The sequence below is a fragment of the Carya illinoinensis genome, chromosome 11 (genome assembly GCF_018687715.1).
Source record: "Carya illinoinensis cultivar Pawnee chromosome 11, C.illinoinensisPawnee_v1, whole genome shotgun sequence".
Taxonomy (NCBI): Eukaryota; Viridiplantae; Streptophyta; class Magnoliopsida; order Fagales; family Juglandaceae; genus Carya; species Carya illinoinensis.
Window position 1 is genome coordinate 10115949 of NC_056762.1, and position 71660 is coordinate 10187608.

At 35.7% G+C, this 71660-nt stretch overlaps 5 protein-coding genes across 8 annotated transcripts in view; 3 read left to right on the forward strand and 2 right to left on the reverse strand.

Moving 5' to 3' along the window:
* Positions 1-9829: 9829 nt before the first annotated feature.
* On the forward strand, positions 9830-14881 carry LOC122281654 (pentatricopeptide repeat-containing protein At5g61990, mitochondrial). 2 transcript variants are annotated; one of them, XM_043093358.1, is made up of 3 exons: positions 9830-10496; positions 10648-13480; positions 14296-14881. In XM_043093358.1, exon 2 carries the CDS (start codon positions 10660-10662, stop codon positions 13435-13437), a length of 2778 nt encoding a protein of 925 aa, XP_042949292.1. In that variant the 5' UTR covers positions 9830-10496; positions 10648-10659; the 3' UTR covers positions 13438-13480; positions 14296-14881. The 2 variants fall into 2 exon arrangements, with proteins under 2 accessions (XP_042949292.1, XP_042949293.1); XM_043093359.1 differs by lacking the exon at positions 9830-10496 and having other exon boundaries at positions 10786-10929; positions 11072-13480.
* Positions 14882-38654: 23773 nt separating this feature from the next.
* On the forward strand, positions 38655-45803 carry LOC122280841 (histone deacetylase 5). The gene is made up of 14 exons (XM_043091899.1): positions 38655-39028; positions 39120-39321; positions 39513-39659; positions 39813-39925; positions 40702-40913; positions 42101-42165; positions 42421-42591; positions 42745-42831; positions 43654-43774; positions 43858-43976; positions 44507-44700; positions 44902-45031; positions 45260-45324; positions 45451-45803. Exons 1-14 carry the CDS (start codon positions 38847-38849, stop codon positions 45614-45616), a joined length of 1974 nt encoding a protein of 657 aa, XP_042947833.1. The 5' UTR covers positions 38655-38846; the 3' UTR covers positions 45617-45803.
* Positions 45804-46517: 714 nt separating this feature from the next.
* LOC122280842 (DNAJ protein JJJ1 homolog) lies at positions 46518-50880 on the reverse strand. Its single transcript, XM_043091901.1, has 3 exons — positions 49071-50880; positions 47075-47133; positions 46518-46939 (listed from the first exon to the last, which is right to left on the reverse strand). Exons 1-3 carry the CDS (start codon positions 50757-50759, stop codon positions 46882-46884), a joined length of 1806 nt encoding a protein of 601 aa, XP_042947835.1. The 5' UTR covers positions 50760-50880; the 3' UTR covers positions 46518-46881.
* Positions 50881-52789: 1909 nt separating this feature from the next.
* Positions 52790-59261, reverse strand: LOC122280736 (mitochondrial substrate carrier family protein E). Of its 2 annotated transcripts, none has more exons than XM_043091744.1 (9): positions 59105-59261; positions 57848-57963; positions 57555-57612; positions 57137-57286; positions 56374-56584; positions 55957-56002; positions 53574-53694; positions 53388-53460; positions 52790-53193 (listed from the first exon to the last, which is right to left on the reverse strand). In XM_043091744.1, exons 1-9 carry the CDS (start codon positions 59172-59174, stop codon positions 52959-52961), a joined length of 1080 nt encoding a protein of 359 aa, XP_042947678.1. In that variant the 5' UTR covers positions 59175-59261; the 3' UTR covers positions 52790-52958. The 2 variants fall into 2 exon arrangements, with proteins under 2 accessions (XP_042947678.1, XP_042947677.1); XM_043091743.1 differs by having other exon boundaries at positions 57555-57618.
* An 8154-nt stretch (positions 59262-67415) lies between these two features.
* Positions 67416-71660, forward strand: part of LOC122281281 (ATP synthase subunit gamma, mitochondrial) — a 6347-nt gene continuing 2102 nt past the window's right edge. The window contains exons 1-6 of one of the 2 annotated variants that reach the window (XM_043092644.1): positions 67416-67575; positions 67716-67816; positions 68973-69016; positions 70358-70510; positions 71422-71535; positions 71619-71660. The exon at positions 71619-71660 is cut by the window's right edge and continues 86 nt beyond it. In XM_043092644.1, the coding sequence (XP_042948578.1) occupies positions 67722-67816; positions 68973-69016; positions 70358-70510; positions 71422-71535; positions 71619-71660 (448 nt within the window). In that variant the 5' untranslated portion in view covers positions 67416-67575; positions 67716-67721. The remainder of the gene's footprint in view (positions 67576-67715; positions 67817-68972; positions 69017-70357; positions 70511-71421; positions 71536-71618) is intronic. The other variant, XM_043092645.1, reaches the window with a different exon arrangement.

Below are 71660 nucleotides of genomic sequence, written 5' to 3' on the forward strand. Positions count from 1 at the left end.
GTGGTGGTTTGTTTCTGTTTTTCTTTTAAGCTTATGGCTAGTTTCTTTTAAGCTTCTAATCCCGTTCTCCATTTTTTTGGTTGTTAATTTTTCATTCCACAATGGTTTAGAATGGCTTTGATTTTAATTGTTATGGTATTGCATCTAAATATGATTTTACTGCATAATGCCCTAAGAAAATCTACATCCACTTTTAATTAAGTTCAACGAAATTTAAAATAATTAGGAGTGTTACAATCTCCAAGATAAATTGGATGTAAGAAACTCCTAAATTATTGACTTGCAAATAAAGAATAGATAAGTAGGGCTACTTGCAAATAAATTGGATGTAGATTTTTTTGCATCATGTTCTTTAAGTTGGATGGGAAACATGAAATCTAGAAAGAAAACAACAAATTAATTTTCTATTTTTTATTTTGATTAATCAATTATTAAACGAGTTAGTAAAAAAAATTATGTAAAAATGAATGTCATTGATCAATAAAAAATGGTTTATACATTTTTAAAGTGCGTAACTTTACATATTTCATTTGAAAAAAAAGTAAATAGATGATTTATGATTTATATAAAAAAAAATATATCTTTTAATTGTAAATTTTATTTTTGCTCAAATGAAAACTAAATTTATAATTTAACATTAGTCTTAATTAATGTTGGAGATATGACGAAGATATGTTGCATGTAGATGCATGCATCAAACATGCAATTTTTCTCCAAGCGTGTTAAACACGTGTAATTTGAAATTTTTTTTGTTGTTTTTCTCATGCATATTAATTTGTTATTTTTTTGCAAATAAATTGAAAGAGGTACATCTTGAGTTCTCTCTTTCTTGATTTTTTCGTATAGCATGGTATTCTGATTTGATCTATCATGAAGTTTCCTAACTTACATTTTGGCAATTAATTTCTATCCTTTGATTAAAGCACATATATTGTTACTAGTTATCACTTGAATGCTGCTATTCTGTCTCTTGAACATTAGCAATGCTGCTTGCCTGTCAGCTCTGAGTAGTGAATATAATTATACATTTGGTAATGCTTTTGCATGCACAGAATATAATTATGTGCTGTTGTTTATATATTTAACCATTTAATTCTAATAGCATTGTAGCAAGTGTTGTTATTGATCTGTTTTGGTTGTTAAATCGGGTTTTGAATCAGATCCATGATTTCAGGCTATGCAGCACATGGTTGTGTTGAGGATGCTTTGCAACTCTTTGTGTGGAGCTTGAGGAAGAATTTCAGGCCAACTGAGTTCACACTCAGTATTGTTCTAAGTTCTTTTTGTACACTCTCCCCAGCAGAGCAGGGTGGTTAAATTCATGCTTTTGGTTAAATCGGGTTTTGAGTCAGATCCAGTTGTTGCTAATTCACTCATGAAAATGTATGCTAAATTTGGGTCAGTTAATTATGCCATGAAGATGTTTGCTGATTTGGGTGTACGGGATTTGATATCCTGGAACACCATGATTTTGGGTTTGACTAACAATGGTAGAGTACACGAGACCCTTGACATTTTTTGATATCCTGCTAGCACACGCACTGATTATGTGCAAGATCTGAAAAAAAAAAAAAAAGAAACGTATGTGCCACAATATTTTGAAGGAATGTTATGTGCAAGATCTGAAAAAGAAAAAAGAGTGCCACAATATATTTTTGCTGAAAAAAATTTAATAATCAGGCTATGTAAAAAAAAAAAAAAACCGGGTATAGGCCGGAACCTGGATTTCCGGGTTGTAAAAACCCGGATCAATCTGGGTTCCAGCCCGGGTCATAACCCGGGTGTATCTGGGCCGGACTCCGGCCCGGATTTGGAATCCGGGTTCCGGGCCGGGTATACCCGGATACCTGGTCCGGTACCCAGTTGCCCAGCCCTATTGTTGGCTGCTTAAACTTAGCACTTGTTTGGTAACGAAGAAAGATGAGAAATTATCAAAATCTTTTGTAATATATTTTTTTAAATATCACTTAAATATAAAATACTTTTCAATTTCAAATTTTTAACATTTTTTATCTAATTATTTTTTAATCATTACAATTTACAACTCTTACAAACTTTAAAACAAAATAAAAAACTTAATATAACTTTTTCAAATTTCAAAACAAAAATAATATTAAAAAAATTATATCCAAACAGTTTTTTAACTTCAAAATATTTTTATTTAATTTTTTTTTCTAATTTTCCAAAAACTTATAAAATATATTAACTCAAACCACTTAATTAATATTTATAAAATATTTCAATTTTATGCATAAAATTTTGAGATATTCTATATTGTCCACACCACACCCCAACCCCACACATCAATGTCTCACCTTTTCCACAACTAATTTAGTAGCTGTTTGGATAGTAAGTTAAGATATGATAAGTTGATATGAAAGTTGAATAAAATATTATTAGAATATTATTTTTTAATATTATTATTATTTTGAAATTTGAAAAATTTTAATTGTTTATTATATTTTGTATAGAAATTTAATAAAGTTGTAATGATGAAATGAGATAAGATGAGATAAAATACTTTTACTATCAAAACGGGAGTTAATTACTAACTCAATTATTTCTTTCTTTTTAACTTGGCTCAGTGCCATGTGCAATATGGTAATTGAGTTGAGGACTTTCACCTATACATTCAAACTAGACTTACAACCCAACCGACTTATACAAGAGAAAAAAATAATGATATTTGAAGATTTTTACGTCATACATTATTAGTGACATAATTTAATTTATAAGATTTAAAATTTAAAATTTATCTTACAAATTAGATTATGTCACACGAATAGTATATGATCTAAAAATTTTCAAATAAAATTCTTTTAAAAATATAGAATTTGGTTTAAGAATTAAAAAAAGAAAAATTTCTACTCATCATCTTCACACTATACACCATATATATATATATATTCTTTTATTACCAAATAAGTGGTGTATGGATGATGAGTAGAAAAAATCAATTAATTTAGGAAGAATAAAATAAAAAATAAATATGTTGTATGGAGATGATGACTAAGAAAGATATTAAAAAAATAGGATTTAGTTTATGTTTCAAGAAAAAATAATGTTCCAAAACAAGAAAACGGTGTTTAGAAGCCAGAGTAGCCAAACTCAAGGGTCTAAAGCCAAAATACTCACTCCCTCTCTCCCTCTTTATCAAAACGGCGATGTCACTCCCTCACAGGCTCATAGGGCCTCCTCAATCTCACTCTGATTCACCCAGACCCATGTGACTGAAACAACTACTAAACAGAGCTTTCTTGCATTCTGCGCAGAAAGAGAAAACTCTGTGCAGTAAGGGGCTTGTCAAATGGGAGAAGTGAGTTGTTTTCGTGTACTTGGAAGGACTTCAACTGAAGTATTGTGAAGAGTTTTTGGATGGGCCACGTCGAAGTGGGCTTGAGAGAGGGCCTTGGAGCTGGATCTTCAAAGTTTGAAGTTAGTTTTATTAAATTTCATGAGTTGGGCTTAGAGGGCGTTCTTGTGTGGGCCTATTAATTTATCAACTTAATTACTTGTCTTTTCTACTTATTTCTAGTATAATCCTGCTGTGTTTGGCCCATGGCCATAGGACACTTTGTCTGTAGTAATTTTCGTTCTATGTTTGACAGCTTATATTCTGGTCACGTCCCTGTAGGAATCCTCATTTTGAATGTTAAGCAATTTCTTGTCCTATTCTCTCTATCAATTTTTTAGAGGTGCTCTCCCTCAAAGAGAGTAAAAACCCTATTTTGCTAAGCGTCCCTTGGGGATTGTTACAAGTGATATCTAGAGACACGTCCTATGGTTTTTTCTGGAGGGGTATTATGTTTTTACAGACCGTGGCATAAGGCACTTGACTCAATGAGCTACAAGATAGGCTCAATGTCCTAAAGAAAAATATAGATTTCTAGCATAAAACCCTGGAAACCTAAATGTTGCCTTTAAAAAGGCAAGCTATAGAAGAGAAGTCACCATCAAATTCCTATGGGTCTTCTTCTTGAGTGCATCTCAACGTTGATGAAGGGAATCCAAGGCCCTTTGGTGAGGTTCAAACAAGGACTATTCATGTGGATCTTCCAGTTTTTCATGGTAAGGATACAAATGGGTGGATATACAACATTTTTTTGTTTTCCATAACACCCTTCCATAACACAAAGTAAAGTTAGCTTCATTGGTAAGGCTTTAACTTGGTTTCAAGATTGGGAAGAAAGAGGGCAAATATATGACTGGAATGCTTTCACTATAGAATTGTTCGCCAAATTTGGCCCTAGTGAGTATGATGACCCTATGGAGTCTCTCACTCGTTTATGACAAAGTGGCAATGTAGAAGAATACAAAGATAAGTTTGAGTCATCGTCAAATAGATTGAGTGGTTTATCAGTTTAGTTTAAACTAAGTTGTTTCCTCAATGGCCTAAGGGAAGAGATTAGATTGACTAAGAATGTTTAAACCCACATATTTGACTAGTGCTTATAGTTTAGCAAAAATACAAAAAAATAAAAAATAAAAAATTACAACATCACCAAGAAGCATGGTAGATCTGGCCTAAGTTATTCATCTGACCCTAGAATACTCAGAAAACCCAACCTACCCATGAATGAGCCCATATAAACCTACCCCAAACCAAATATCCATATCCACAGGATAAACCAAAATCAGATTAAGGAAAGGAGGGATAAGGGATTGTATTATTACTGTGAGTCTAAATGAAGTCTAGGGCATAAATGTCATAATCCTAAACTCTATTTATTAGAGGAAGTCATGTTTGAAGCTAGAATCGAGAGTGACATGGAGGACACAGCATGAGAAGTAGTAGAAGCTGTAGAAAGTAAAAATAAATTTGAAAACAACACCAACTCAAAAATATCCCTACATGCCTTAACAGGGTTGCAAAATCCCAAAACTATGAGAGTTATGGGTAAGATTGGGGAGCAATAGGTAACCATTCTAATAAATACTAGATCCACTCATAATCTCTTGGACCCAGCCATCTTTAGTAAGGTAAAGCTACCCATTAATTAAGTGGCTAATGGGGAGGTGATCCCAAGTGAAGGGGAATGCAAGGGGGTTTGGGTCAAAATTCAAGGGACCAGTTTATTGTTGAAGTACACGTGTTGGTGCTTGCAGGCTATGATATAATCCTTGGAATGCAATGGTTGCATCAATTGGATACTGTTTTATGGGATTTTAAGAAACTAACTATGAGTTTTTCTGTGGATGGAAGGGTAGTGCAGTTGCAAGGATTGGCATCCTCAAAAGTAATCGAAGAAGGCTCATTAAACCAAGGAAACAAGTTGGAAACCAAGGGAATAAATTTGCAAGTATGAGAGAGCCAAGTGGAATGAAGCAAGGAATTAAATCAGGAAATACCAGTAACTATACAAACCCTCTTAAAACAATTCAGTGAAGTTTTTGAAGAACCAAAAGGCCTACCTCCCAACTGATTCTATGACCATGCCATTAATCTCATACCTAACACCAAGCCCATATCCATGAGACCTTACCACTACCCTTACTACCAAAAGGACAAAATAGAAAAATAATTCATGAACTGCTAGCTTCTGGTATAATAAGGCCTAATCAAAGTCCATATTTGTCTCTCGTACTACTAGTAAGGAAGGCAGATGGCATGTGGAGATTGTGTGTTGGTTATTGAGGCTTCAATAGAGTCACCATTAAGAACAAGTTTCTTATACCAGTAGTAGAAGAGCTTCTAGACAAATTGCATGTGGCTGAGATTTTCTCTAACCTGGATTTACGGTCCAGTTACCACCAAATTAGAGTAAAATCCTCTGATATTCACAAAACAACTTTTAGGACTCATTAAGGTTACTACGAGTTCCTAGTTATGCCCTTGGGGCTAATTAACGCCCCATCTACCTTCCAAAACTTGATGAATGAGGTGTTTAAACCCCATTTGAGGAAGTTCATCTTGGTCTTTTTTAATGATATTTTGATTTACAATAGATCTGAAACTGACCAATTAAGGCACATACAGGTGGGTCTTGAGACCCTAAGAAGAGGTCACAAACTCTTTTCTAAACTCTCTAAGTGCAAGTTCGGGTGCAAGGAGATCTCCTATTTGGCCCACTTAATTTCAGCCCAAGGTGTAAGGGCAGATCAGGAAAAGCTACAGGTCATGAATGACTAGCCCATTCCCAAGTCCATTAAAGCATTTAGAGGTTTCCTAGGGCTAATGGGATACTATAGAAGGTTTATCAAGGGATATGGGCAGCTTGCTGGCCCTTTGACAAGAATGCTGAAAAGGGAAGGGTTCAAGTGGAGTGAAGAAGCAAAGGTGGCTTTCCACTAGCTAAAGGAAGCTATCACAAACCCCTTGGTGCTTGCATTACCAAATTTTCCATCACCCTTCACTATTGAGTGTGATGCCTCAGCCATAGCGATTAGGGATGTTTTGATGTAACAAGGAAGACCTATAGCCTATTTTAGCCAAGCTCTCAAGGGGAGGACTATACTCTTATCAACTTATGAGAATAAGCATTTTGCTCTAGTGTCCATAGTGGTTATTGGATGGGACCTTTAAAGTCAAAACTGACTAGTAGAGCCTCAAATACCTACTTGACCAAAGGGTGGAAACCTCTATGCAATAGAAATGAGTTTCTAAACTTGTAGGTTATGACTTCGTGGTGGAGTACAAAAAATGGGCTAAAAATAGAGTCGCCGATGCGTTGTCAAGAATAAATCAAGAGGAGACAGAAAACTTGATGATGATTTCCTTTCCCACCATCGATTGGATCTCTATGTTTAATGAGAAAAAGCTAGGCCCTGACTATATCATGAGATCAAACCTATTACTATACAAACATAGGCTGTATATTCCTCATAACCCTAAGTTTAAGAAAAAACTTCTAAAGTTGAGTCATAGTAGCCCATGAGGGGATCACTCGGAGTTCGACAAAACCATACAAAGGGTGAGAAGAGATTTTATTTTATTTTTTTGCTCGGGTTTAAGAGTGAAGTTAAACAATTTATTAGGGGGTGCGACTTGTGTCAAAGTGAAATTCTCTAATGAATTGCCTAGTGGGCTACTACAGCTACTATCAATCCTCTCTTAGCCTTGGACCCATATAATTATGAATTTCATAGAAATCCTTACAAATTCCAAGGGGTTTAACAGCCTGTGGGTGGTGGTTGATTGCCTTACTAAATACTGCCATGTAACACCATTGAAGCACTCCTATACTGCTAAAGATCTAGCAAATTTGTTTCTCAAGCACATATTTAAACTACATGGTTTACCTCAATCCGTAGTCTAGGACATGGATAGCTCACTCACCAATAAGTTTTGACAAGAACTTTTCAACTTGTAGTGTAAGGGTTCAAATGGCACTAAATACAACCTACCACCATCAAACCGACGGGTAGTTTGAGGTTGTAAACAAGGCCTTATAAAATTTTCTGATATGCTTCTCAGGGAAGAGACTTAGGGATTGGGTATTATGGATACCTCTCGCAGAGATGTGGTACAATTCCACTCCTCACATGTCTACAAAGCTATAACCGTTTGAAGTCCTATAAGGCTACCCCCTTCCAAATGGCTAAAATATATACCTGGTACTGCTCGAGTTGCTGCTGTGAAAGATCACCTCAGAACTAGAGATCATAGAGCTTGTTTACTATATCACAACCTGCAAAAAGGACAAGACAGAATGAAGAGATATGCAAACTTAAGAAGGAAGGGCCGAGAGTTTTCTGAAGGAGACTGGGTCTACTTGAGACTCCAGCCCTACAAGCAGACCACAGTGGCCCTCCACTGTAGCAATAAGCTGGCCCCAAAATTCTTTAGTCATTTTCAGATTTTACAAAGAATAGGTAGCTTACCGTTTGGATCTACCAGAATCATCCAAAATCCACCCAACGTTTCATGTTTCACAGCTCAAGAAGAAGTTGGGATCCTCCTCAACCGTCTTCCCAAAGCTGCCTCCCGTAGATGATGATGGCGTTATTAAACCCAAGCCTTAAGAAGTGTTGTCTCACCACATGGTGAAATCAGGAAACAGGGCCAAGATCGAACTCCTTGTATACTGGCATGTGCAAGAACTAGATGAAGCCACATTGAAAAATTATGTTACCCTTAGAGAATGATTTCCTCACCTTGTGGGTAAGGTATTTTGAAGAGGGAAAGAGTTGTAACAACCATTGCACAGAGCTAGGGTTTCTTAGATTCTGTGCATAAGGGGGCTTGTCAAATGGGAGAAGTGAGTTGTTGATGTGTACTTGGAAAGACTTCAACTGAAGTGTTGTGAAGAGTTCTTAGATGGGCTGCGTCGAAGTGGGCTTGAGAGAGGGCCTTGGAGTTGGGTCTTCAGAGTTTGATGTTAGTTTTATTAAGTTTTGTGAGTTGGGCCAAGAGGGTGTTTCCGCATGGGCCTGTTATGTTATCAGTTTAATTACTTGTCTTTCCTGCTTATTTCTAGTATAATCCTATTGCGTTTGGCCCATGGCCATTGGACACTTTGTCTGTAGTAATTTTTGTTACTATGTTTGACAAATTATAAGCTGGTCTTGTCCTTGTATGAATCCTCATTCTAATTGTTAAGCAATTTCTTGTCATATTCTCTCTCTCTCTCTCTCTCTCTCTCTCTCTCTCTCTCTCTCTATATATATATATATATATCAATTTTCTGGAGGTGCTCTCCCTCGAAGAGAGTAAAAATCCTATTTTGCTAAGCATCCCTTGGGGATTATTATAGCGACTCATAGCCCTTTACCTTCAGTTTCTTATCAATTCTTCTCCAGGCATTTGGCATCTCCTCTTTTGATTTGGTTTCAAAAATCTTAGCTCTTTGATTATTTGATAGATGAAAATATAATTTTTTTCATATATAGGGATGGATGAAAATTTTGAGTATTTCTTTTACTTTTTCAATTTTGGGAGCATTCGGTTTATGTCTTCTGAAACTAAAAATGATGTAATTTTGCTTACTTTTATCTGGGTTTGCTTTTATTTCTGTTATTTGGTTTGGGAGATGTTATTGTAGCTTGTGATCTGGTTTATTATTAGATCTATAATGTTGCTAACTATGGCTGATTTGACTCTTTGAGGAGCAAGTCGTTGAATTTTGTTAATTACCACTACTAAAGAAACTGAGCTAAAGATATTCTATGGAAATTCCTGGGTTGATTTTCGTGTATATATATATATATATGGAAAAAGAATTGCAATGTTGTAGTTCATAATTTTCTAAATTGGAAAAATCATATTAGAACCGTCAAAATCAAAAGTTCTAGTTTCGGTGATGAATTGGTCTGGTATTGGTTCTTAAATTTTTAAAATCGATGTATATCGGTTTGGTTATAAAATATGTTGGAAACCAGACCAAACTGAACTAGCTACATCCCTAATCATCATTTCCATATGGTTGTTGTGATAAATGAAATACAACATTTCTTATGGAGATCTCTCTCTTTACAACTGAAAAGTATCCATGAGATGTTCAAAAGTGCAAACGCCTGGTGTGCAAAGTGAGAGTGCCTCCCAAAATTGAGCTTACCTCAAAAGCATTAGAATTCACTGAAAAAGAGAGGGGATGGAAGAGAATTATAAAAAGAAAAAAAGAAAAGAAAAGAAAGAAACTTAACTGATCCAAACGTGATACATTGAGTTTGTGGATTAATTTGTGGGATCTTTTGTGTCACTACTCTCTAGTGATTTTCTTTTAAAAGAAAAGCTTTAGACCGGATGGGTGTGAATTAATTTTTCACACCAGCAAATAAACACATGCCACATAGGCATTTCCAACAGGTCAAGAATGAACTTGTATACATTGAAGCTTTCTTTCTTTCTCCCTCTCCCTCTCCCTCTCCCTCCCATTTCCCCATTTGCACTCAACGAAAGCCTAAAAAAAAATCGAAAGCCCTCTCCTCCTTTCTCTCTCTCTCTCTCTCCCTTGATGCCAACGGCATAAGTACCAAAAATAAACAGACGTCGACAGACTGAAACAAGAAAGCCAACCCTTAAACATTCTTGGCCCCCACATCTCTCCCAGTATCATCAACTGAGCAACTAAAGCACGAATAAACATAATTGTTATCACCCAAATCACGAAAATCTTCATTTTAGGCCTCAATACCCTCAAATTCCTTTGACTTTTCAACCTTCACCCCACTCAAAAACTTGAATCCCATCTTGCAATCCATGACTACACTTCCCATACTTTCTTGTCATTATTTCACTTTTAATATGACTGAGTTCAAATTATTTGTTCTAAGAATGTTTGTAATTTTTTATCATCTATCTGATTTATAATGAAATCATTACAGATACAACTAAATATCTGATTTTTCTCTCCTCAATTTAACTTTGAGTACCTATGTTGTCAGCGTGAAGGAGAGAGGGAGAGAAAAAGGAGAGGGCTAACTTCTTTGAGTTTTTTCTTTGAATGCAAATGGAGAAAGGGAAGGAAGAGTGAGAGGATGAAAGAGGAAATATTCAGCATATGCAAATTCATTCTTGAGCTGTTAGAAATGCTTACGTGACATGTGTTTATTCGCTGGTGTGAAAAATTAATTCGCTATAAGCTTTTCTCTATTACTGGTTATCAAGCATTATAATATCTTTTGGGCTTGCCTAATCCAACTGGCCCAACTTCCTTACAGAGTATAAGTACATAATACATATTGTCCCTCTGCGTTTTTTTTTATCAGGTCAGGAAGAAAATGGGTCTACTTTCTCGGAGAAACCTCCTTGCATTTGCACTCCGAAATCGAAATGTTGTCGCAGAAGGTCGACCATCAAGAGTTAGTTTTGTTTATCCCAAATCCCTTAGCCTTTGCACCCCGCAGACCTCAAAACAGAATGAAGAGCTCACGATCAAAGAAATCTCCGGCTTTCTCAAACAAAGCAACTGGCAGTCCCTCATGGAATCGTCAAATATACCCAAGAAGCTGAACCCAGAAGTGGTTCGGTCCGTTCTTCAACATAACCGGGTGAGTGACCCCAAACGCCTCCTTCATTTTTTTGATTGGTCCGCTTCTTTGATGGGCGTTCCTCAAAATCAGTATTCTTTCTCGATTCTTGCAATTGCTCTATGTAATTCGAGGCTTTTCTCCCATGCTAATGGCATCTTAGAGCGAATGGTGGGAACCCGGAAGCCGCCGTTGGAAATTCTTGATTCCATTGTTACTTTCTATGTAGAATGTGGTGGGTCTAATGTGGTGGTTTTTGAGATTTTGGTGAATGCTTATAGGAAAGTGGGGATGTTGAATGAGGCTGCTAGCGTGTTTTTGGGAATTAAAAATGATGAGTTTTTGCCTACTCTGGTGTTTTGTAATTCTTTGTTGAAGGACTTGGCAAAGTGTAATAGGATGGAGTTGTTTTGGAAGGTTTATGATCGGATGTTAGAGGCTAAGATGAGTCCTGATGTTTATACGTATTCTACTGTGATAAATGCGCATTGTAAGGTGGGGAATGTTGAAGAGGGTAGGAAGGTGCTATTTGGTATGGAGGAGAAGGGCTGTAGTCCTAATATGGTTACCTACAATGTGGTGATTGGAGGATTGTGCAAACGTGGGGCTGTTGATGAGGCTCTTGAGCTGAAGAATCTCATGGCTGGGAAGGGGTTGGTCCCAGATGCCTATACTTACTCTATACTTGTCGATGGGTTTTGCAAACAGAAAAGGTCAGAAGAAGCAAAGTCGATATTGGAAGAGATGTTTGGTATGGGTTTACATCCTGACCACTTTACCTACACTGCTTTGGTTGATGGGTTCATGAAACAAGGTAAGGTAGAAGATGCCTTGAGAATCAAAGATGAGATGGTTGCCCATGGAGTAAGCTTAACTTTGGTAACATATAATGTGCTTGTCGGTGGGTTCTGTAAGGTTGGTGAGATGACGAAGGCCAGAGCTCTCATGAATGAGATGAGTGTGATGGGAATAAAACCAGATACTTATACTTATAACTCTTTAATTAGTGGGTATTACAAAAAGAAAAATATGGTTGAGGCTTGTCAACTTCTTCTTGAGATGAAGAAGTGGAACTTGGCACCCACAGTTTTCACTTATGGTGTGATAATAAACGGCCTATGCCATTGTGGAGATCTGCAAGCGGCTAATGGTGTTTTGGAGCAGATGATTGCTGGGGGTTTGAAACCAAACGCTGTTCTATTCTCAACTCTAATCAAAGGTCATGTGCAGCAAAGTAGATTTGACGAGGCAATAACAATATTAAAAGGAATGAAGGAAAAGGGTGTTCTGCCTGACATTTTTTGTTATAATTCTCTTATAATTGGCCTCTGCAAGGCCAAAAAAATGAAAGATGCTAACAATTTCTTGAATGAAATGATCGAGAGGGGTCTTAAACCTAATGAATATACATATGGGGCTTTCATCGATGGATATGCTAAGGTAGGGAATATGCAATTAGCATACGGTTATTTCATAGAAATGCTAGGTTGGGGTATGGCGCCCAATGATATCATCTGCTCGGCCCTGATTGATGGGCACTTTAAAGATGGTAACGTAACTGGAGCTCTTTCTGCATTTCGATTATTACTTGGTCAAGGGATCATCCCAGATATCCAGACTTATAGTGTGCTCATCCATGGTCTTTCTACAAATGGGAAAATTGAGGAAGCAATGGAGGTTTTATCTGAAGTCCTTGACAAGGGTCTGGTGCCAGATGTTTTTACCTACACCTCTCTCATTTCTGGATTCTGTAAGCAAGGTGATTTAGACAGAGCTTTTCAACTCTATGATGAGATGTGCCAGAAAGGCATCACTCCAAACATTGTTACTTATAACTCCTTGATCAATGGACTTTGCAAGTCAGGTGACATGGAGAGAGCTAGGGAACTGTTTGATGGAATCTCAAGAAAGGGTTTGTCTATGAATGCTGTGACCTATGCTACAATTATAGATGGGTACTGCAAATCTGGAAATTTAGCTGAGGCATTTCAATTAATGGATGAGATGCCATCAAGGGGGGTTCCACCTGATCGTTTCATCTATTGTGCCCTTGTTGATGGGTGCTGCAAAGCAGGAAACACGGAGAAGGCCCTTTCCTTATTTCATGAGATGGTGCAGAAGGGCTTTGCTTCCACATCTTCTTTCAATGCTTTGATCGATGGCTTCTCCAAGTCCGGGAAATTGGTGGAAGCAAACCAATTGTTTGAAGACATGGTTGATAAGCATGTGACCCCAGATGATGTGACCTACACAATTCTGATCAATTCGCACTGCAAAGCAGGATTAATGAAGGAAGCTGAGAAGCTCTTTCTGGAGATCAAAAAAAGAAATCTGAAGCCAAATATTTTAACTTACACTTTACTCCTGCGTGGTTACAACAACATAGGGAGCAGAGATAAGATGTTTGCTCTTTTCGATGAAATGGTGACAGCGGGGATTGACCCTGATGAAGTAATAAATGGCATGCTTGAGAGAATTCCATTGATATCTGAGGCTGCAAATACAGAGGCCATCTTCAACCGCAACTAGCCTGTTCATTGGTGGGGCGCTGGGCTGCTGGCTGCAAGATCTGGTATTCACACTGCAGCACTTGGGAATTATTCACATATTATTTTTGTGCTCAATTGAAATTGTGCAGTCAGATTCTCAGTTTTCTGAACTATTTGAGTACAAAAAATTTTCTGTAAATGCCTTTCCATTTCTTTTCTACTTAGATTTTGACCGATTCTGTCGAAAATGGTTCCAACTCATTTTGCATGTCCAGTTAGATGCAGTTCATGATGTTTTAGTTACCTCATCTTACACTCGAGCGCGCGCGCACACACACACACACACACACTCTCTCTCTCTCTCTCTCTCATCAGCATGAACATAATAACATACATATATAATCTTTAAAATCTTTATTTGTTTTTAGATCTTATTTTTATGTATTAGTAAGATCAAAGGTTTTGTTAATTATGTAACTCAATATCCAATATTTTTACTAATTGTACTACCTAGCACTTGAATAGATATCTGATAATGAAGATACAAATATTAGCAGTATCTTTGAAGAAGCTTTTGATTTTATCGATTATGTTGAACAAATAGGCGGGGGGTTCTAGTTCATTGCTTTGAAGGGAAAAGTAGAAGTGCCACCTTGGTGATGGCTTACTTAATGCTCAGAAGTAAGTGAAGAATATAGTCATGCATCTTAGAATATAATTTTGAGAATACCATTAACACATCTATCTTATGGTAGCCTTCAGACGCCACCTGGCAGCTGCCTTGTGCATCCATACGTGATATTGAAATATGATTGTGCGGATATCTGAAGGACTTGTCAAAAGTGTAGATATCTGAAGGGAGCTCTGTTTTTTAAAACTTTTATTTTCTGTGATGCAGGAACTCTACTAAAAGCATGGAATACCCTCAAACAAGTTCACCGCCAAGCCCAGCCCAATGATGGCTTTGCTAGGATCCTTTTGGATCTGGATAGGAAACTACATGGGACACAGCATCCATGGAATGGTGACAACGATAGCCAATGATGAAGGTTTGCCCCATTTGTGGGAAGCAGGTCGGTCTGAGCAGCAGTTCACTTGAGCTTCAATTGCAGAAATCACACGAAGCTTTCATCAGGAAGTGTGGACAGTGGCATGACCATGGAAATACAAAAGGATTTGACGGCACTCAAAATTTGCGGAGGTAAAAGGGGCAGTCTCACTTAGTAACCGATGAATCAGATTAGAAAATCCCTTAATAATCAGAGCTGAGCACATACAACTTCCAGGTGTAGGTGTAAACTGATGCTTTATATCCTATCCAGATATGTTGGAAGTGTCCCAAACGGGGTCGGCAGGTTTAGTTTTTTGTTCTGCATTGGTGCTTTGCAAATAATAAAGTATAGCCTCTTGTCTATATAGCTTGAAATTGATAATATTCTTGCATAAGGGCATTTTTTAATCTAATCATTTTCAAAAGTGCCCCATATTTTGCCCTAAATAGATACTCTTTATTTCAAGTTGAATGTAAAACATCCACGTCCAAGAGTGGTGGCTTAATGGTCCTTGTCCCTCGGTTACTCCCAAGAGGTTTGGCATGTACTAGGCCTTGTTTTTAAATTCGAATATAGATTCACCTCAAATGATTAGTATTAGCCTTTAAAGATATATTAAATTCCCTAGTTGAGATGGAGTCTAAGCTATGGCTCAAAATTGAATTGAGAGAGTGCTTGTGACTTCTTACCATCTAAGGTCCTGTTGCTCGATTTCACACAAGATTATCTTCTACCATGGCACGCTCAATTAATGCTGGTTTTAAAATTTCTTTTGGAAACTCATCAGCAATTGTCCAAAATAAATAAAATATAAAAACATCTTGTATTATATATTATATCGGAACAGCCACTTTCAACAAAAATTTCCATCTCGCAGTAACATTGTATTTAAGAATTATAATTGTTTTAGAAACAAACCTGATGTACTGGTATGAAAGCTGTGCAGCAGAAACAAGAGCTTCATCTGTGTAGTGAAGCTTGTGATGAATCTCATATCGCTCCCGAAGCCCCTTTAAAATCTGTGCATGGTTTCATGCACTGTTGGTTCAGGCACTTCGACTGAAATCGTCTTTCCAATTCTGGGTCCTCAAATGTGCTTTCTATGTTCATTTTTAGTGTTGTGGCTCCAATACACTGCCAGAAGAGATGAAACCGACCGAGACTTTCAGCTATACATCCAAGTTATACTTCTGTAAGCTAATCTGACAATACAAAGAGGCATTGAAGAATGTACATTGTAACAAATCCTTTTTTATTGTATTTATTAGGAGTGTAACTGATCCAGTTTAGACAAAATCTAGAACTGAATCAGAAATACTAATTTTGCATTTTTTAAAACCGATTGCGCATCGGTTACCTTCCTAAATCGGTACTTCCGGTTTTATCACTTCTAGTCCGGTTCGGTCTGATTTTTCAGTTTTACTATATTAAGTATATTAGTATTATTAATGTATTTATCAAAAGAAATATGTTGAGAATTTATTAAGCAATAAAATATATTTAATATATATATTTTATATTTAAAACATATGATCAAATAAATATTTATGTTTAAGATTAAAATGTTATGTTATAAATGATAATATATTATTTCATACATAATTATATATAATAAATAATATATTATAATATAATATTAAAAATTAATAAAATATATATAATATGTGAACCAGTTCAATCTGGTATTAAAAAATATAAAACCGATTTTGGAATAGATTTGACTGGTTTTTCAAATGAATGAACTGATTTCAGACCAAACAGGTTGAAAGCCAGACTGAACCAATCGGTCCGAGCTGGTTTTTCAATTTTTTGGTTTATTCTTTGGCATCAATGTACAGTGTAAAAAATTTCAAAGGATATATAAAACAGATATGAAAACGAGATAAAAATTTATTACAGAATGAAAATTAACTATAGTGCACCATAGTGCACGACTCAATTACATACGATAAACGATGAAATATATAAAGCATATATAAACAAGATGAAACTTTATTAAAGTGATAAATTTCAAAAAATAGAAATTAACCCAGGAAATGATAATAGTTGTAGAGGACTCTACTAACATGGTTATTGTTAACGCCTAAAATCGGCATAACAACCAAAAAGGGAGAAAAAGTCATTCTCAACTCATTGTGGTGATCTGGGCCTCGATTAGTGTGGTGTGGAGCCCCCGGCGATAGTCCGGTATGGTTATACGGTGTCCATGCGTACGTCCTTGGTAGTAAATAATAAATAAATGCACAAAAAATAAAGAGAGATAGACACATAGATTTACGTGGTTTGGTACTGGGCCTACGACCACAAGGGTTTGAAGAGACGAAAGTCTACTATAATATGCTTGTTTTACAGTCCCGCACCCTCACTATACAATAGATATCAGAGGATTATCTTATTGGTGGAGATCTCATTGTTGGAGCTCCTATCGTGGGGTTGAAGAAGTCTTCCAAGAGAAGTCTGGCCCAAAAAAAATCCCTGAAGTCATTTGGTTCCCCCTTCTTATCTTTTGCCTCCTCCTCCTCCTTTATGTCTCATCCTCTTTCTTTTATGTCACACCCCTTATTCTCCAAACACCCTATCTTCCCTCAGTCTTTTCTCCCCTCCTTCTTTCTCCATTTCTTCACTCCTAATGAGTCCCTCCACCTTAGGCTAGGCCTATAAAATGCTATGGGCCTAATATATTTTGTTCCTTATAATTGCTCGCGATTCTTAAGAGCAATTTGCTCTAAAAAGAAGATCTTGAGAATCTTTAAAGATAAAATATGCAATCCAAATAATCCGCCAAAGTCCATGGAGAAATAAATTCCCGGAGTTGGTCCTTAGTTATCCATTTCACTTTGTTAAGCAATGAGGATCTCCGAGCGCGAGATTAGGCGAAAGATAGGTGAAAGATAGGCTCAATCGTGTGAAGTACGAACATAGAGTTCGACTTTGGAGGGAGATGTGCTCGACTGCGTTAAGTGCGAGCACAAGGCTCAACTTTGAGAGATAAGCGGGAGATAGGCTCGACTGTGTAGCCGAGCACAGAACTCGGCTTAGCAAGATAAGAGGGAGATAGGCCCAATCGCATTAAGTGCTAGTGCGAGGCTCAGCTTGGCGATATAAGTGGGAGGTTAACTCGATCGCATAAGGTGCGAACATGGAATTCGTCTTGGAGAGAGGAGTGAGAGGTTAGCTCAATCGTGTAGTGTGCAAGCTCGAAGCTCAGTTTTGGCGGGAAATTGGTTCAACCGCGTAAGGTTCAAATACAAATCTCGACTTTTGCCAGAGATGGGCTCGACAACGTAAGGTGCGACTGCGGAGCTCAGCTTCTGCAAGAGATATAATCGACTGCATAAGGTGCAAGCACCTAGCTAGTCTCAAAGTACGAAGTTCAGGCAATCGAGTGACTTGTCCGCCTGTTGGGCACCATGGTGCTGAGCGGTCCCTAGCTTTCTTGTTTGTTGACTTGTTGCTGAAAAAAACCCAAGAGAGGTGTAAATACTCTACGTTTGTTGGAGGAGATGCAATCCCTGGAGAAATGTCAGGCATTCGAAAGACTGAACCCGCACTTCACCATGAGGCAAGCTGAGGCTGGACCACCTATTAAACCTCAATGGGAAGGTAAGTAGGAGATGTTTGATCATGCTACAAAAGTCAAACCGGTTAGTGTAAATAATCTACAATCACAAGTGTGAAATTTGCAAATATGAGCTATCTTACTGGGCTGCAGTGAAGGTTTGAGGTGTTACTTATTTGGCATATCATTTGATGGAGATGGAGTGTGGCGAGGGTCTAAAGCGTTATCCGTTTGGTGTTCTATTGCAAGAGATGGCGTCCTGTAACACACCACTCTCCAAGTTTAAGAATAAAATCACTTTTAAAAATTCTCTAGAGCTAGAATGTTACTACTGAATTTGACTTAAAAATATTTTCTTTTATCCTAACAAAAGCATCATGTACAAAGATTCTGTAAATTAATTAATTATTTATTAAAATCATAAAAGAGAGTGTACGGAAGTATTTATTAAAATTTCTCAAAGTCCATGCCATAAAAATCATAACTTTAAATCTATGTACATGATTTAAGCCATTGTCATGCCTACTTAGACTAAGTCCTGTCATACAACTCTACAGTTATAAATATTCTGACCTGAGGTGGTTTAAAAACATAAAAATAAAATAAAATGAGTCAATGAATCAGTAAGAAATCTACCATAATGTAAACATACTTAACATAAGATTTTTCATAAAATATTTAATACTAAGCTTAAAATAATGTCTGACCATACAGATACTTATGGTATACATGACTGACTTATTTGAATTAACTAACTTATCTAAATTATCTTACTAGCCAACACAGTTAACTCTGTGTGCAAGGTTGTGTACTAACTTCCCCTACTATAGCAAAGGAAGCCAACTATGCAGTATCCTAGTGTACTACAGTAGACCACACTTGAGTCCGTAGCTTGCACACCCACCCTAAAAGTGCATTGGTATCATGCATCTAAATAGTCATCTGATTAACTATTATGAGCTTATCTTACACTTAATATTTTGAAATTTTACGTGTTTTATGCAACGTTATATGCATGAGATGCATAATATATACATAACTATAATATGCGAAATGAAACGTGATGAATGACATACTTGTAAATATAACGACATACGTGGTACGTAAACACTAGTTTAGAATGAATTGGATTTAATAATAATAATAATAATAATAATAATTGTTGCCCAGATGACTAACACAAGATGGGGGTGAATTGAGTTGTATTAAAAAAAATAACAATTCTAAATCAAATATATAATATAAAATATAAACAAAATATGAAATAACAATAAATATAAAGAGTAAGGGTAAGAGAGAAGCAAACTCAGTATGTTAACGAGGTTTGGCCCCACTGCCTACGTCCTCACCTCAAGCTACCCCTTGAGGATTCTCAAATTCACTATTCAACCTCCTTCAGGTGGAGATAGAAACCTATTACACCTTTGAACAACACCGCTACAAAGGATCCATGTAGAATACCCTCTACACTTGCAATCACCTTACACGTGGTGATTCAACTATTCCCCGTGTAGAATACCTTCTACACGTACAAGGGTTGTACACACTCTTTTTCTGATACAAAAGCTGATAGTGGGTAGGTTATCAGAAAACACTCCTCAATGAGTGAAATAAGAACAATACAGCGCAAACTATATTTCTCAAAATGAACAATGATTAAGGCTCAATGCTTAGAGAAGAGAGAATGAAAGCTTTGAATGAAAGTTGTATGCTCTTGGTGTTGTGAATGTGAAGCTCTCAAATGATCTATTTATAGGTTCACATGTCAAAGACAACATCATTCACTTTTTCAAAAAATTCAAATAAAAGGTTTTTCTTTTTCAATTGTCAAAAACAACATCATTCACTTTTTTTAAAAAAATCAAATCTAATCTTTTACTTTTGGCATATGACAAAATAAGCACATTTTCCTTTTCAAAAAATTCAAACCTAATATTTTACTTTTTGAATATGACAAAATGAGCAAACTTTACTTTTCAAAATTTTCAAACAAAATCATCTACTTTTTGTATAAGTCTAAAAAAACATCAATCACTTTTAAAAATATTCAAATAAAACATGCACATGTGAAAGATGACAATCAATCATCTTTAATATTTTCAAAGTTCAACCCTTTAATCAAGGCATGCACATATAAAAGATGACAATCAATCATCTTTCAAAATTTTCAAATTTAATTTTCAAAAATATTCATGCACATGTGGAAAATGTATTTTAATGCTTTATGATAAAATATTAATTTTGAGCATTAATCCTAATTTCGAATTTTAAGAGATTTACAACATTACTCTATGACTTTAATGTGAACTTATTTCCTTCTTACTCATACTTGGTTCTTTGATGTGCTTGATTTCATTGTGTGAACAACTTGAGCTTGAAACTCCTTTATTCTTTGAATTCATTTATTATCATCAAAATCCATGTGTAGATTTATAATCACATGAAATTTGAAATCTTAGGTTCAACAATCTCCCCCCTTTTTGATGATGACAAATACTTGATAGAACTTGAAACCTGTATTAATACTTAAGCTCCCCCTGAAAATATGCGTTAGTTTTTCAAGCAAAAGTATAAATATAATTTCAAGCATATATAACAAGTTTAGCAATTTAAACAATGTTAATGTTCTAGTCTAAAACTTCTCCCCCTTTTGGCATCATTAAAAAAGATCGGAAGCAAGTAAATGGACTGAAGAAAACGATGCGTTTCATAGTCACTGTAGATAGTTGAAAAAGGAGCCGTCCGTGACCCGACAAATGCTGCAAAGTCTCGAGGCCTAACTCTATGAATTTAGTGCGACTAGAGATTTAAACAATCGCCTGATGTTATTGTCAAACGTGATTGAAGGCTTTGAGTTGCTATAAAAAAATGATCATTTTCATCTATCGGATGCCAAAAAAATAATCGCTTCTTGACCTGAGTTCTGTTTTTCCACAACGATAGAATGGCTGAGCAATTCTCTTCCACTAATGTTCTAGACTTGAATCAGGAACCCTTGATGCATCAATCATCAATCTTCTTTCCTGAGGCCGTCAATACCATGATAGGAGCAGAGAACCGTTTTTCTAGTAAGGCTGATTCTGAGATTATTGTAGAATCAAGAATGCTCAATAGTCAATATGTTGCCTCTGTTACGATCATGTCTCGAAGGTTAATGGCGAGGGTGAGTGAGATTGATCATCTTAACATGCAAATATTTGAGTTACGACAGAAGCTTGCTAATAAGGATAGTGAGAATAAAAGGCTAAAGCAAGAAAACCAAGAGTTGAAAAAATTTGCAGATTGGTATGCTCATGATCTGCAACCACGAATAGAAGAGTTGGAACGAGAAAGGGTTCAGATACAAGGTCAACATCGGCAGATAACAGCAGAGGTTCATCGTTTACTAGAAAAATAGGGACAATCTACTGTTAATCTCGCTGGCTTAGTAAGAAAACTTTTGAAAATATGTGTCCAGCATATCTTGTATTTCTTTTGACTAAATAAGATTTGAAGAGACAATAGTTTGTCTTATTCTTTATGCTATCTCTATAAAATCAATCCTGAAGTTCATCCAATCCGTATCAAGTTTTCATCTCACCTTTATAACTCATCTGCATTCCTTCAACATTCTCGTTTTAAGCCTTCTATTCTTTTCTCAATGGCTCATTCTTCTAACATTTCTCTAGATCCATCCATGAGGCATTCTGCATCTCAACCTCCTGTCCTTTCTGCTGCTGCCATTGGTGCCATGTTGCAGCAAGAAAATAATAATCTGACTAATAAGTCAGATTCTGATACTATTTATGACTTGGTGAGTTTTGGGACTTGCTACTCTTCCTCTATTGTTGCTTTTTCTCAGCGGCTACAAGCTAAAAATCACGAAGTTGAAAAGCTCAAAGAACAAATTGTTGTATTTCAACGAATTGTTCAAGAGTCTCACACAAGGGAATGAATCATTCGGCAGAAGAATAAACAGTTGAAATCTTTATTAGATTCTTCATTCCGCTTAACGGTTCCCATAGATAAGAATGATAATGAGCGTATCAAACATGAGGCTAAGAATCTCAAGTTTATGTAAAAGTATTTAAAAAACCTATCTCTATTTTTATTGACTCTGGTCTATCTTTTAAGAGATATTCATAGCATGCATCATACCTATTTCTCTTCTGATCATACATAATCTATCTTCTGGAAAAGGTTTTGTGAAAATATCTACTAACTGATCGTGTGTGTTTGTGAACTCTAATATTATATCGCCTCTCTGCACATGATCTCGAAGAAAATAATACCTTATTTCAATATGCTTAGTTCTAGAATGTTGTATTGGGTTTTTTTGAAAGATTTATAGCACATGTATTATCACATTTGATTGGAATGTAATTATACATGAGTTTAAAATCTTCAAGTTGTTGCTTCATGTAGAGAACTTGAGCACAACAACTACCCGCAGCAACATATTCTGCCTCAGCAGTAGATAGTGCAATAGAATTTTGTTTTTTACTGAACCAGGAAACTAGTGCATGACCTAAGAAATGACATGCTCCACTAGTGCTTTTTCGATCTATTTTACAGCCAGCATAATCTGCATCTGTATAACTGATTAGATCGAAAGATGTGTGCTTAGGGTACCATAACTCTAGGTTAATTGTACCACTAAGATATCTAAGAATGCGCTTAACTGCAATTAAATGTGATTCTTTTGAAGATGATTGAAAGCGTGCACATAAGTACACACTAAACATAATATCTGGTCTACTGGCTGTTAAATATAATAAGCTACCAACCATACCTCGATATATTTTCGAGTCAACTGGCTTACCAGATTCATCTTTATCAAGTTTAGTTAATGGGCTCATTGGTGTTCCAATTTCCTTAGCATTTTCCATCCCAAACTTCTTCAGTAATTCCTTAATATATTTTGATTGATTGATGAATGTCCCACTTTTTGCTTGCTTAATTTGCAATCCGAGAAAGAATGTAAGTTCTCTCATCATGCTCATATCAAATTCTTCCTGCATAGTCTTAGCAAAAACTTGACACATATTTTCATTAGTAGCACCGAATATTATATCATCAACATAAATCTGAATCAAAAAAATATCATCATTTTCATATTTAATGAAAATAGTTGTGTCGATTTTTCCTCTTGAAAAACCTTTTTCAATCAAGAAACCACTGAGTCTCTCGTACCAAACTCTAGGAGCTTGTTTAAGTCCATATAGTGCTTTTGTGAGTTTGAAAACATGATTTGGAAAAATATGATTTTCAAAACCTGGAGGTTACTCAACATATACCTCTTCATTTATAAAACCATTTAAGAAAGTACTTTTAACGTCTATTTGAAAAAGTTTGAAATCTTTATAACAAACATATGCAAGTAGCATTCGAATAGCTTATAATCTTGCGACAGGTGCATATGTCTCATCATAATCGATTCCTTCTTCTTGATTAAAACATTGGGCTACAAGTCGAGCCTTATTTGTAGTAATGACTCTGGACTCATCTTTCTTGTTTCTAAAAACCCATTTTGTTCCAATAACAATATGATTTTTGGGTCTAGGAACAAGTGTCCAAACATCATTTCTTTCAAATTGATTCAACTCTTCTTGCATAGGTAGAATCCAAGATTCATCAAGAAGTACGTCATCAATATTTTTGGGTTCAATTTGAGATAGAAAAGTAGTATGATTGCAAATATTTCTAAGAGATGATCGAGTACTTACACCTTGTGAAGGTTCTCCCAAAATTTGTTCCATTGGATGATCTTTCACAAATTTTCACTGTTTGGTTGCATCTTGTATTAAATTTTGATGATCTTTCCTGATGGCTCCATGTTGAACTTCCTCTATTGTTTTCTCTTTGTTGAGATTGAGACTTTCTGTGTTATTTATACCTCCTGTTTCTTCATCAATAGATTTCTTGGAGAGTGGAGAATTAGATTTATCAAATACTATATGCATAGATTCTTGTACAGTCAAAGTCTTTTTATTGAATACTCTTTAAGCTTTACTATTAGTAGAATACCCGAGAAAGATACCTTCATCAGATTTTGCATCAAACTTGCCTAAATTATCCCTGTCATTCAAAATAAAATATTTGCATCCAAATACACGAAAGTAATCAATGTTGGGCTTTTTCTCATTCCAAAGCTCATAGGGGGTTTTATCTAACTTAGACCTTAGCATAACTCTATTTATAACATAACATGCAGTACTTACCGCTTCGGCCCAAAAATAACTAGGCAAGTTGTTCTCATTGAGCATTGTTCTCGCCATCTCTTGAAGAGATCTATTTTTCCTCTCTACTACCCCATTTTGTTGAGGAGTTCGAGGAGCACAAAAATTATGCACAAAACCGTTTTTATCACAAAATGTTTCAATATTTTTATTAACAAACTCTTTTCCCCTATCACTTCGGATACTTTAAATAGTATAACACTTTTCATTTTGAATTCTCTTGCATAACTTGGTAAAGGCATTATGTGCTCATCTTTATGAGCAAGAAAGATGACCCAAGTATATCTAAAGAAATCATCAACAATAAGAAAATTTGTTTTTGGTAAACCTCTCACAAAATCATTTTTTGAAAGTTTGGAAATAAGTTCCATATTGGCATGACTTAATCTTCTATGCCATAACCAACTAGTTTCATTTTGAGCTGAAAAGTAAATAGCATCTTGTGAGGTAATTTTTTCAAAATCGATTGTATAAACATTATTGTTTCTAAAAGCAATAAAACAAATATTACAATCATGATCATTCAAAATAATGCATTTATCCATTTTGAAAGTAACTGTAAATCCTTTATCACATAATTGACTTATGCTCAAAAGATTATGTTTTAAACCTTCAACAAGTAGAACATCTTCAATTATGAGAGAAGATTCATTATCAATTTTACCTATTCCCACGATCTTCCCTTTCGAGTTGTCTCCAAATGTCACGTGTCCTTCTTCTTTAGATCTAAAATCAAAGAACTTAGTCTTGTCTCCCGTCATGTGTCTTGAACATCCACTATCTAAAAACCACTTGTTTTTACTTGTGAATGACTTCATGCATACTTATAAAAACAATTAAAATGATTTTTCTTGGTACCCAAGTTCTTTGGGTCATTTATTTATTAGTATTAGAAGAAACAAGATTTTTAGGTACCCATATGACCCTAACAGTCATTGTATGATTTCTTCTAATAGGACAAGTATGATAATTATGACTATTTTTATTACATAAATTGCGAATAGCATGTGACATATATGAAGAACTTGAATGATTATAATAATATTTTTTTTTTACAAAATTATTTTTATGAAAAGAATTTTGATTATTGGACTTTGATATAGAAGGATTATCAAAGAAATTTTTATAAGGTTTGTATTTTTGTTTTGGCATATATCTCAATCCTGCCTTGTCAAAAACACATATTTGACTACCAAGAAGTTTTTTAAAATTTCTTTTTCCATTCGTAAAGTTTTCAACAATATTTTCTAAATCGGTTTTCTTCTTATTCAATTCAAGATTTTCATCTTTCAAAATGATATTTTCTTTTCTTAAAATATCAATTTCATTTGTTAAAGAAAAATTTTTCTTTTTCAAAGCAGTATATTTGATACCCAATTTTTCAAATTCCTCATAAACCTCTTCTAAAACATTTTGCAATTGTTCATATGAAGGATTTTCAATATTATCAAGATTTGTTACCTCAATGTCATCTTTAGCCATAAGACAAAGATTTGCTGATTCTTCATTGCTTGCTTCACTATTTGAGCTACTTGAATCATCATCTAATGTAACTTTCATTGCTTTCATTACTTTCTTGCCCTTGTTTTGATCTTTCTTTAGCAGAGGACAATCTGGCTTGATATGACCAGGTTTATTGCATTTATAACAAATTAAAGTGTCATTTTTACCTGAATCTTTCTTGAAAAACTTTTTGAAGGATTTCCTCGGAGGAGTTCTATTTTTCTTCAAGAACCTCTGAATTCTTCTTGTTATCATTGCAACTTCTTCATCTTTATCATCATTTTCCTCATCTTCATCACTTTCACTTTCATGAGGAACAGCTTTAAGTGTTAAGCTCTTCTTTGGCTTTCTTTCTTCTTCTCTTCTTTTCAATGTGTACTCATGGGTGATAAGTGACCCGATGAGTTCATTAACTTCGAGCTTCTTGAGGTCTCTAGCTTCAAGAATCGCTGTAACTTTTAATTCCCAACGTTTTGGTAAAGAGTTAAGAATTTTTCTTACTATCTCCACCTTGGAATAAACTTTGCCAAGGGCTGTCAAACTGTTTATGATGCTAGTAAAATGAGTGTGCATACTAGAAATAGATTCACCATCATTCATCTTAAACATTTCATATTCATGAGTAAGAATATAAATTTTTGATTCCTTGACTTGCGAAGTTCCTTCATAAGTTACTTCCAAGTTATCCCAAATTTCCTTTGCCGTAACGCAATTCATTATTCTATTAAACTCATTTCCATTAAGAGCATTATATAATAAATTCATAACAGTTAAATTTAAAGTATAAAGTCTATTATCTTCACGATCAAACTCTTCTTCTTCCTTTTTGACCTTTACTCCATCAACCACTTTTGTTGGAATATAAGGTCCATTTACAATACATTTCTAGATTTCTCTACTTTGAGTCTGAAGAAATATTATCATTCTAACTTTCCAGAATGAGTAATTATCTCCATAAAAGAGTGGAGGCCGACTACTAGATTGACCTTCACCAAATGAAACTGCAATGTTAGCCATAAGATCTTAACTCAAAAGATAGTTAATTTTATAATAGAACTCTTAGCTCTGATACCAATTGTTACTGATCATAGGCCGCACCTATGTCACCTAACAATTGTACCTACTAGACTAGCTGGCCACCGTCTCTACCGGTGCACCGTCACTCATAGTCGGAGAGTCTTGATTCGGTGACACAGTCACAAGCGAGAGTTCCCATGAGTGATCTGCCTGTATGAACAGTACAGGTCAACTAGCTCTGATACCAATTGTTGCCCAGATGACTAATACAAGAGGGGGTGAATTGAGTTGTATTAAAAAAAAATAACAATTATAAATCAAATATATAATATAAAATATAAACAAAATATGAAATAACAATAAATATAAAGAGTAAGGGTAAGAGAGAAGCAAACTCAATATGTTAACGAGGTTCGGCCCCACTGTCTACGTCCTCGCCTCAAGCTACCCCTTGAGGATTCCCAAATTCACTATTCAACCTCCTTCAGGTGGAGATAGAAACCTATTACACCTTTGAACAACACCGCTACAAAAGATCCGTGTAGAACACCCTCTACACTTGCAATCATCTTACACGTGGTGATTCAACTATTCCCCGTGTAGAATACTTTCTACATGCACAAGGGTTATACACACCCTTTTTTTGATACAAAAGCTGATAGTGGGTAGGTTATCAGAAAACACTCCTCAATGAGTGAAATAAGAACAATACAGCGCAAACTATATCTCTCAAAATGAACAAGGATTAAGGCTCAATGCTTAGAGAAGAGAGAATGAAAGTTTTGAATGAAAGTTGTATGCTCTTGGTGTTGTGAATGTGAAGCTCTCAAATGATCTATTTATAGGTTCACATGTCAAAAATAACATCATTCACTTTTTCAAAAAATTCAAATAAAAGGTTCTTCTTTTTCAATTATCAAAGATAACATCATTCACTTTTTTTAAAAAAATCAAACCTAATCTTTTACTTTTGGCATATAACAAAATGAGCATACTTTCCTTTTCAAAAAATTCAAACCTAATATTTTACTTTTTGCATATGACAAAATGAGCACACTTTACTTTTCAAAATTTTCAAACAAAATCATCTACTTTTTGTATAAGTCTAAAAAAGTATCAATCACTTTTGAAAATATTCAAATAAAACATGCACATGTGAAAGATGACAATCAATCATCTTTAATATTTTCAAAGTTCAACCCTTTAATCAAGGCATGCACATGCAAAAGATGACAATCAATCATCTTTCAAAATTTTCAAATTTAATTTTCAAAAATATTCATGCATATGTGGAAAATGTATTTTAATGCTTTATGATAAAATATTAATTTTGAGCATTAATCCTAATTTCGAATTTTAAGAGATTTACAACATTACTTTATGACTTTAATGTGAACTTATTTCCTTCTTGCTCATGCTTGGTTCTTTGATGTGCTTGATTCCATTGTGTGAACAATTTGAGCTTGAAACTCCTTTATTCTTTGAATTCATTTGTTATCATCAAAATCCATGTGTAGATTTATAATCAAATGAAACTTGAAACCTTGGGTTCAACAATAATAATAATAACAATAATAATAATAATAATAATAATAATAATAATAATATATAACTAGTTAACGTATGCTAATCCTAATTTATGATCAAACTACTTACCTTATAGTGTTGTTTCCTAAAATTTTCAACATAGAATCGATCATGATGTAGGACTGGGAGGTTTATGATTTTTTTTCCCAAATAACACGCGGAATGGAGATATTTATAAAGAGATTTGGAAGAGGGTGACGACTAGTTTGAGTTGGACTCGGTTAAAGAGTTTTAACATGAAGATGACTTGTAGAGTTATATCCTTGATAGAATAAGAGGTCGACGAGTTCGAGTTTGAATTAGACTCGGTCACTATCATTCAAGGAGAGAATTTGAATTTAAAAATATGATCTAATAGTTCATTCAATGTAGGATTGACAATGACCGAGACTGTGTAGGGACTTTAATCATTGATGATTTTAAATAGAAATAAATTTCTAATGTCCGATCTTTAAATTCTAAAAGGAGTCTAAATCATTCAATAAATAATAAATAAGATTTAACATAGTTATTGAGTCTAATTAAAACTCATAATCAACCTTAATAATTTATGGGGCTTATCTAATAAAAATTATTAATATCTCTTCCTTAGAATTATTAGGTCGGGTTGTTACAAAGGCGTTCCATGAGTAATATCGAACAGTTGAAAGACTGAACCCACACTCCATCAAAGGAGAGATCAGGATGCCTCAAGCTAAGCCCGCCTCTAGTCCTCTCAGGGAGGTAAGTTGCCGGACAACTAACGAACTAGTCTGCTCTTCACCGTGATGGGAGTTAGGGTAAGTTGTCGAGTAGCCGAGAGGCTAGACCCTTCCTCCTATGGGAAAGAGATCGGGCTACTAGGGGGCCAGACCCTTGACTCCTACGGGGAGGTAAGTGTTGGACAGTTTGGAACTAGACCCACTCTTGCCCGATGACATCACAAGAAAGGTAAGTGTTGGGCAGGCTAGGATTGATCCCGCACTTTGTCGTGGTAGAGGTCAGGGTAAGTTGTCAGGGAGTTGAGAGGCTGGACCCACTCTTCTCTATAAGGGAGGTCAAGTCGTCGAGAAGGCTGGACTTGCCTATTGACCCTCACGGGGAGGTAAGTTACTGAACAGTTTAGGATTGGACTTGCTCCCACCTATTGATGCCTATGGGAAAGTAGCCTTAAGGCGTAACCCACCCCTTTGGATCTTGCAGGGAGGTAAGTTGTGGGGCAGCTAAGGAGCTAGGTCCACTTTTCGTTGTGATGGGGTTGAGGTAAGTTATCGAGTAATCGAGAGGCTGGACTCGCTCTCTTCCGTGAGGGAAGTCAGACTGGCGGAGGGCCTAAACCAGCCTGTTGACTCTCATGGGGAGATAAGTTGCTTGGCAGTTGGAGACTAAACCCACTCCTACTCGTTGATATCACAGGGAAGGTAAGTGTCGGGGCAAGTCAGAAGGGTCCCATGTTTTGCCATGATGAAGGTCGGCGTAAGTTGTTGAGCAGCCGAGAGGCTAGACCCACTCTCCACTGTGGGAGGGATAAAATAGTCTTAAGGCATAATCCATCCCTTTGGGTTCCACGGGGAGGTAAATTTCTGGGCAGTTTGGGACTAAACTCACTCTTATCTATTTACGACGGGGAAGGTAAGGGCAAGTTTGGGACCTCAGGTGAGACACAAAATTCTCATTTGATCTCATCCTATCTTATTCCTAAATATAATTCAAATACAAAATTTTCAAACTAATCATTACAACTTTTTCAAATCTGCAAATAAAAATAATAATATAAAACTATATTCTTATAATATTTTAACTTTATAATATTTTATATTTAAATTTTTCTCTTTCCATTTCCAAAACTTAAAAAATACTCAATTCAAACTATTTCACTACTGTTTACAAACTACCTTACCACTATTTACAAATATCTCATCTCATTTCACTCCCCAAACCTGCCCAAGTGTCGGGCAGCCAAATGTTGGACTTACTCTCTACCATCGGAGGGATAAAGCAGCCTTAAGGTGTCACCACCCCCTTTGGATCCCGCATGGAGGTAAGTAGGAGAGGCGCTTGTCCATGTGCATGTAAGGACCAAAGAGTTTATTTTGGTGGAGACATATTGAGACATCTGAACGATGTCTGAATGGGGTTGTATAGCTAGTGTTCTATTCTGCACGACTCAATTATATTAGTAAAAATAAAATGCACACAAGTTTTGAGGGAGACAAACTAGGGTGTTTTAGTCATTGTTGGCAATTTTTGCTTTATTGAAATTGCATGCGGGTAGTTGTTGTTCCGTCTCTTTCTTACTATTTTTCTTCTCTCTCTGTCTCTTTTGTTTGCAACTATGTTAGTTTACTGCTATGGAATTCATCCGTCTTTAAGTATCTTTATAAGCATTGTGGACTTAACCATCTTTTAGAAAACTTCCTATTTATATTCTTCTCAAGTCGTGTATTGTAGGTGAGTGGAACATTGGGTGGTTTCTTGTTCTCCATCACAAGAACCGTGCGTGGCTCATGCATGGTTCACATTACACATGTTCAACACACGTATAAGTAATTAATTTGTCGAAATGTTGCCTGCTAAGTGACGTGGTAGGCAAAGTGCCCACCATGCATGTGGCCAAGCAGTAGAGTTTGGGCTAGTCGGGATGGTGCAAGGGCGAGTTCATGGTGGCTGGGTTAGGACTTTCTGGGTGAGTCCAGGATGTTGGTGGGTGAGTCAGGACCTGTTGATGGATGAGGAAAGACCTGCTGATATGCATGGCCAAGTCGAGTCTCCTCTAGCTGTGCATGGCTGGGCTAAGCCTCCTATGTCCAAGATGAGATGCATGCAAGGTGTTGTCGAGTTAGGACCTGTTGTGCTTGCATGGTCCAGTCGAGTCTCCTCTGGCCATAATGAGATGTATGCAAGGCTAAGATGGCAGTGGCCGTGGAGAGCGGGCCTTTCACGGAGGATCAAAAAACACCCCAAGGGCATGGGGGCGTGCCCGTCACTAGGCAGTCTAACAACTCACCACGTGGTCGTGGGTTAGCTTGGATGGGTACCTTGTGTCAACAGTAGAAATTGCTGATGCTGGCCACGTTGTGCCCATCGCTGGTTTTCATAAGTGCTTCTTGTCAGACTAAGCGCAATGGCCACGTTGCGGCGTAGGTAGCTCCGATGTGGAGGAGCTTTTTACGCCTAAGGAGCTTCTGCTGGAGAGGGCCACTCTCCCTTAAACAGAAAACTCGGACGACTTGGTTGGTGGACACTGTTGGTCTTCTTCGCTAAAGGTTGGCTGTTGCGAGGTAATAGCTCAGCAGTTCTACCGTGCATGGCATACATGTCCCTTGGCAGTGGATCGCCTCAGGGGGATGACAAAAACCACCGATGAACCATGTGGTGGCTGCTAGTAGTGCTCATTGGGCTCATAGCAGTGAATCCGTGAGCATCCCAGGTGCACTTTACGTGCAAAGGACGCGTGGTTGTGGGTCACTGCCTACTTGCCTTAGTGGTCGAAGACCACTTTCGAGCCGGTAGAAGGCACGTGCACAACGTTTGCCTGCCTGTGTGAGTGCCTATGCATAGTACATTTTTTGCATTTTAAATGCATGCTGATAGTGTACATAAAACGCACAAACGACTTGCATTTCAAGTGGCTAGGGAGTTTGGGATCTCGACTTACATGTTGGTTGCATAGAAAAGCACTTAGGTGCAGTGCACTTAATCGCCTAGGAGAGAAAATGTCCACTCGCCCTTTTTCTGCAGTAATGCTTTTCATAAAAATAAAATTGGAAAGGCTGAGAATACTTATCTAGAAAAGTTTCATATGCTCCCTTGGAGATTATTTAGCTCACTGAAATATCATCATTCTTCTGCTTTCAGCATTAGAATAATTTGGATTCCACAATGATACCATCTGTTAACGCCTAAAATTAACACAACTGGAAAGGAGGAAAGAGTTATTCTTGGCCTGATATGGACATCTGGGCCTCGATTGGTGTGGTTTGGAGTTCCCAGCGGTGGTCCGATGCAATTATATGATGTTCGTGCGTACATCAATGACAGTGAACAGTAAATAAATTCAGAGAAAATAAAAAGCGATTAACACATAAATTTACGTGACTCAACACTGAGTCTAGGTCCATGGAGGTTTAGGGAAGGGAGAGTCTACTATAATATATTTATTTTACAGTCTCTTATGGGCTCTCACCATCACTATACAATAGATATTCAAGGACTATCCTATGGTGGAGATCCCATTATTGGAGCTCCTGTTATGAGGTTGAATGAGCATTCCAGGAAAAATCTTACCTAAAAAAAAATCCTAAAGTCGTCTAGTTCTCCCCTCTTTTCTTTGGCCCCCTCCTCCTTAATGTCTCATCTCTTCTCATTTATTCACATTATCTCTCCTTTATGTCACATCCCTCTTTTCCTCTTGACACCCTATCTTCCCTCAGCCTTTTGTCCCCTCCTTCTTTCTCTCTTTCTTCTCTCCTGATGAATCCTCCCACCTTGGGCTAGGCATATGAAATACTATGGGCCTAGTATATTTTGTCCCTTATAATTACCTGGAAGGACCACATGCTCGAAGCCATGGTGGCAGAGAAAGGAAAACAACGTTTATGTGTCGAGTTAGGGGCGAAGGTGCGACGATTGCATATAATAGTAGTGGTAGGTGACCTTAGTTTCGTCATTTTAAATTTATATATGATTTTGGACTACACCAGACAAACTGAGTGCAATTTTTTTTTGTTTATAATGAAAATCTTGAAAAGCAAGAGTTCCCTAAGAAAAATTGTAGATGTTAGAGGAATCTCTTGCCTGCTGCACTACTGAATATTTCCATAGGGAAAAGACAAAGATTCGCACAGGGCAATAAAATAAAAAATAAAAAAATTGGTTAGCATCCTCTAGAATAAGAGTTGCAGGGTTACCTTTATGAATAAAGAAACTCTCCCACCTTGGTGCTTGGCCACGACCACTAAGGCATCTCGGTGTTTCAATTGCAGGCTGCAAGGTTGATGGGAGAAAATAGAGGCAGTTATATTGGATCAAGGGGGGAAATGGACTTCAGGTGGGTTTTGGGTGGGGACAACGTTTGCATACAGAGATAAGTGGGAAGAGAATAGGGTTCAAGGGAAGGGAAGGGTGTGAAGTAGAGAGAAGAGGAAAAGAACACGGGTAGGATGGGGAAGGGAAAGGAGGCATGCGTTGGTCATAATCAGAGTGCTTTTACTGTAGCTAGTCTAGTTACATCAAAGTACAGTGTAAAAAATTCAGAGAAGAGTTGAGTGGTCTTAAATGGGCATTTGAATACACAAATCACTTCAGTCCTACAAATCAAGTGAGATGGTTTGTGCTTCATCTGCTAAACCAATTAGGCTTAAATAAAAATGGGGAGTTTTGATTTAATGAAACTAGTCGTTTTGAGTTTTGTATAGGGCATGTAGTGTAAGTAAAATGGGACATTTTGTAATTATTTTCTTGTGAGTGAAATGGTGCATTGAGAGCTTTCTTCTTTAGGTAGCTTTTGTAATTCTTTTGGTATAAATATAGAGAGGGAAATGAGAGGGGCATCAGTGAACTTGGTGGAAGTCTGTGGAAGTTGGAATCACCTCGAACAATTCCATTCTTGATTCAATAAAGTCCAAAAATGTTTCTTTTTATATTCTTCTCTTATTTTCTTGATATTGATCCTTACAATTAGTATCAAATATGGAAGATCCTCTCATGCCTGAAGGTACTCAAGCCACTTCAATGAAGGCACAGTAGGAAAGTAGTCAGAGGCAATAGGAGATGATGCAGGGTCAACTAGATATCAAAATTGATTCATGTGATTATATAAAGGTTAGATCATATGACATACATGATTAGAACTTTAGTTGAAAACAGTAGCATAGTTTCACCTAAGAGGGATGTGCAAAAACCTAGGGTGATTATGCAAGAAGATATGCGTATCTTACCCAGGAGTAAAAGATTGGGTTTTCCCCCATTTTGATGGGAGTAATCCCTCTGGTTGGATTTTTAAAGCCAACCAGTATTTTGAGTTTCATCAAACTGCTCCCATCCTAAGGTTTTTTATGGCCTCTAACAACATGGAGGGAGAAGCTTTGATTTGGTATCAAGATGCTACTGATGGAGAATAGTTTACCAATTGGGAATCATTTGTTAAGGGCCTATTCACTATATTTGGGCCAATGACATATGATGATCTCATGGAAGCCTTGACTAGGTTCAAACAAACATGTACAATGTAGCATATAAGTCCAATTTAGGAGTTTGTTTAATAGACTCAAGGGTTTAAAAAAACACAAATTGAGTTGCTTCTTGAATGGCTTGAGGGATAAGATCAGGCTCCCATTAAAATATTCATTCCTACGAGTTTGAGTGCTATCTTTGGGCTAGCAAAGATTCAAGAAGAGTATGTATAGAGTCAGAGGAAGGTTTTCAAACTAGTTGTAGGTATGAGTGAACCAAACTCAAATGACAATTGGCAATATGAGAAAGGGTAATCAGAGAGGCTTTTAGCCTAGAAAGCTATCTTCAATGCAAATGGATAAGAAAATAAGGAAGGGATTATGCTATCATTGTGAGGAGCAGTGAAATCCTACATATGTGTGTAAGAATCCTAGAGTATTTGTTGCAGGTTGACAATGATGAAGGTTGAGAAGAAAAGCTGGAGGGAGTAAATGAGTTAGGGGTGGTTTCAGAAACAATGGGAGTAGAAGTGCATCAAGAAGGGTTAGAAGTTTCAATTCATTCTCTTCCAGGCTTCCCTAGCTCTAACACTATGAGGCTAATGGGAGTAGTTGAAAAAAAAAACTAGTCGTTATCTTAGTGGATTCAGGGAATACCCACAACTTCTTGGATCCCTTGGTAGCAAAGTTAGCAAGGTTGAAGGTCGAGGAAGGCCTAGGCTGCAAGCGAAAGTAGTAAATGGAGCGAAGCTTCTGAGTTTGGGGAAATGTGAGGAAACTAGTATCAAGGTTCAGGGAAACAATTTTCCTATGTCTTTTCACATATTGAGATTATGAGGATGTGATATAGTATTGAGGGCTCAATGGCTTAGAACCTTAGGACCCATCATATGAGATTTTTTTAAGATGACAATGAAATTCCATTAAATTGGAAAGGAGATCATTTACAAGGGTTATGTTTTGGTGAAAGTACAGTAGAAAATGAAAGTTAGTTTTTAAGTCTTTGACCATGAGGAAATCTGGCTAGTTGTTGCAATTGATACATGAGGTGGAGGGAAGCAGTGAGAATGGTACTCAACATGAAGGCATGAAAAAGATTCTGGATGAGTTCCAGGATGTGTTTGAGGAACCTGTTGGGTTGCCTCCAACCAGAAATTGTGACCACCAGATTAATTTGAAGGATGTATCTCAGTGAGGTCATACATGTATGCTCACTACTAGAAGATTGAGATAGAGAATATTGTACAAGAATTATTGAAGTCATGGGTAGCCTAGTCAGAGTCCCATTTCATCTCCTGCGTTGTTAGTGAGAAAAGCTTATAGGAGTTTGAGAATGTGTTTGGACTATAGGGTCTTAAACCAGCAAAAAATCAAGGATAAATTCTCTATACCTGTTATAGATGAGCTCGTAGATGAGTTGTTTGGGGCAAGAGTTTGTCTAATAGCCTCAAGGGCCTTTCAGAAAAACAAACATCTACAGTGGTAGTGTGTAAGGCCCAATTTGAGAGTTTTTCTAATAAACTTAAGGGTATTTCAGAAAAACACAACTTGAGTTGCTTCTTGAGTGGCTTGAGGGATGAGATTGGGGTATCCATTAGAATGTTCAATCTTGTGAGTTTGAGTGTTGCCTTGGGCTAGCAAATATTCAAGAAGAGTATATATGACGTTCAGGGAAGGCTTTCAATCCAGTTGTAGGGATGAGTGATAGCCAAACTCAAAAGACAGTTGATAGTAAGGGATAAGGGAAGAAAATAAGAGATGAGCCCTAATACCAATTGTAAGGATCAAGATCAAGAAAATAAGAGAAGAAGATAGGAAGAAACGTTCGTAGACTTTATTGAATCAAGAATGGAACCAAGAAATGGAATTATTTGAGGTAATTCGAACCTCCACATATTGTTAACAAGTTGTTCGATGCCTCTTTTCTTTTTCTTTATGTATTTATACTAACAAGATTACAAAAGAGCTCTCTAAAGAAGAAAACTCTCAATGCACCGTTTCACTTATAAGAAAACAATTACAAAACACCTCATTTTTTTTTTTATATGTCATGGAACCTCTCCAAGACAGGACCCTTCAAACCCATCATTGTAGAATAAACTCCAGTCCCATGCACCGCACCCTCAAAAGCTTTCCTATATAGAACTGGTTAAATCGCTAGCTTTTCACCAATAGATGTGGCCCCAAAGAATTATTTGTATATATGAGATGTTGAACCTTGAATCTTGAAAGGAGTGATATTCCAAGACTAAGATCTTCACCACTTGAGTCAACCTCTTAGGGTTCACCTTGTTTTATTTAGACTACATGCCCTTTACAAAACTCGAAATGACCCGTTTCATTAAATCATAACTCTCCATTTTTCTTTGGCATGATTTGGATTTAGAAGTGAGATAATTTCATCACACCTCTGATCATACGTAGAATTGGTTTTGTATCCGAACAAAAAGTTGGGGTCGTTTCAAGTGCATTCCACATAAGGACAAAATAGTGTCAACACACTTGTAACTTGGAGAAAAATGTGTCTGCTTTTTCAAACAAGGTAGAAAACAATCGCTTTCATTTTTGGCTTTTCCAGTTTTAAGCATACCTTTTTAATTAATTAAATTTTAAATAAAAAATATTTTTATAAGATATTTCTTTAAAATAATTTAAATTTATAAAATTATTATCATCTTATAATATTAATAAGAAATATATTATAAAAATAAAATTTTAGCTAGGTAATATATTAATTACTATTATATATTTATAAATAAAACAAATATTTCAAATACTATGCAATGATTGGTGGGGTCTACATCTATTAAATGTCCAAAAAGTAAAACCTCTCATCTCACTTCCTAATCCAAACATTCAAAATTTTTAAAAATCATCTTATCTCATCTCATTTCATCTCAACTCAATAATTTCATTATTATTCACAAACTATCTCAACTCACTCAGAATCCAAACAAAGCCTAGTGTTCAAACGATCAATTCCCTTCCCTCAACTATTAGTTCTTTCGGTGCCCATGACCTATTTTGTTAGAGTAATATTAAATACAAGTCTTAAGAGGCGCAAGTTTCAGGTACTCCTTTCAAAAAAAGTGAGGTCTATTATCGAAAAAGAATTTTTTTTATATCGGTTCTAACTTTAATCATTTTTAAAATAAAGAGTACACGAAACTTAAATATTGTATGACTACAAATATAATTTCTTTTGTTACATATTATGAACAATAATACGCTCACAATTTTTTTAAACAAATTTATTTTAAATAAAGTAAAATTATATATAATTAAAATTAAAAAAACTAAATATTTTGATGAAATAACATTAAAATTAGAATAATGTTACTTGATCATCTGAAATTTATTGTTCTAATGACCATCTTAAAATGACACCAAATACAAACACAAAAAGGATAGAGAAAATTTCTAATTTTAATTTCTCTTTTTTTATATTTTCCAACAGTTTTTTTATTTTAAATATATATTTTTTTACTTTTTATTTTTTTTATAAATTACATCCAACTATATAGTGCCACGTCAAGAAGTAGAAGTAATATGAGTCTAAGTTCTCTTTTATATATACAGTTTAAATAGTTCAAATGAGATAAGTTGAGATATTTTAAATAATAATGAAAATTTTGAATTAAGATGAGATGAAATAATTTTTAAAAAAAATATTTGTTTGGATAGTGAGATGTGATAAGATAGTTTTTAATTTTTTAGATTTGAAAATAGTGTGGGTTCCACATAGCCGAATTGTGCACTATTTACGAACTGTTCATGGCAATTTTACACTATTTATATAATGTTGTGTCAGTTTTTACTATTTATTATTGTTTATTTAAGTGTATATTTTTAAAATTTAAAGATAAAATATAATGTATTTGAATAGAAAAATTATTATACACTATAAATAAGATGAAAATTGTATCCAATAACCAAATGAGGCTAAAATATTGTAAATATATACCATTCATCGTTAATAATTAGTGTAATAGAAATGTTAAAGGTCTCGAATCTCGATATTGTATGTCTTTTTTTTTAATTGATTAAAAAAATATTTTTTAATAATAACATTTATAAAACAAACATTTTTTAATAATATCATAAATATTTTTAATATTTAAAAATATATATGAAAAAAAGTAAATAAATAATTTGGATTCCGACTCGGTGGCACTAGAGTCAGAAGTTCAAACGTTTGGGGAAGAGAGTGGCTGGCAGCCAGAGCAGGCCATAGAGCTACTTTTTCCTCACTCCTGGGAAGGGAAACCAGTAGCTTTACGGCACTACTCCACGGTATTTTGATTTGTCTGCTCCCTCTCTCTCTCTCTCTTTCTCCCCCATAGGCACACCACACGACCGCCATGGAGATCCTTGCTGGCAGCCAGACCACTAGTAGTAGTGACATCCAGAAGAAACGGGTAGGACTACTCTACGACGATCGAATGTGTGCGCATCATACACCCGACGATGATTTCCACCCCGAAAACCCTAATCGGATTCGTTCTATTTGGAACAAACTCCAGTCCTCTCGTATTCCCCAGAGGTGAATCTGAATTATTCTTCCTCGTCTTTTTTTCTTCTTTAATTTCATTTATTTGTTTAATTAGTTTAGCTGCTGTTTCTTCCTCTTTCAGATGCGTGGTTTTGGATGCCAAAGAGGCAGAAGACAAATATGTTTTGTCTGTTCACTCCAAGAAACACGTAGACTTGATCAGAGATATTAGCTCCAAACGGTTCAATTCCCGAAGAAATATGATTGCTTCCAAATTTAATTCCATTTATTTCAACGAGGGCTCCTCCGAATCTGCTTTTCTTGCTGCCGGCTCTGTCATTGAGGTACTTGTATTATTCAAATTTTTACCCTGATGCAATTTGTAACACTTGCTTTTGAATTGTCTTTTCTTTTTCTTCGTCTTATCTTTCTTTTTAGCACTTCAAATTTATTAATACTGGAGAAGTTGGCCATGATACGATTATGTTCAGCGTTAAAGGTGTTAATCAGGCTGTTTAGTGTCTCGGTTAAATAGGTTGCGGAGAAAGTTGCCAAAGGAGAATTGAGTTCTGCTTTTGCAATTGTTAGGCCCCCGGGACATCACGCCGAACACGATGAAGCCATGGGATTTTGTCTCTTCAACAATGTGGCTGTCGCTGCAAGTTTTCTTTTGAACGAAAGAGTGAGGACCAATTTCTCCTAATTCAGAAGTTAAAAATGTTGATTTTTAAAATGATCGAAGGAGAGAAATGGGCATTTTGAATTCATATTTCTTTTGCTCCTCCGACCGCTAGGTTGTCACCTCACTGTTTGTCTATTGCTTTAAATATGACAGCCAGAGCTGGGTATTAAAAAAATTCTGATTGTTGACTGGGATGTACATCATGGTAATGGCACTCAAAAGATGTTCTGGAAGGATTCTCGTGTTTTATTCTTCTCTGTACACAGGTATGTTGTACATTTGACTATTTAAGTTGATAGATTTGTTCTTTCTTCATCATCTCAGCTGATCAATATATTAGTATGTACAAGTTTTTGTGTGGTTCCTCTTGAGTTCAAACAATTTCTAGGGGCCATCGGACTGGGGGAATTTTCTCTTTGAATTATCCAACGTACACTTGCTGGAAACTCCTTGCCAATGGCTTGTGCACTCCCGGGATTAGTCAGGACTTTGTTCTCAGGCACCCAGTGCCCAAAAAAAAAAGTTTATTGGTTACTTATAAAAATGATCACTTATCAAAACAAGCTTTGGTATGGTATTCATTAAATTGTTTTCTTAAAGAATTTTTTATTTGACATAAAGTAGGTTCTCATGCTTGTCAAGGACTCATGATACATTAACAAGTTTTAGCTTAGTTATTTTTTCCGCTTTAAACCTTTTTCATTGGAGATTTAATATTGAAACGGGAAACACAAGGGGTTGGGGTTGAGTATTAGTTCTATGGGAAACAAGTGGTTGGGTCGGGGAGGTGAGTTCCTTTCCAATTCGAGCTTAATGTATTTTGGGTTGTTTTTCACGGGCTTTTTTGGGTCATTAGGGGCTCTCTAATATGGGCTAGGTGTTTTCTTGTATATGTTTAGTGTACTTGGTTACTCCTTTTGATATATGATATTTTTACTTATCAAAAAAAAAAAATTAATATTGAAACTGAATTTCTTGACATTGTGTTACTATCGGCAGTCCCTATTCATGGAGACTTATATATAGCTATCCTTCCATACAGGCATGAATTTGGGAGTTTTTATCCAGCTAATGATGATGGTTTCTATACAATGATTGGAGAAGGTCCAGGTGCAGGATATAATATTAATGTCCCTTGGGAAAATGGTCAATGTGGAGATGCCGACTATCTTGCAGTTTGGGACCACATATTAATTCCTGTTTCCAAAGAATTTAATCCCGACATAATTATAATCTCTGCAGGATTTGATGCAGGTTTGGTCAGTTTTAACTTTCATTCCTCCCAATTTTCCTTCTTTAACATTTGTAGACATTCAGTCTTACTTTACATTTCATGCAATTCTGACAAATGTCATGGTAATGACGTAAATAGCCTTGGTGGTACCCCAAGAATTAGTATCATGCATCTAATAAAATGTGTATAATCATCATTAATTACTGACTCAACCGGAATGTAGAATCAACTTACCATATTGAGGATATTCAACTTTGTAAAGAAATTAACTTCATTCCATGAAGCCTTAGGATGTTTATTGAATAAAAGATTTAGTTTCACTCATTAAATACAGTGAAGATGAAAGGATGAAACTAACAATAATTTGTGGATCAGGTTATTAAATGCCTGCCCTGTTATCATGCTGTGAAACAATTGCAAATGTAGTGAAAGTTAGATATTACTCTAGGTGATCAGAAAGTATACTGACCTCAGTTCATGCCAAAAGGAAAATTATCAAGGTAAAAATTACATCACAAGGATCTCTTTGATTATCATTGTTTGAGAAAGGGAGATAAAACTGATTACTATATCCAAGGCACAATCATTGTTATAATTACTTAAGTGTACAAGTAGCCACTGAACTTCATGGAATGCATGATCCTATGTTCCTTGGCATGAATATATTTGCAGTACCTTACACTACAGAATAACATTTGAATTTTCAATTTTTAATTGTGCTGTATTTCATTTATCCTGATTCTCTTGATTGAGTTGTTACATTCAATTATGTCATTTGAGGATGGCCTGTTCAATTAAACCAAATTTAGTAGGAAGGGCGTAATGGTGAGACCATGCAATTGAGCGTGAGTCTTGGCCCAAGTTTAGGCTCCAGCTCCACTTACTTTCTCATGGACAAGAGGAAAAGAGGTCTTTATGAGTGATCTCTTCAGAATATTTGAGAACAATAGGATTCTATTCTATCGGACTTATAAAAAATAAAAATAAGGTTCTATCTTGCCGGTATGCTGACATTCTTTTTATAAATTACATGTAATTGTTAATTATTGTTTTCTGTGCACTTACTGTGGTTAAATTTCTTTTTTGTTTTCACTTTTGCAATAGAGAATTGGTTTTCTGTGTATGATGACTCGCCGAGTGCTTGTAGCATTTGTTTTTAATAAGATGTTTTGGGAATAAGTCTCTTCCAATTCATTGCTTGGAACAGCTCTTGGTGATCCTCTAGGGGGTTGTCGTGTTTCACCTTATGGTTACTCGGTTATGTTGAAAAAGGTTAGTGAATATTCAATTTGATCTCATCTCTACAATTGTGTCATGATAATTTTACTTTTAGTGAATAAAGATACATACTGCTGTTAGCATAAATTGCATGATTAACTGTTCAACCAAGTTATGCCGTTAATTCTGTTCAGTTTATATTTTTTAGCACATACTATAGCAGAATCCTCGACAATTAGTAGAAGATTTTTTGTGTTTTGTCTCTACGTTTTCAGTTGGTCTATATTCTTATTTTTATTTATTTTTCAGCTGATGAGTTTCGCCCAAGGTAAGATTGTATTGGCATTAGAAGGAGGATACAATCTTGACTCTATAGCAAATTCAGCACTTGCATGTGTGGAAGTTTTGCTAGAAGACAAACCTATTGCTGGATCAACAGAGGCCTACCCGTTTGAGTCCACATGGCGTGTAATACAAGCGGTAAAATGATGCCAGGCACTTCTTTTCTTACTTCATTTTTAGGGGAGTTAGGGATGAGGACTTATTTGTTTCTAAGTTCTATGCTAGGATATCCAAACCCCTCCTGTATCAATTTCCCTTTTTTTTTTAACTAAGATGTAATCTATTTTACAGGTGCGCCATGAGTTAAGTGACTTCTGGCCAACACTTGCGGATAAATTACCAGCCAATCTAATTAGTCAAACCGCAGCTTCTTTTCCTGTAATGCTTCTCTTTTTAGTTGTGGACATAGTTTAACTTCTGTTTCATCAAACTTGCAACAGTGAATGTTTCTTGAGTGGTTTAAACAATAAAGCTTGTATACTATTATGTTGGATATATTGTTAGTACATTCAAAAGGAATTATCATATTAAAAAAGAAGTGCAATTTCACAAAATAAGAATTATTCAGTATCGTACAAAACTTCGTTCCCTCAACCCATAAGTCTTTAACCATAAGCACAAAAAATTATATTATGTTACGAATATGCATAAATGTATGCATGCATTTTTTCCCTTAGATTATGAAAATTATTAATATACTATTTATACCAAGCTCCCTGATATTAATTTCAGAAAACACCCTCACAGGTCAGAAATAGGGCCCTAAAAGTGTTTTGAGAGATCAGTTTGTGAAAGAGATACAAATCAACAGTAATAATGCTACTCAGTTAATTGTTCTCTTCCTTGTGTATGCATGCCTAGCCTTAGTAATGGATGTTATATTTTAGCTTCTGGAGTGAAGATCTATGCTTGATTTTCCTTCATGGGGTGAACTCTTTTTCCTTCTTCGTGAATGTCCCCTAGGAAGAGGGGAGTAAACAAGTGACCTCAGCGGGGCATATCTTTTGCCTTTTCTTTCCTTTTTTTAATTTTTCATGAGTTCCCAAGTGTGGGAATGGTAGAGTGGATTAGTGACCTCTGCTTTATGAAATGTGGTGCCCGGTAGCTTGTGCCACCGGGCTTTAACTTTTTACAGGTTTTGCATGGAATATAATTTCATTCTCTAGCTTAGTATATTAAGACGATTGTTTTCTCATTTAGAACATTCTGATCTCGAGCTCTGATTCGGAAGCGGAGGAAGACAATGGCACTCAAAGATTGAAAGATCTTGAGGAGGTTCTTCAGCCACTGTCGAAGCTGAAAGTTGATGAAGATGGTCAGGGTAAAGAGAGTCAAAAGTTCCGGTCAGGTATTGATTTTCTTGGTCCCTTTCATTTGATATGATGAGTTCCAAACTGAGTGCAGATAAAGTTGCCACTCCTAACCCCTGGCGATCAGAGCTTTCAAAGATTGACGTCTGGTACGCTGCTTTTGGATCAAATATGTGGAAACCAAGATTCTTGTGCTATATTGAAGGTGGACAGGTATGATAAAATATTCCAAAAAAACTCCTGTGATATTGACTTTAAAGATATCTGGAAACATATCAAAGTGTTCTCTGAGGTTCATTAATTGTAATCAGGTTTTGTATGTGTTATCACAAGTTTATTCTAGGAAATGAGTCCGCTAATGTGGTACATTTCCCTCTCCCTTCGTTTTCCCCTGCTTGATAGGGTCTCAGGAAAAGGAAAAGGCAACTGGTCTGTGCTAATATTTACCTCACTCCCATGTCTTTTAGGTTTTGCTTTTGTTGTTTTTGCCATCTGTCGTTAGAAGTATACATGCTTTGTGTTAGTTGTGGAAACCTGGCTTCCTTGAGGGGAAATTAATTTGTTTATCTACACGATTCCATGTTAAATTTGATTGAACGGAGTGCTCCAACAACATAATTAAACAGTGCTTCGGCATGCTGTTGGATTACAATTGCAATTTATAAAGTTTTTTTAAGCTGATTTTATATCTCATCTTTTACTGCACCACTCTTTTATTTTTAACGTTGTGAAATGACTTTAAGGTGGGAGGCATGCAAAAGCCATGTTCTGGTTCGATGGATAGAACTCCACCAAAGGAGATTGTATGGAAGTCTTACCCTTATCGTTTGTTCTTTGGCCGTGAATCTTCAAGCTCATGGGGTCCTGGAGGGGTTGCTTTCCTAGATCCTGAAAGCAAAAGCCAGGATAAAGCTTACTTGTGCCTCTATAGAATCACGTACAATATATTATTTCTTATGGCTCTCTTTTTATTTTTAAGATAAGAAATTATGGCTCTCTTTTATATCAGCAAGAAATTCCAGTCGTTTTAGGAAACATCTACTATTTGATTATGGCACTTTGAAATTGGACTGTCGGTTTTAGACATCCACTGAGAGATTTTTTATTTTTTTGTCTTATTATATATCTTCTCTCACAGGCTGGAGCAGTTCAATGATGTTTTGGCTCAGGAGAACGTTTTAAGTCGTGACATGACTTCTCCTTTGTTTGATTTGGCTGCTTTAACATCTATCACAAGCAAAGAGCCCAAATTTCTAGACGTTCTCCGGGTATGCCCTTTATGGTCAAGTGGATCTGTTTATTGACGAGATTAGACCCGTTGGATGTAAAACATGTGTCTCACAACAGGATACAAAGGGCACAATTCCTTTTACAAGCATATTTGTCTAACCAGTGGTTTTAGATCAAATGACATTACTACTAGTTGTAACTAGTTATCATCATAAATTTATTCTTGCTTTGGCTTACTCTCTGGAAACTGCTTAATATTTGTGCAGAGGGGTTGGTATCGAAATGTCGTTTACTTAGGAAATGAGGACAACTTTCCAATACTGACTATGACGTGAGTACCAAAGAATACTTCCCTCATTAAACCCTTGTTTGCAACTATTCAACATCCCATTTTTTTACCTCTGTATAATTTGTATATTAATTGTTTGTTGTAATCCTAAATGGATCCTTAATGCAGATGCTCGCATTTGGATTTGAAGAGCTTCAAATCGGGGGAGCTTCCCTTGAAGGGACCGTGCAAAGCATATGCAGCCACCTTGATAAAGGGCCTTGTGGGAGGAGGGCTGCTTTCAGAAGAGGAAGCCATGGCGTACATACAAGAAGCTTCTACTAAACCATTGTGATTGCAGCCTCTCTCTCTCTCTCTCTCTCTCTTTCTCTCTCTCTCTCTCTCGTAGACAGACAAAGTGAACCGAATGGGAGCATTAAGGGCATGCATATATTTGAATGCAATCTTGTTAAGAAATATTCGTTTGCAGGCTTCTACAGTATTTGTTCACATGGTTCATATTCAATTGGGTTCTCCTACTATTGGCAATCCCTTTGTGTGTGTGTGTGTGTGTGTGTGAGAGAGAGAGAGAGAGAGAGAGAGAGAGAGAGAGAGAAATCAAGTGACAAAATTCATCAGCCACTACTCTATTTCTCTCTCCTAAAGCCATACCTCCACTTTATATTAAGAGATCAAGATTCGTTAGCTTCTCTCTTTCACACATTTTTAGTACTCAATGCCAATTTGTGTCGTTCGGCAGAGATTTGCATTAGATCTCATATAACTCTGTTTCTAAACTGATGAAGTACGAACGAATTGGTGCCCCTGTTGGTCGATCAAACTTGTGTATCACAATCGCAAACCGAGCTAAATGCGTATACTAAAACAATTCTGTAGCATCGGGCATGACCCAAATCCAGGTTAGCCAGTCATATTGGTAGAGATCTGCTGCAGTATCCAGGGCAATATATAAGTTCATATGAGAGGGCGAGCTTCCTCCACTACTACTTGGGTCTTTTAAACATATATGCGTTTGACGTAGAAAACTTCGTAATGTTTTTTACCCCCACTACCTGTGTCAGAAGTAATGTTCGACAATCCGAGCTAATCTTTTAATTGGATTGATTTAATTACTAATTTCATATTGGGATTGTATCAAATTGGGATAACATTATTGTCAGTCAGTCCTACTCCGAGGCTTTTTTCTACTACCTCAGCACAAAATACACAAAACTATTAACTACTACATTCAAGGATGTTCAAATCATACATTACACTTTGCAATGCATATCTGCAACATGTAACAGTCATATGAGCGACGAGAAAGTGTCATAAATGGTGCAAGACATCCTTGAATTTCAAAGACGCCATCTATCAAAATGCTTTACTACAGAAACCATTCCTTGATACATATGGCATACCCTTTTCTAATCCACATCTTCCTCCAACAAACTATGATATGCAACATTAAGATACCCGTGACAATTAATTCCTCGTAATTTAGCTTTGTAAATGACAAAAATAAAGAATTAAAACAAAAACCTCAATTGAGGCTGATCAATGTTCCTCAGCTGGATGATAATTTACTCCCATTCGGTAAAATTTCTGCAATCTTTTTGCTCATCGATGTTTTAGTGAAGCATGGCCTGAGTCACCCAAATGCTGGTGTAATTTATTCCTGGAAGAATAAAATAACATCCTCAAAATAATGAAAATCTAGATAGGCAAATGACAGGAAACACTACAGATGCAGGTTGCAGTTCTACTAGGAAAGATAAAGGTAGAGCATAAACATAAAAGAGACATAAATTACCTCGATCCAAACTCCTCTCCGCATGTGTCACATACATTGCTAGAATTCTTTGATGTTGCCTGATTAGGGAGAGAGATCATCACATATTAGAAAGAACGCAGAGAGTGACCAACATTAATAATGACAAGGAAGACCCATTAAATATAAAGATGACGGAAACAAGAGCTAAATATGGCAATCGACAAATTGTGGTTGGGTGGAAGATGGCTCCAATATGTCGTTTGGGGTGCATTTGGAAGGAAAGAAATGGTCCGTATTTTGAAGATTGGGAAAGGAAAGTGAATGAACTTAAAAGCCTCTTTTTCAACACTTTGTTCCTTTGGACGCTAGCTATAGGTTTCAATGGACTAAGCTTTCACAATTTCCTTGTTTCTATTTTTATTTCTTTGTTTAATAAGTAATAAGATAATTTATTGATACAAAAATAGGCATAGCTCAGGTACACTGAAAGTTTACATGTGAATACATCTATTTAGGAATTAGAAACAATTATAAGGAAGTCATGGAAGCTGAGACCATTCAAATCTAAACCAATGGCCCACATAAATAAAGTCTTCCAAAAAAAAACTCCTAAACTCTTCCAATGAGCGTTTATGATCTTTAAAATGTCTATCGTTTCTTTCATTCCAAATACACCAAAAAATATATAAAGGGGCCATCTTCCACACAACTGCAATATTTGATGTCCCAGTAATTCTGCTCCAACTTGCTAGTAGTTCCACCACCCTTCCTGGCATTACCCATGCTATACCCATTCTACTGAAGAAGTAGTTCCAGATTTCTCATGCAAACACACAATGTAAGAGTAGATGGTCAGCCGATTCACCACTATTTCTGCACATACAGCACCAGTCCGTGATGATAAGACCATGTCTTCTAAGGTTGTCAATAGTCAGAATCTCCCCTAAGGCTACTGTCTAGACAAAGAATGCAGCCTTGATAGGTGCTTTACTCCTCCAAATGTTCTTCCAAGGAAAATTCTGCCGATGTTGCATGGTAGTTGATTCATAGAAAAAGTGTACAGAAAAAATCCATTTCCTAGAAGGTCTCCATTCCATCTTATCTTCATTTGTGGCAGCAATAGCAATGTTATACAGCAGGTTGAGAAACTCCACCAGAAGTGTCACTTCCCAATCATATGCATCTCGAGTAAGGCTAATGTTCCGTACTTGGGAGCCATGAGTGATTACCCGTAGGTTAGCCACCATAGCTTCTTTTTCCCATGCCATTCTGAGTATAGTGGGATAAGCATTCTTCAAAGTCGTGTCTCCCACCCACACATCATACCAAAAGCTGATCCTATTGCCATCCCCCTACCAAAAGCTGATCTTATTGCCATCCCCTAAACACAGTCAAGTATTACTAACAAAGGAGTACTAGCATTTCCGTATATACTTCCATAACCCCACACCATATGCCCCCCACCCCCACCCCCCCCCCCACCAACAACAACACCATTGAACACTAGAACACCATATGCCCCCACCCATTGTCCACTACACACAAACACAATCTCACCGTTACCAGCACCAGAACATCACCAGCAAGAAAAACTATCACTTTTCCTCATCGGAATGTTAGATGTATGGAGAGAAAATATTTAGGTGTACTATTTTTATTTCTTAACTTGGTGCTGTCTTTGAATAAGTCATGTGTACTTTGCATTTTCCCTCCTCTTTTTCCACTCTTTGCATTTGATTTTCATAATGCAGAGTTGTGCATTGAGGATCGAAGACCATGTAAACATCCTAAAACAATATACAATCCATTATCTCAACTACTTGAATTATGGATACAGACTTATGCCCTTACTTGATAGAAAGCAACAGACTTGAGCATAATTTAAATTTTTGAAAAACTACATACAACTAGTGAGACAGGAAAATTAAGCACAGCAAGTAAGTTTCAGGTTTCCAATTCAACGAGAAAGTCGAATTTAATCACAACATTGAAAATAAATAATGTGGCAAAGAAGAAACTTCATGAAGCATAATACCTTAGCTTTCTTTTGCTTGGATGAGTTCTTTGGTTTGGCAATTGTATCTTTCTTCCCTGGCCCTTTTTTATCAACAGGTTGGTATGAAGTCTTTTTAGTTCTAGCCGATTGATCATCCCCTTCCCGATTACCATTACTCTCATTTTCAGCAAAAGAATGAGCAGAGGATTCTTTCAAGTTTGAACCATCATGTCCATGGCTTTCTTCCTTCTCTCTACTGATCTGTTGGGTCGGATCCATCTCCGCTTCTTCACCATTCATTTTACTTCTCTCTTTCCTACCACCACGATTCCTTCTTGTGCTCTTCCTGATATCGTATTCCATAAACCCAACACCATCAATATCATCATTCTCAACTCGAATCTCACTCCTCGACTCCTTCACCTCTTGCTGAGAACCCACATTTTTCCTACTCTTATGCCCAGCCACCATTGCTTCAAGCACACCCATTTCATCATCATCACCATCAGCAAACCCACCTGCTCCAACCTCATCCACTTCCTCCACTTCATGGGATTCAGCTCCATTCTCCTCGTCTGTCCCAATCTCCAAACCATCTTTAATTCGCTCTCCTATCTCCTCTACAACTCTTTCTTTGTCTTCCTCCGCCTCGAGTCTTTCTTCTTCTACCTTTCCCAATTCTTCTTCCAAGTTATCCTCTTCTAATCCTTCTTCATCATCAGCAAGCGAATCCCGAAACTCAGCAATCTTCTCCTTATGTTTCTTGGACTGCTCGTGGTTCTTCCATTGCTTCTCACTCTTGAACTTCTTCCCACATACCACACAATAAAACTCCTTTCCTTCCCTCCTTGTCCTCTCCTCATCCTCTTCGTGAAATTCCTCTACTCCCTCCCCTCCGTTACCCTCCTCTTCTGCCCTCGCCCACTCTGGCTCCACGTAATCCCTAAGCTTCTCCAATCTCTCCCTCTCCAACGCTCTCTTCCTCTCCCTCTCTTCCTCCTTCTTCCTCACCATCTCCAGATTCTTCTTCATCGCCATATCGATCACCCTCTTGTCCCTCTTCTTCACGAACTCCGCCAGCCCACGCACGGTATCGTTGTACTCCCTCCTCGCCTTCTTCCTCAGCTTACTGTTCTCCTCCTCCATCACCCTCCTTGACTTCCGGTTCGGGCCGGCCATCACATCGTACTGGTCCACCCAGCAAAAATCCATCACCGTGGAAAACCCTAGCCAATAGTTGTAGAACGCGGTCACCTGCGCGTACGGACTCTCCAGATCCCCCATGACAGGAGCTTCACGGACCGAGTCCAGCCCCAAACCCAATTTTCTGGCGAAATCGATCTCGTTGGCATAGACCTTACCAAAAAGATCCGAGTAGACCTTGTAGAACCCACGACCGGAGTTGGAGTAGCCGGAAAAGGCAGTGCTGGAGAAGAAGGAGAAGAGGTCGGGGACGGCGGAGTTGGTGGTCGAACTGGGATCGGAGAAGAGAATCTGGGAGCGGTGGGAATCGTACCAGGCACGCTCTTTGGGGTCGGAGAGGACCTCGTAGGCGTGGGCCAGCTCTTGGAACCGAGCGGTGGCTTCGGCCTGGGAGAAGCCGGACTGGACGAGCTTGTCCGGGTGGAGCTGGAGAGCCAGCTTCCTGTATGCGGAGCGAATTTCTTCGGCAGTGCAGTCGCGGGTCAGGCCAAGAACCTCATAGTGGCACCGCTTCTCCGATGCCATGCCCGATTTTCTCGATGGTCTTTTCCAATCTTTAGCTGAATGTCCGAGCCGAAAAGCATAAGCAGCGTTCTTATTGTTTATATGCTTTAAATAGGTTTGGAAGAAGGCAGCGGTATTTGTCTTCTATAAGGATTGGCTGATGATGCAATTCCAATTTCTTCTTTGAATATGCATTTTCTCTATATTATACATCGCAAGTAATTTTTTATTTTTTTAATTAAATATATAATATATAAATGATAAGTAGAAAATTTAATTAGTTTTAAAAAAATAAAATCAATTAAATTTAAAATATAAATAATAAATATAAATGTGGTGTGTGGTATATAAAATGATGAGTAGTAAAACTCATTTTCTTTTTTGTATAAATACTTTTAACCAAAAATCTATGTAATATAAAACTTAGATGATCAATGATATTCCAAAAACCAAATACGAAGAGTTATGGATAATAATTTAAAATAAGATGAGTTGAAATGAAAATTAAAAATTAAATAAAATATAACCCTAAGGGGTAGCTCAGTTGGTCAGGCTCGAATCCCCTCAAGGCCACTGGAGGTTTACCTGATCGTTAATTTCAGGGTCCCGTGGGATTAGTTGAAGTGCGCGTAAACTAGTTCGAACATTCAAAGATATCAAAAATATTATTAAAATATTATCTTTTAATATTATTATTTTATAAATTAAAAAAATAAATAAATTATTTATTATATTTTATATTAAAATTTAAAAAAAAAATTATAATAATTACAAGAGATAAAGGGAAAAGATTTTCTATAATGGCCAGACAGAGAGGACTTGTAGGGCACGGCGGTGGCGTGCGGTAACTTGGTGTTTAAGTGGCTGCGGCAGCCGAGAGGTCATTCTTTTTTCCTCTCCTTTTTCTCCTACCGGACGGGCTGGGCTAGGCTTGGCTTTTTAGTCTTGCGCTTCCAGCAAATCCGGTTTGATGATGTACCTTTTTGTACTTTGGTTAAATTAAAAAAAAAAAAAAAATATGATTTTTATTTTTATTTTTATTTTTGTTTGGAGTGTAAAGTTGTCAATAGATATGAGAGATGTACAAGTTGAATTTAAACCTAAGAATCTAATTAAAAAACAATAAAAGGATTATGTCATAATCTATTGGCAGTAACATCTCATTTTTAAACAAATTATGCAATTTGCACAATCATTCACTTTGTTAATGGACATTGTTCATTCATCTTTATATTGCTTTTTTTTTTTTTTTTTCAGAGAAATAGATTTCATTCATTTATAAAAACGAAATTACAGTTATGACTTGATATAATTACAAACTAACTACTTACTATTAGAGCTCCTCCAATACATAAATTCTTTTGTAACCGACATCAATTGCTTTGTTAATATACCCTATCCATCAAGGTTGCGCAAGTTAAAAAGTTTTGAGTTAGGGTTATATTTTAAGATAATCTCTTTATCAATCTACTCACCCCAAAAAAAAAAAAGATAAATAAATAAAGACTTTGGGCATAACTATCGTGTTATGACTAATCATAAGAGAACACCTAAGACTTGTATAAATAGTCAGTTTATTAAAGAAATTAAAAATGTACAGCCAATATGCCGCAAGTAAATTTTTAAAACGTCAACTAAATAAAAAATAAATAAATAAAGTAAAAAATAAAATAAAATTCTCAAAAAAAAAAAAGTTAAAAGTTTAGAAATAAAAATAAAAAAATACATAAAATAAACATTTGACAACGAAGTTTTGACGGAGGGGTCATTTCAAAATATAACCCTAATCTGAGGGAGCTATGTCTTGAGAATTAGAATTTGCCTTTTAGGTTCTAGGGTTGTTAGTAAAGACAGCGATCCAAATCATCTTCATTGGGGATGGTGAAGGGGAATAGATTGGGTCAAGGAGTTCAATGGAATGTTTTTGGTGAATTGTCAGATTGAATGGGTGAGATACCCCTCTTGGGAATGATCCTGTGTTGCACCAATTCGAACTCATACACAACATATTGTAGAAACAAGATGTAAGCATGCTCAAAGAGACAAGAACATCTCAAAATTCAGTTACTTCAAATTGACTAATGAACTCGATATTTTGATACCATGTTGCAATTGCCTTAACCAATGCAATTCAATTACAAAGAGCCTGTAAATTGTTATGATAGAAGAGTTCTTTTAAGAAACAGATATGGTAGGAAAAATGTAATTCAATGTAATTTGCTAGACCACTTTTTGTAAATAAGACCCCTTTTTGTCTATTGATAAGTTTGCAGCTTTTTGCGAGTTATCGTTGTTTTGTCCATCATTAAAGTGGTCTCTGAGAAATTCAACAGCCATGAAGGTTAGGGCAGAAGCTGGAATATACCATGCAATCCTGGGAACACTACCCCTGAACATTCCCTTTATGCCTTCAGTCATCCACACGGTCTGAATCGCATCAAACCAGCCATTGTACCTAAGAGTTGAAAACAATATTAGGGAAAAAAAAAAAATCAAGTCATTATTCTTTCTAACTTCCATTTTATCAGAAAGAAGAAACATTGACTGCTTTCAGGCATCAATGTAAAATCCAAGGCAAATAAACATGCTAATATATTGATTTTATTTTTTGTATCCCAAGAGGCAATCAATCCACCAAAACTCAGGTACCTAGCAGTCGATCCTTGAACTTGCAACCTTGTTTTGATGACATCCAGGGGAGTGGTGAGATAAGCACTAAAACCTGTAAAATTTTAAAAAACTGTAAATTGCTGTTCAGGCAAGATAGGTTGCTGACTTCAATTTAAAAGATTTATCACCGCACCAATTAGGTTGCAGTTCATGGAAGGCACATACCACCAGCTAACCCTCCTAATAAAAGTCCCTCCAGTGAACTACTAACATGGTATTTTGGATTGGATATCCACCGTTGCTTTCCATACTCTGTGACATCTTTCAAGGCTTCATAAGACATAACCTGCCAAGTGCAAGCATCAAACCAAAAACCCAATCCAAGAGAGGGCAAAAAAATACAAGCAAAAAGGACCAGCTTTGCCATTATATATGCCCTTGGACTGGCTTAATTGGAATTATGGGTGGGATAATGACAAACTAGAAATAATTACTATCTAAATAAAATCATTTGCCCGATGAAACATCAATGATCAGAAATGATTTCTTTCTTTGTTAGCAAAATAAATAGAAGATAAATTGATACAGAGAAATGTGCCATTGAGAAGATTAAATAATTTTAACTGCTAGCTCCAACTATTAAATCTTGTTTGGTAATGTTTCAGCTGTAACCATCACTGCCTTAGGTTTCTAAATAGGGTTAACCAGGAAAGCCTGAGATGAGTTTAAGATAGACCAGGGTTACTATTATGCCTCCGCATAAACTAAAAAACAGAGAAACAAGATTAGAGAAAAAAACAATTAGACAAATAACTATTTTCAAGGGAGTGCTCTGAGCTTTATTAAGCTTTCATTATTATAATTTCTTTCTCATTAACAACACTTTGCAATTCTCAAAGAATTATCAAGTCAAGAATCTTAAAAGAACTCCACAGTAGTGATTAATTGACAAGGACACGAATGAACATTTCAGAGCCATCAATTGCTAGAAGACTTGAACTACAATGTTCCTGTTAGAATATTATTATAAAATATTACCCTACTTAGAATATATTCATAATATTCTAGTGTGTAAGGTAATATGACTTATTTTCTACCATATTTGGTTTATTTTGTAAATGAATTGATATCAATTAGTATCATTTATTGATTGCATTTCCATTTTTTCTCTAGTCCCATACTCTTATAAATAGGGACATGTTATGTATTCAAACACTGAAAAATAGTAAAGATGTAGCTCGAAAAGTGTCTCCCTCTCCCCATCTCCCTTATCTTTTGATTCTTTTCTATATTTTATTTTATTTTATTTTATTTTCTACATGGTATCAGAGCCCTTGGCTAACGCTAGGCTCGATTTTGTGGACCACCCCCTTCTTTCCAACGTGTTCTTCTTGACTACACATTCACTACAGTGTTTCCCTTCTTATCATTGGCATTTTGGTATCTTGGGTACTTTTCTGACGTCCTTTTTCCAGCAAACTTGTCGTTGGCCAGTGATTTCCAACCATTCATAGCTACTTGTTCTAAAACCAAATTTCAGAATTAAGTTTGCATGGTACAGATCATCCGATCTGTGAGAGTCCGATCCCATACGCCATCACATCCATGCACTTGGAGCATCATTATTAGTTGCGAGTCTTCTTCTTTAATTGGTTTTGGTCTTCTAATTTTGGTCCTTGACGATGGCCACATACAGCCCGATGTTGGCCACAGTTTCAGATTTGATGCTCCAGTTGCCATGTCCCCCAACACCATTGTCATCATCTCATCGGTGATCAATCAATAGATATGAAGGCTACACTCAAATTCCAAAGTCAAAATTTTAAAGTTCTTCATCCTAAGTTTGAGTGGGGATGTTAGAATATTATTATAAAATATTACCATACTTAGAAATTTAGAATATATTCAGAAATTTAGAATATATTCATAATATTCTATGTGTATGGTAATCTAATTTATTCTCTACTATATTTAGTTTATTTTGTAAATAAATCTATATCAATTAGTATCATTGATTGATTGTATTTCTATTCTTTCTCTAGTCTCGTTTCCCTATAAATAGAGACATATGTTCTGTATTCAGACACTTCAGAATAGTAAAGAAGTAGCCCTTAAAGTGTCTCCCTCTCTCCATCTCTGTTATCTTGTCTATATTATTTTATTTTTATTTTCCACATTTCCCACATGAACGGGTTTCCAAATCAATTGCTACTGTCTTTCTTTCTTATCCTCCCAAGGAGTGAACCAGCATTCAATCCTCCATAGAAATCCTAGCTTCTGCTTTCCCTACCTGCATCCCTAAGTACATTATTTTTTTTTTAAACTTAAAAATAAAAAGAGTACATTATTTTGAGAATTTTCAAAACTAGAATTCCTAATTGGCAATCAATGTGGATCTAACCTATTCAATGATAGTGTTTTAAAGAACTTATGAACCTGGGCAGAACCTGCAGATACCCTGATCCCTGTTCTAGAATTAGAAGTTTTATTTATATATCAACAAGATTGAAAGAGAATATTTACTAACCACTGATTAGTACATGAAATGTAAGAGGAAACCAACACAAAAGCAAAAAACTGTAAAAGCAAATAAAATAGATATGCATACCATCAGACCGGCAAAAGGCACATCCCTTGCAAGCGTAGACCAGTACCTGTCAGAGCACCATCACAACAGAAAATTATACAATGGACAGATTTTTTTTTTTTTCCTGTTTGGTGTTTTTTTTTTTTTTTCTTTGGGGGGGGGGGGGGGGGGGGGGGGGGGGAGAAATTTACACCATGTAGGCAGTTTTGCAATCTTTCTTGAAATTTATTGCTTTTCTGAATTTTTGGTAGTAATTTGTTAGGAGGATTTTGTGCTTTCCCCTTTTGTATTAAGTCATTATTTGTGGTAAAAGTCCTAAATACAAATTTTCTAATGCCACTATGTGTGGGAGAGGGGGGGGTCTACAAACTGGTTAGTATTTATAAAACAAAAAATCGCACTATTCAATGCAATAGAGAGGTAGATTCTGACATATACCCTGCATATAGTCCTTTTAGCCCCTGCTCCTTCCATATTAAACAGCCAGCCTGGAAGATTCCTGTATAATAACCATACATTTGCATACCAGGCTTCATAGAGATACCATCTTTCATGGAAACAGAACTCCAAGATGTTCTTGTGCCTTGAACCTGCATGCGTTGCTTTATCACTTCACAAGGAACATAAACAAAAGAACCAAGTGTATCTCCTGCAATGAAGAAAGAACAAGAAAGAAATTATCAGCCTTCTGATGCATACGTGGCTGCTGAGTGCACAAATATTCAAGTTTCCACACATTAAAAGAGAATCTAATGCAAGGAAAAAATAAGAAGTATTTGACAATTGAAAAAAGGGGGTACAAGTACAACTGAGGAGAGAACACATTTTCCATATATTAACACAATGCTGGAGCATAAAGAATTACATCAAACAGGGAAAAGCCTTGCGTTAGCTTTGCGTAGATGCAGCAAAGGGACTGATGAGAAGATAAAGGGAAAAAGATAGAAAAACAAATTAACCTTAATCAAGAACGGCATGTCAAACAGTCTCTAAACAGGAAAAGCATGGAAGTTGCTCTACTATGGATGACAATACATGGCTTATATTATATCTTTTGACACTAAAAGACTTTAAATCTAAGTTCAAGAATTCAGATACATTAACTTTAGAGCAAAATCAGAAAGCTGATTCTTGTTGCAAAAACTCAAATTGCTGCGTTAGAAATCAAAGTGAAAGATTCTTGGAGCTCCAAACAGCTTACCAGCAGCTCCAGCAATGAAATGTGCCAAGTGGCCACTAAGGCCAGGATTTGACTCTTCAATCCACTCTTTGGTAGACTCTATGATACCGAAATATGTTGCCCCAGTTGCAAGAGACCCAGTAATTCCAGGAGTTATACCTCTATAAAAGCCTACAAGAATTATTAGTATAGACAAATGACATACCTTGTAAATGCATTAGTTTCAAACTTGGAAACAACTGACTCCCATTGTTTAAGTCCAAGGCATTGGAAAGTATGCGAAATCACACATTAATATGATACTTTATTCCCTACTCATCGTAAAAAAAATCATTACATGTATGCAGACACATTTGAAAATTTTGAATAAATATGTAATACATGAAACTTTGATGTCATACACAAAACGGGAAACTAATTGAAAACGAAGTACTTTTACCTTTTAATCCATCTGCAACCCCGATGGCTCGTACCATTTGTAGTATGTTCTTTTGGTTCTGAATCTAAGAACATAGGGTGCCAGGATCCAAGGCATTCCCATGCAAATGAAATGCTTTAGTAAGTGAAAATAAGATGAGATGATGTAATGTAGGCTTTCTTAGAACTCACATAAAAATATTTCTACTGATATTTAAAAAATCTTATAGATTAACCATAATGATTAAATCAGTGTGTTTCCTTTTGGAGAGCATGAAAAAGGAAAGATAACAATGTAATGGTTTGTGGCTATACCTGACTTCCACTAATGATAACTTGACTTTGAATCCGAGTCTTTATTGTGTCAACTGGATGCATCATTCCTTCTCCAAAAGCCCCAGCAATAGCTCCCCATACGAACTCCCTCCATACTACATCACAAGATAAAATCACCACTTACTATTGTTTAAAACATCTAAAATCCAATATTAAACAAATCCAGTATGCACGTCAACATAGCTTTAAGAAGAAACTATTGCAGCATCAGTAGAGCCATTTGTCTTTTTCCCAGTTCAACCCAAGAAGAGATTCAATCCAAGAGCATTGGCTTACACAATTCTAAAGTAACCTACGCAATGTCCTCTTTATGCAGCATAGCCACACAGTATCTTGTGCTGCTTGTGTAGTTTTTTACCTACTAAGATCACTGGCATTGGCTTAGCCAAATGCCAACGCATCTCAAAAGTTTGGCTAAATGTCAAAAAAATGGTCTGCATTGGAGTAGTCAAAATGAGGAAGCTCTACATATGAGTTACAGTATCATTAAAGTTTCCTTCAAATTTGGAGATACACTGTTCATTTTCAAAAGAATTATTTTATTTTAAAAATATACACCAACTGCACATTGGGACATTGCTCATTTTCTTGCTACTCGGTTGGGCCTTTCACATTGGGATGCTGGACAAATATTGGGTTATTAAATTATTAAATTATTAATTAACATATGGTTAGTGTAGTTGCAAAATATGAAAAACAAATTGTCAATATTATTATTAAAAAATAATATTCTAGTATTATTTTGACTATCCAATGTGGAGTTATACCTTGAATGGTTTTATGGTTTTGGTTTTATGCAAAATATGTAATTTTAGCTAAATTTTGGAGATGGCTTTGATGAAACCAATGCCAATGCTCCAAGTTTCTTAATTACACATCATCGAGGAAAGCCATCATACCTATACAAAATATATTAAGATATCACCCAATCTTCTCGTTTAGGAGCTTTTTCATGATTTGAGAAATAAAAAACTACATCAGGACACATACATTCCATACAACTAAAAAGAAAAAAGCTAAAGCAAAACAACATATATTTCCCTCAACTGAATTTCACGGAAATAATACAAGGGATCAACCCTCGCTTCCCAGCATTTTTTTTTTTTTTTTTTATTCTTATCAACCAAACTAATACTTTCACAACGAGTGCATAAAACCGACTTTATCAAACAATAAAAACCTCAAGAAGTTCCAAATAATAATCTTCCCAGGTAATAGCGAGTTCTTGAAGCTTACCAAAAAACGGACTGCTAGCTGTGTTACTTGAAGCTTGCACATCCCTCGGAGTTGGGCCCTGAACCGCCATGGAACCCCCTAAGAGTGTGCGCTTAGCTCGATAGGAATATTACGTAGAGTTGAGCTCTCAATTTGTAATTTAGATACATATAGAAACGGAAAAACGTCGTCGTTTGGTCTCCATATCCTAAAATTCCAAGTTAAGAAACGTCGTCGTTTGGGATTTCGACCATGACCGTCCATGGTAGGAGACCGAGAAAGCGGCTTTGATTTTACGAATTACCCTGTTGCAAAACTCTTCACAAATTGCTTCAATCACGAGGAATGAGGCATTTCGATTATGAAAAACTCTTTACAAATCAAGTTTTATATTTTTAAATTTATATTTTTAAACAAAATTTTTTGTACTTTCCATACCAACATTTTTCTTAAAAAATTACTAGAGATATAAAGAAACTATATAAAATAAATTAATAAACTAATATGATTTCATAGAATCCACTAAATCTACTTTTAATAAAAGTAACTTTACAATTTTACGTATCACATCAAACTATATCAGTTTATAAGTTTACTTTTGTGTAATTCTTTTTTATGGTTAAAGTATTTATAGTAAAAAAACATCTTTAAAAAATAAAGAGATCTATGAGTTATTTTGCCTCTAACCATTTGGGTTTGAGAATTGAAAAACTTATACAAGAGAGTAGAGGTTTTTTGTAGAGAAGAGACTTTTAATCTTTTACCTTAAAACTTTATGGGTGAGTCTAATAGAAAACACAAATCTCTTTATATAGACAAAACTAAGAACCCTTACTATACAAGCTTTGGACTAGGGGTTTATAAAAAACCAAAACATTGGTCGTGACCAATACAGATTGATTGCCAGAGGCCGAAACCAGTAGGAAATATGTCGACTGGAGGTAGAATTTTAACAAAATAAATGAATGTCGGTTTGGTCGTAGTTTGAAGCCGGTTCAAACCGCTGAATCGACCGACCCATATACTATAATTTATTTTTTAAATTTATACATATCTAAAATGACGATGTTTCAAGTTTAAGTGAAACGGCATCATTTTACACTTGAAGTTGTGTTTCAAACATAACTAAACGACGTTGTTTGGTATTAAACCAAAAAGTGTCGTTTTATCTATAAGGTACCGAAAAATATAAGTAGAACGATATTGTTGGATTTAAAACCAAACGGAGTTGTTTGTTTATTACATGGTCTTCTTCCTTCCATTCTTTTTCCCAGCGATTCAATTCAGTTTCTCATCCTCTCTCTCTCTCTCCCCTCTATAATTCTCTCTCTCTATTCTATTAGACGACTAGCGTCGCTAGGGGAACCGAGAACTGACTGTAAACTGCCAGAAAATCACTGGAGTTGATACGACCGATTTTCCTCCTCCCTATCGACCAGTTATGGTCGATTGCTTTTCCCTATTTGCTCTTGTTGGTCGGTATCAGTTTTACCCAAAAACCATGTTGAAGGGTCGGTTGTCATCCCTACTTTGGGCTAACTTTATTATTTCTTCTATAAAAAAAATAAAAAAATAAAAAAAGCAAGAGTTAACTATTTTATTTTTTAAAGATAATTACTTATGCTTGATAAATGAAATGTATTATCTTAAATGAAGTAAACCCTATGAAGAAAGACAAATGATTTTTTAGGAAAATCAAAAGTCTAACATTTCCCTTCTATGCCAATTATTCGTATCCACGAAGTTACAATTAATAATGATTTCAGAGTATGCAATATGATTTTTTTTAATATTATAGCTTTATTTTTTAGTGTTCACTAGAAGCTTTTTTATTATTTTATTTTATTTTTAAATTTTTTTATACCAATTTGGTATATTTACAAATCTATTTTAGCTTGACGAAACTAGATAATAATATGTATAATTTTTGTATATGAAGATTTACGTTTTAGTTTTATGAAATCATAATAATAATAATAATAATAATAATAATAATAATAATAATTTCTATATTTTTGTAAAACTTAGGAAAATTAGCTACCATTATATACATAAGTTTTTCAAAATTCAAATAAAGGTATATCCAAGATGGAAAATGTTATTCTTTCCGCTGGTGGCTCTTGTTGGAACTTATTTATTTATTTTTATTATTATTTTTATTTAATGATTAAGTAAATATTTTTTAATAATATTGTGAATTATTTTTAAAAGATATTTAAGTAATAAAAATATATATTATATATATAACAAAAATAACTAACGAAAACTTCCAGCGGTGACGGTGAAGCTACCCATCCAAGATATCATCCGTTAAAAATAGAAGAGAACAAATAAATATGCCCTCCCAGTTTATGAAAAGAAGGGCGAAAAAATACTTTTTCTTTTTAGATTTTTTATTTGTTGCTTTATAAAGAGAAAAAGGGGAAAAAATACGATATTTTTTCTCTATATGATGTTTTATTTGTTTCCTCATATTAAATTGATTAAAAAAAAGTTATTGATGCCAATATTTCAGAGTTTTTTATTTAAAAATTAAATCTAGCTGAATAATTGTGACAATATCAACTCATGACTATCATGTTATCGTCAAAAGAAAAGAAAGTTGGTCATTAAATGAATGCAATTTAAAAATAAAATAAAAAAATATTTGAAAATTGGCACTATTATACTGCTAATGAATTGGCAATGTTATTGTGATTTGATCAAATTTATTTATTAAATAGAAAGAATGTTTTAAGAGTAGTAATATACGTACGCACAACTTTATACACAATATTATATGTATTGAGTGTCAACTATATTTTTTTCAGTTGTATTTTTTAGTTTAAAATTGAAATTTTGGATTTTAAAATTTTCATCATTTCGGTAGTTGACACGTCAGCATGAATGATTATATGTGTAAAATTATAAATATAAATTGCATTTTTTATTTTCTAATACTTATAGATGATGAAAGGAGGATGGTTAAATTGACAAATATTTTTATTTTTAAGTGGATCAACAAACATTTTTCTCAAGTGATAAATCAAAGACCCTAATTTCCCATTAGTTTGGAGATCGTAAATAGTGTTGAAGGCTAGATGAACCCCCTAGCCTTAAACAACTCCCTTTAAAAATGACTGGTGATGGTACCATCCCTGTTTGACACAATAGATTGAGGTAAATTATGAAGTTTGAATACATGCTTCGAGAATAACTAAGCGACTATGTTGGCTAAGTAAGGATAATCCAATGGAATAAAATGGTTGTATTTGGTTAGGTAATCCACAAATAGCGTTGTTCACTCAACCCGATTAGACCAGAAATATTTAGGTTGGACCCAACCTGATTTGAATGGATCGAGATAATTTTTCGAACCCGAATCATTTTTTGTTTAGAAATTTTTGACCTAAAAATTTCCATAAAAGGTGTTCCGAACCAGTTCCGACCAGAAATAGGTTCTCTCTTTTTCCTTTCGATTTTGATAATGCACAAGATGTTAGAAAGCAATGGAAAGCAAAAGAAAGAAATTAGGTGCTGCTACCATGTCTATTCTCCACCTTTGAAGAAATGGATTGCTACTAAGAAAAAGTTAGAACTAGAGAAGTAAAAGGCTGGAGAAGATTATTGTAGAAGAAGACATGGGGGTTTCGTATAAAATAACCACACAACTTTCAAATAACAAAACTCACCCGTCCTCCTCCAAGAACAGACTCTTGGCCCTTGGATATTGAGCTTAGAAAATCATAAGAGGGAAGCAAAAAGAGTAGAAAGAAAAAGAGTATCATATTGATTCCAACATTGGACTCTGAGTGTTAATGCTATAAAGTCCCTCGCATTGATCTCACTCTTGGAAGTCAAACTAATCAAGCTCCCTACGTAAGATTTAGCCATTGAAGTGAATGATCTAGAAGCACTATCGGCAGCCATAATCTTGCAATTCTAATATTCTACATGTCTTGATGAAATACATTTTGGCTCACGTTAGAAAGAACTCAATATTCTATATGTCTTGATGAAATGTGCGGTTAGAAGCAGTGGGCAACACAGCAAAGTACAAAAAATACACCACGAGATATATAAAATAAAAGTAATATTATATACAGTCATGGAGTATGTAATAGCCGTGCAGTCGCTTTGAAAAAGAGTAAGGTCCACTATTAAAAAATTAATTTTCTTTTTATGTAAATCTCGTATTTATTTATTTTTTTTAAATGATTACGTGACACTTGCACACTCATAACTGTAAGTATCACTTCTCATAAAATAAAGAAAAGGAGAGAGAGAGCATTTGATTCAAGACCTAGGGTTTTGACTGCATGTAGCAAGAGAGAGAGCCAAAGAAGCTCAAAAAGTGATTTCGTGATTCGTGTAAATGCATGTTTGGGATTATAGTGGGAAATATAACTTATAACTTTAAAATTTATTGCTTATACTTAAGTAGTAAGTTGTATTATTAAAAAGTTATTTATTGTTTGGTAACTATATGTTTAAAGTTTTTTCAAATATGTTATGTTTGGTTGGAAACAAATTAAAAAAGTGATTTCTGAGATAGAAATGATGATTATTTGAATTTTCAAAGAAAAATTTGAAAGTTGTAACTATCTTAAAGTTGTATGAGTATTTTAGTCTATTGACAGTCTTTTTAAAATTCAAATTACGTTTCACATTATTTGGAAAAACACGTTTGAGGAAAAGCATTAGAATGATAATTTTCCTTAAACGTACTTTTAACTTATTTGAGATTAAAAATGCTTTAATATGTAACATCCAAATAACCTAATTGTTGCCCAGATGACTAACACAAGAGAAGGGTGAATTGAGTTGTATTAAAAAAATAACAATTATAAATCAAATATATAATATAAAATATAAACAAAATATAAAATAACAATAAATATAAAGAGTAAGGGTAAGAGAGAACCAAACTCAGTATGTTAACAAGGTTCGGCCCCACTGCCTACGTCCTCGCCTCAAGCTACCCATTGAGGATTCCCAAATTCACTATTCAACCTCCTTTAGGTGGAGATAGAAACCTATTACACTTTTGAACAACACCGCTACAAAGGATCCGTGTAGAACACCCTCTACACTTGCAATCACCTTACACGTGGTGATTCAACTATTCCCCGTGTAGAATACTTTCTACACGCACAAGGGTTATACACACCATTTTTTCTGATACAAGAGCTGATAGTGGGTAGGTTATCAGAAAACACTCCTCAATGAGTGAAATAAGAACAATACAGTGCAAACTATATCTCTCAAAATGAACAAAGATTAAGGCTCAATGCTTAGAGAAGAGAGAATGAAAGTTTTGAATGAATGTTGTATGCTCTTGGTGTTGTAAATGTGAAGCTCTCAACTGATCTATTTATAGGCATATGAGACTTCATATTCAAATTAAAAAAGATTCATATGTCAAAAACAACATCATTCACTTTTTCAAAAAATTCAAATAAAAGGTTATTCTTTTTCAATTGTCAAAGACAACATCATTCACTTTTTCAAAAAAATCAAACCTAATATTTTACTTTTGGCATATGACAAAAGGAACACATTTTCCTTTTAAAAAAATTCAAACCTAATCTTTTACTTTTTGCATATGACAAAAGGAGCACACTTTCCTTTTCAAAAAATTCAAACTTAATCTTTTACTTTTTGTATATGACAAAAGGAGCACACTTTACTTTTCAAATTTTTCAAACAAAATCATCTACCTTTAGTATAAGTTTAAAAAAACATCAATCACTTTTGAAAATATTCAAATAAAACATGCACATGTGAAAGATGACAATCAATCATCTTTAATATTTTCAAAATTCAACCCTTTAATCAAGGCATGCACATGTAAAAGATGACAATCAATCATCTTTCAAAATTTTCAAATTTAATTTTCAAAAATATTCATGCACATGTGGAAAATGTATTTTAATGCTTTATGATAAAATATTAATTTTGAGCATTAATCCTAATTTCGAATCTTAAGAGATTTACAACATTACTCTATGACTTTAATGTGAACTTATTTCCTTCTTACTTATGCTTGGTTCTTTGATGTGCTTGACTCCATTGTGTGGACAACTTGAGTTTGAAACTCCTTTATTCTTTGAATTCATTTGTTATCATCAAAATCCATGTGTAGATTTATAATCACATGAAACTTGAAACCTTGGGTTCAACACTAATTTTTTCATTAAAGAGCTTTTAAGGTTATTTAAACATTTTTTAAAATTCCTATTACAATCACAAATAGACCCTAAATCGGAGAGGACAAGTAATATCAATCAACAAAAACAAGGTTGTTTAATAATTAGTTTTTCGATTAATTCAAAAAAGCACCTAAATCAACTATTACCCGATATTCAAATCGAAACTTTTTGGAACACATATGGGTACTGCTGAATTCTGATCCTCTAAATTTGGTTTGGTTAATTTGGGTTAGAATTAGTTAGAAATTTCTAACAAGGTTGATTAATGGAGATTTTGTACAGCCTGATCCATAACTACCAATAGGGACCTAGGGTACTGTAACCATTAGAGTTAGGCAATCTTTTTTATAAAATCCATGGTAATATGAGTCTATGGTTGAGAAGGAATAGGGAGGGGCTATAGTAGTCATTTGGAAAGGATTGATCTGTTTTGTGAAGTTGGCAAACATCACAGCTCTTGATGAAGTTCTTGACATCTGACTTCAATCCAGGCTAGTAAAAATCCTTCCTCACTCGATAGATTAGATGGTCTTATCAAATTCAAAATGTCCCCCCCTCCCCCCAGGGAGGGTCAACAGCCATATAAGAATTGCAGAAGCTTAGCCTTAAATTTTGGGTTGTTTGCAATGTAAAGCCTCTCCTTGTAGAACAAGAGTCCATCAGATAGAGTAATATTGAGATAACCAGCCCTGGTGGTATTTAGTGATCAATTCTTGTAGGCTTCGGTCCTTGTAATAACCATGTTTAGTCTCTTCCACCAATTTAAAATAAGAGACTCACATTAAGGCTAAGGAGACCTCTTCTTTCTCCTTCCCCTTGTGGGATAGTCCATTTGCCCTTATTTTCCTGGCCCCTTTTGTACTCAACTACAAAATTATAATTCAACAATTTATTCAACTACTTTTGTTCATGAGAGTTCCAACCTTTTGGTTTAGTAGTTATTTTAAACTTCAGTGGTTAGTCTTAACCACAAATGACCCAAGGCATAGTTCATAGATAAGAGTAGGGTCTTGCCCTCAAGAGCTTGGCAGAAAAAGGAGATTGGCATGCCCTATTGTATTAAGACAGCTTCCACTCCCTTGCCAAAGGCATCACACTCACTGAAAAAAATTTAGAGAATTCGAGCAAGGCTAGTGAGTACTTCCTTTAACTTCCCAAAGGCTAATTCCATAGCTTCACTCCAATAGAAACTATCCTTCTTTAGAGAGAGAAGTTAGAGTAGCAACAATAACTCCATTGTCCTCAATAAACCTTCTGTAATAACCTGAAAGAACTAGGAAATCCCTTTGGACCCTTAAGGTCTTGGGTCATGATCAATTCACCATGGCTTTTAACTTATCTGGATTAGCTTGAAACACCTTGAGCTAAGATCAAGTGGACTAAATACACAATTTTCTAACAACCAAATCGACATTTGTACAACTTGGCAAATAGTTGATGTTCCCTCAGGGTCAACTCTAGGTGCTTGAGGTGCTCTTGCTCACTTGGACTGTACATCAATATATCATAAAAAAATATCAAAATAAATCATATTAAGTATGGCCTAAATACTTTGTTCATCAACCTTTGAAAAGTTGAGGGTGTGTTTGTAAAACTGACTAGAAATTTGTAATGCCCTTTGTGGGTCTGATAGGCTATCTTGTGCACATCTTTGGTTTTTTTTTTTTGTCTGTCTAAGCAAGTAAACTTCATTAAGATAAAAGATGATACAAGTTAGAGAGGGTGAGGTTCTCCAACAAAATATCCTAAAACAATAACCATAATGCAAAAGAGGTGGAAAAAAAAGAGTTTTGAGAATAATTTCTTGGTCTCTACTTAAGCTCTACAAAAAAGTACCATCTTAAAAGACGTTTTAAAGATAAGCTATCATTAGAGGCGGTGCAAGAGGATACACTGCAGTTGAAAGTCTTGATGTATTTGTTAGTGAGATCTTTAGTCTCTTTTACAAGATCACCGATTAAGAAAAGCAATAACCACGTCTTTGGTTTAACCTGAATTTGATGGTGTCAGAATTTGGTTACAACAGCAAAAAATAAATAATTCATTCTGAAACTATCGGGTTGGGTTATTACCCGATACCCGACTTACTACCCGACATTTACCCGATTTGGCTAAAACGGCATAGTTTAGCGTTCGTTTTAAACAACCATCGAACTGATCCGATCGGCATCATCGCAGCACATATGCTCCAGCCCCTTTCTCAGACTCTCAGTTCTCCAACTCCAAGTCCAACCCGGCAACCCCCATTGCCCTGCGTCGCCTCCTCCCCCCCGCCGCTAATTGCTCTGTCTTGACCTCTTTGTATGCTCGTTTCCCGTTTTGTTTTAACTACAATTTTCTTTCGTTTTCTAGTTTCTTACAGGCTATAAAGCCGAGACACATGTTGGTTTTTGAATCATTTCAATGTTGTTTCATTTCACTTCTATGGTTTCTGTAATCAGGACCAAATGGCCATGGCCGCGCTCAGACGAGAGGGGAGGCGTCTCGCGCCTCTGATCTCCCCCCAATCAATCACTGCTGTCCGATCCTCTCTCATCTCTCAGTACGATCAAAACCTGCTCATCTCTGTCTCTGTGTGTGATATCATGCCTTTAGATTCAGATTCTGATTGTTTTCTTATCCGTTTGGTTGCTGAGAAAGACGTGGGAAAAATGGTATCGAGATATGAAATGTTAAGGAGAATAACTTGCTTTAGCTGTTGCTCTCTCGGTTCCTAAATTACTGAAAGACCTAATATATTCCTTGATTCCTTGCAACCAAGCAAAAAATAGGGTTTTTGGGTTGCATTATACATATTTTACATAATATATATAGAATATACGTTGGGTTGTGTGGGGTCTTTGCTGTATACTACTTTAGTTGCTGTATACGCGGTTGATTTTTTGAAGGAATTTCCATGTTTACACAAAACACTCTTTAAGCTTCAGTTATTCAAAAACAAAAGCTTCAGTTTTTAAAATTCTGTTTCCAATGATCTTATATTTGTTACCTTTTCCCAATTTTGGTGGGGGTGGGGGGAGGGGCATGCCTTAAAACACTATTGAAAAATTGCCACACGACTACATTTCTCAGAAGATGCTATTTTTTTCCTTCACATTCTAATGTTCTTGAACTAACCAATAGGAACCGTAGAGTTCAACATAATCAAATTTGTGTCCTGTCACAAACCAATTTTTTAATCTTGATGCCAAAGGGTGTATGATCTGAGGTTTTTTGCTCTCAGATGCTGTCCTTGCACAGTGGTAAACCACCAAGTGTTATTTCAAAAAAAAAAACAAAAAAACCATCAAGTGTTAACCTTGTTAGTCAATTCCCTGGGTTTTGAAGGAAAAGAACAAAAAAATAAATTATCTCCTTTCTTTTGTTGTTTTGCAATTAGAAAAGAAGCCTCTACTCAGTAGCATCAAATTGTAGCTTGAGCCCATCCCCTAGTAATCAATTGTGCCTTCAAAGTCAAGCTTTCGCAAAATCAAAATTGCTGTTTAGAGAAACTCCCAATTTTGGTAAATTTTAGGAAAACATGGAATTTCATTGAGACTGGAGAATACACATATCAAGGTTTTGAAAGTTTTTATCCAAAGCATAATTGTTGTTATTTTCATTGCCTTACTACTACAATCCTTTTTTTTTTTTCCCTTCAAATTATTTCTATTCCTTTTGCCTTTGGAAGTACTAAATCAAATGGCTTGGGTGGGCAGGGAGCAGGCCCCCCTGGGATTGCGCTCAATCTCAACTCAGATTGGTAAGAATCACTCATCATGCAGTATCTGCCTTTCTTTACTGTTATAGAGTTGCATTCTGTTGCATTATAGTCTAACTCCCCCTTCCCATAGGTTAGGAGTGTTACGTACTTTTGTAACTGTGCATGGTAAAGAGGCCTAACATAATAAAAGTACCTAATTTATCGAAAAGAAATTCCCAAATAATAACAAAAATATAATCTTATAGCATGAAAATTTAAAACTGATCTCTTAATGAAAAAAATAAATAAAAAACACTTATTAACTATGTCTGAAAATCCCTTGACACATGATCTATGCCTGGCCGTCATCTTGTCAACACAATCTTCTTTACCTAGACATATTAAAAAAAATAACAAAAATGAGTCAAATATTCAATAAGTAGTACATCATACAGTAAACATAGGGTTTTCTTGAAAGTGTCCATACCTAATTCTTATAGTTATACTAACGTAAACATGTAACATGTACCATGCGTAACTCATTAAACTTATCTTTCCCTTTCTTTAATGGCCTACACACCTTAATCCTTGTGTGCAAAGCTGTGCACTGGTTCCACTTCCTGTGACCACAAGAGGAACTGCTCTGCTTAACATACTATGGTGGACCACGCTTAGGTCCGTGGTTTGCACATCCACCCATAACTTCATTGGTACTATGTTATGGCCATTCTTAAAGCTTCTTTCATAACTTGCATTTTATCTTTTTTTATCATGATGCATGTAGAACACATAATGACATAACTTATCGTAATCATAAATGAAAACATATCATGATGCATGTAAAGCATATGATAAGATAACATTGAAACTAAGGCCTTGTTTAGATGTTGAGATGAGACAAAAAATCTGTGAATAGTAGTGAAATGGGCCGAACCTACTCCATTTTGAATATATATTTTTTATGACTGGGGGAATCATGTCATGGCAGAGCCCTTAGGACTCACCCATGGAACCTAAACCCCCAGGGAGACTAGCACAGCAACCCACCCCATGGCCTCCCACTTAAATCGCAGTTTGATCCCAAGCGGAATCAAATCTGTGACATGGGGCTCATGCACATAAGTTCGTCCTTACCACTTGGGCTGCCCATAGGTGGGTACTTCATTTTGAATATGGGTCCATAATATCATATCCAATCCTATCTCCTCAATACTAGATCCGATCCTCAAATAATACGTATGGGCTAATGGCCCAATAAAATAATCTTCCTTCTAGCTGTAACAGAATTGGGCCAGTGGTCCAAACTTATAAGGCCTATAATATTTCGGTCTGGATGTTATATATGGTCTCTATTTTTCGGATATGTAATGTTGATAATGCTTTTTTTATTTTTATATATAGTCAGAAACCGGATGAAGAGTGTGAAGAATATCCAGAAAATTACAAAGGCAATGAAAATGGTTGCAGCTTCGAAGCTTAGAGCGATTCAAGTTAGAGCTGAAAACTCACGTGGCCTGTGGCAGCCATTTACTGCCCTTCTTGGTGACACTCCCAGTATGTTCATTTTTTATCTGTGCTGTTCAAATACTCTTTTTGCTTTTTCATCAAATTTTACTTTGAGTTAGCGACGTCATAGTAGTGTTTTCCTTATGTAGGTCTATGAGTTTGACCTCAATGATTTACTTGTTCTTTCTGTAACTTTATGTCTTTGATATTTGTGCTTTTAGCCTTACATTCTTCACATTTGTCTTCTCATCCTGCTGCAATGCTATAGGGAATACGTTTCTAAGAGTGGTGACATAAATTTAATTTTGTACTACAATACTGTCATTTTCTACTAATTGGTATGCATTCTCCTTCGCAGAAATGGGAATAAACGTACTTAAGGTAGGGTAACAATGCCATTAATGGCATAATGGCTTGCCATGTTCTGCTACTTTGAAATGGTGTTATTCATTTTTCAGGGTTTCCAATGGACAATAGAGTTATTTTTTAGGGATGTTGAACGAAATAAGCTCCATTCAAGCAATATGTGCAAATCTCTTTTTGAAACGTTTTAATGTCATGACTTATTGAAAGGAAATGATGCACAGAATGGATCTCTTCATATTTGTGCCAAAACTTTCTCCAAAAATCTTTGTGAGAAGGCACCCCGCTTATCCTTTTTGTGTTTGAAACTAGTGTAAAGATTTCGGTGGAAGAGCTTAAAAGATGGATCGAAAGGACATCCTTTGCATTTATCCCATTCAAGTTAACATGAGAGGACTAAAAATAATTTTTCCACTGATGTTCAGTTAAAATTATACTTATTACTGAACACAAAAGTATACTTTATAGATGTACGGTTTCTATGCTTGAAATTAAGAAGGCTTATCTTATTGCTTCTCGTTTTATTCTCTTTTTTTTATCCCTTCTGAGAGGTGTATCAATTTTTCTAATTGTGCTACGTTTTGTTGCAATACTAGGTGTTGATGTGAAGAAGAATGTCATTGTTACCATTTCTTCAGACAAAGGTCTTTGTGGTGGAATCAACTCTACATCAGTCAAGACAAGCAAGGCTCTGAAGAAGTTGACTGCTGGTATTTGTTAGGAGGGAATTCCTTATGTGTTATTATCATAGATTGGTTGCTATCTGAAAGCAAATATTTCTCTACTGCTGCAGGCCCCGACAAAGAAACAAAATACGTTGTTTTGGGGGAAAAAG

Excerpts from the sequence above, each read along its gene's own strand:
- LOC122281654 (XM_043093358.1), top strand. The coding sequence starts at position 10,660 with ATGGGTCTACTTTCTCGGAGAAACCTCCTTGCATTTGCACTCCGAAAT.
- LOC122280841 (XM_043091899.1), top strand. The coding sequence starts at position 38,847 with ATGGAGATCCTTGCTGGCAGCCAGACCACTAGTAGTAGTGACATCCAG. Across the intron at positions 39,322-39,512 it reads CTGCCGGCTCTGTCATTGAG|GTTGCGGAGAAAGTTGCCAA; the intron begins GTACTTGTATTA and ends TCGGTTAAATAG. Across the intron at positions 43,977-44,506 it reads GCTATATTGAAGGTGGACAG|GTGGGAGGCATGCAAAAGCC; the intron begins GTATGATAAAAT and ends AATGACTTTAAG.
- LOC122280842 (XM_043091901.1), bottom strand. The coding sequence starts at position 50,759 with ATGGCATCGGAGAAGCGGTGCCACTATGAGGTTCTTGGCCTGACCCGC. Across the intron at positions 47,134-49,070 it reads CCAAGCAAAAGAAAGCTAAG|GCAACATCAAAGAATTCTAG; the intron begins GTATTATGCTTC and ends CTCCCTAATCAG. Across the intron at positions 46,940-47,074 it reads GGAGAGGAGTTTGGATCGAG|GAATAAATTACACCAGCATT; the intron begins GTAATTTATGTC and ends TTATTCTTCCAG.
- LOC122280736 (XM_043091743.1), bottom strand. The coding sequence starts at position 59,174 with ATGGCGGTTCAGGGCCCAACTCCGAGGGATGTGCAAGCTTCAAGTAAC. Across the intron at positions 57,287-57,554 it reads GGTTGCAGATGGATTAAAAG|GCTTTTATAGAGGTATAACT; the intron begins GTAAAAGTACTT and ends TAATTCTTGTAG. Across the intron at positions 53,194-53,387 it reads GTTCAAGGATCGACTGCTAG|GTACAATGGCTGGTTTGATG; the intron begins GTACCTGAGTTT and ends TTCAACTCTTAG.